This window comes from Aegilops tauschii, chromosome 1 (genome assembly GCF_002575655.3).
Source record: "Aegilops tauschii subsp. strangulata cultivar AL8/78 chromosome 1, Aet v6.0, whole genome shotgun sequence".
In the NCBI taxonomy this organism is placed as follows: domain Eukaryota; kingdom Viridiplantae; phylum Streptophyta; class Magnoliopsida; order Poales; family Poaceae; genus Aegilops; species Aegilops tauschii.
This window is the reverse complement of record NC_053035.3, coordinates 34,169,694-34,240,730: the sequence shown is the minus strand read 5'-3', so window position 1 is coordinate 34,240,730 and position 71,037 is coordinate 34,169,694. Positions and strand designations below refer to the sequence as shown.

At 46.5% G+C, this 71,037-nt stretch overlaps 3 protein-coding genes across 3 annotated transcripts in view; all 3 read right to left on the bottom strand.

Annotated features, from left to right (window-relative positions):
* The window catches only part of LOC109773231 (E3 UFM1-protein ligase 1 homolog), a 4,941-nt gene extending 2,110 nt beyond the window's left edge, over nt 1–2,831 (bottom strand). The window contains exons 1-7 of the mRNA XM_020331931.4: nt 2,323–2,831; nt 1,782–1,867; nt 1,551–1,616; nt 1,375–1,443; nt 1,012–1,101; nt 826–891; nt 1 (exon numbers count right to left, since the gene is read on the bottom strand). The exon at nt 1 is cut by the window's left edge and continues 46 nt beyond it. Coding sequence (XP_020187520.3) covers nt 1; nt 826–891; nt 1,012–1,101; nt 1,375–1,443; nt 1,551–1,616; nt 1,782–1,856 — 367 coding nt within the window. The 5' untranslated portion in view covers nt 1,857–1,867; nt 2,323–2,831. The remainder of the gene's footprint in view (nt 2–825; nt 892–1,011; nt 1,102–1,374; nt 1,444–1,550; nt 1,617–1,781; nt 1,868–2,322) is intronic.
* A 1,910-nt stretch (nt 2,832–4,741) lies between these two features.
* Nucleotides 4,742–18,300, bottom strand: LOC109773230 (E3 UFM1-protein ligase 1 homolog). The gene is made up of 20 exons (XM_020331930.4): nt 17,955–18,300; nt 16,947–17,258; nt 16,587–16,853; nt 16,465–16,512; nt 16,060–16,125; nt 15,871–15,974; nt 15,014–15,107; nt 14,881–14,937; nt 14,330–14,768; nt 14,085–14,239; nt 13,849–13,914; nt 13,673–13,741; nt 13,301–13,390; nt 13,118–13,183; nt 12,263–12,309; nt 12,130–12,193; nt 11,456–11,533; nt 11,298–11,360; nt 5,723–5,815; nt 4,742–5,246 (listed from the first exon to the last, which is right to left on the bottom strand). The coding sequence occupies exons 1-20, from the start codon at nt 18,126–18,128 to the stop codon at nt 5,142–5,144; spliced, it is 2,457 nt and encodes an 818-aa protein (XP_020187519.1). The 5' UTR covers nt 18,129–18,300; the 3' UTR covers nt 4,742–5,141.
* Nucleotides 18,301–35,710: 17,410 nt separating this feature from the next.
* LOC141027193 (uncharacterized) lies at nt 35,711–63,904 on the bottom strand. Its single transcript, XM_073504175.1, has 6 exons — nt 63,585–63,904; nt 63,140–63,426; nt 62,628–62,646; nt 36,470–36,887; nt 35,798–36,074; nt 35,711–35,745 (listed from the first exon to the last, which is right to left on the bottom strand). The coding sequence occupies exons 1-6, from the start codon at nt 63,902–63,904 to the stop codon at nt 35,711–35,713; spliced, it is 1,356 nt and encodes a 451-aa protein (XP_073360276.1).
* Nucleotides 63,905–71,037: the final 7,133 nt, after the last annotated feature.

Genomic DNA, 71,037 nt, shown 5'->3' with positions numbered 1-71,037 from the left:
GCTGTTGTGGATTTCAAGAAAAAGTTAGAAAGAGCTACAAAGTCCAGTTATATTAGAAGTTGTGGATCTCAAAGACATAGCAACAGTCACTTATTGATTTTTTTTATTTAGTGTATGTGTTTAGACAACAAAGAACTCACAAGTCATATGCTTAGGAACATGCACATTTTATCAACTAGCAGAGAATAACAAATTGGTGAGGAAGATCTTTCTTACATGCAATCTTATATCTGAACTAGTGTGTTAGCCCTAGTATGAATTATATACACTTTCTGACAATGGAATTGAATACGTAATATATCAATAAGAAATTGAACCCTTATCTTCTCATCTCAACATTTTTTTCAGGGTATCTGTTGCATATTTAATTGACTAGTTATTACAGGATCAAATAATTGATGTCATAGAACACACAGAAAATTAACATGAAGTGGGTTTCGTGGTTAGTCTACAGAATGACAGGGTTTTTACAGGGTATAGGCAGCAAACAAGAAATTGTGAATGTTGGGTATTTATAACATAGCATTTTGGCAATCTGGTGATTAACATAATGCAGGAAGCTTCACGGAAGAACTTCATCTATATATAGATTCATCGCCTCAAAAATGTATAGTATTTTATCATGTTAATCATTCAAACGTCTGCTGTACCCAGAGACCCAGACTAAAGTTTTTGTGGTATGTTTGATTGTTAACTGTAGGTGCTAACATATTACCAGAATTTAAGCTGTCATGCATACTAGATTTAGAGCAAGAAAAATACAGAACTAAGGACTTCAAGGCTTCAATCAATTCGTCAAATAATATTTCTTGGTTACAGACAAACCTTTCCCTCCAGCGCTTCGACTAAAGCTTGAGCCTTTGATGACAATTGCCCTGGAAGATCCTTTGCCTGAAGTTTTTTTAACAAAAAAGAGCAACCCACAAAGTTAAACAAAATTACATTTTCATACAGGATTGACACAGGAAAACATTACATAACATATGGAAAAAAGAAATAAGTGAATTGTACCAGAAAAGTACGCTCAGTAGTGCTGAGCTGAACATGCTGTTCTTCACTGTCTTCAAACTCCATTCCATTCTTCAATTTGTTGTCCTTATCCTATCGGTAGTTCAGTCCAAAGTACACGTGCTAGTCAGAGAAGTAGGTTACAAAACCTTTTAAACTATTCAGATTATAATTCATAAGCTAGTCACAGTTTCATAGTTCGTGGCGCAAGAAAGATCACAAGGAGGGAAGTAGCACAATCAGGGGTGCATGTTATTTAAGGGACTGTTGCAAGGGTAAAATTAAAGCCAAAACGGATACATCACGAAATTATTTATGAATTATAATCTTGCAGGCAACCCCACGATGTGAGCTTATAGAAGTTACCAGACCAAATAAAATCTTGTCGACTATTGGAGTACCCATAGTTCTGAGCAGATGGTCGTGTAATATGCCCTGAAAACCAGAAAACAGGTAAAGAAAAGGACCTAAGTAAAGGCTGATAACGTATTGAGTAGCAAGCGATGTTGTGAGAACAATGCCCATAGGCTATAGCAGCTTACACGGGTAGCAGGATCATCCTCAAACACATCTAGAGCTTTTCCATAAAGTTGCATGTCGAGGACAGCCTGGCGGTGACAAAGAACAAAATTGAAAAAAGTAAGATGATCTAGCACCAGAAGAGAAATGCAGGAAAGCAATTTAGCAATAGCGAACAATTTCAAGGGTATCCAGAAACTATATATTAGAAAGAAAGCACAAAGTAAAGTAATTGGGATGCAAAAGCAGATTACCTCATCTAGCTGCTTTTGCAGATTATCAAGCACACTTGGCCTCCTTTCAGCATTTTCTGACAGCATGGTGTTCATTTTCTTCTTCCCTGCATCAATAAGCATTTGTCACCGTCAGGCTGTCCTCGATATGTTCTTTGTCAGCGTGGTGAGAGGACAATAATTTAATACGTACAATATATAGTATGTATTTTTAGTTTTTTTTCCACATATTATTAATCCAAATGTTTCATACAACCAAATCTTATTGTAATGCAATGCATTTGTCAGCGTGGTGAGAGGACAATAATTTAATTGGGCCATTTAAGTCGTCTGAGCCTAATGTTGGTTTTAAAAGTTAGGGGCGATGCTCGAGCGCTAGACCTCTCGAACGAGCGAGAGGTCTACTTGCTCGTGTAGTGTGAGTCTAAGGACGCCACGCGCGCGACCTAGCAACAATCGGAACGACCCCGGCGACCGAACCGAACGGTGGCGCTCCCGGAGGTCGTGCTCCGAGGACGAAATCGAGGGGGGAGAGGTTGGGGCTTTTGGCGCGGCTGCTCACCTGGTGATGCTGGCGTAGCCGAAAAGGGCGGAGGAGGTCTGCCGGCGGCGAATTTGAACGGTGACGGCGAACAGACCGAAGAGGAGGAGGTCGACCAATTCGACGGCGTGGAGACGTCCGAGCTCGAGGTCGTCCGAGTAGAGGAAGTGGTCGTGCAGGAGGGGCTCCTGGTCACGCAGAAAACGCCGGCGGAGGACGCTGGCCGCGGTGGCCTGCTCCGGCGATGCTCTGGCGCTCCTCGGCTTGCTTGGTGGAGAAGGAAACAGAGGGGGAGACCCACCTGGCAGCGGCGGAAGGGAGTGGGGGGAGTAGGGTTAGGGTTTGGGTGGCTGGGGATGCTTCAAGGGGAGAGGAGAGCTGCGGCGGTTGCTCGCTGATGTCGGCCGGCACACGCGTCCCCTCGATCTCTCTGGAGAAGACGACAGCGCGGAGAGGGCAGGTGGGGTCCAGCGGGCTTGGGCCGGCTGTGTGGACTGCGCACACTCTAGTTGTGCACTGACATCCTGTTTGCTCAAAAAGAAAAGCTGAGAAGAGAGGGAGGGCTGGTTAAATTTAAATTCTTCTTTTTCTTTTAAAGAAAAAATTAAAGGAGGCTTGGGTTTGGGTGGACTAACTCACTTATGGCAATTGTTGCAAATCATACCAAGTCTGTTAGCGGTAACAAGGATGTGACTGCACAAATGGAAGAGGCCGGGTTCGAAATTTATCAAACTGAATGTAGATGCTTCTTTTAATGCAAAGGAGGAATCGGGTGCGACAGGCGCTGTCTTACTGGACGATAAAGGCCACTTTATTGCTGCACAATGCAGATTCGTTCATGTTGCAGCTGATGTAGTGACGGTTGGGGCTATGGCAATGCATGATGGTTTAAATTTCGCAAACACTCTGGGTTTTGACAGAACTGAAGCAGAGTCCTACTCTTTGAGTGTGGTGAACTACTGCCAAAGTGCCAAGGACGAAATCAATGGTGGGATGCAGCAGCGGCAATCTTTGCTGAGTGCATTGACACAGCAACATCAATACGGAAGGTCATCTTTTCGCGTTGTTTTCGGGATGCTAATTCGGTAGCTCATGAGCTAGCTAAATTCAGCTTTTGTAATGAGTGTGATGATAATTGGATTGATGAAGCCCCGGGTTTCCTAATCAGCCAATTAGTGAACAATGTAATTATTGTCTGATTTAATAAAGCTAGCCATGGTGGCATTTCCCCGCAAAAAAGGAGGCTTGGGGGACAACATTTGGTGGGTCAAATGAATTCCAAAAGTCGTGAAAACTTAAATTGTGGTCTCTGAATCATTTCAAAGCTCCAAAAATTTATCCACAGTCTATTGGCAAGGCTTGGCATTTGTTTGGCATAAAAAGGAGAGGAAAAGGAATAAAGGGATTTAAACTAGAGGTTGGTCATAGGGTTGGGCTAAAATTGTGAAATAATTTGGGTAGCTCCCCAATATTAAAGGAAAAAGCTTCCGTGCAGCCATCGGATTGTATGTGGGATCGAATGGTCTTGTGCTCTTCTGGTCCCACCTTTCTCTAGAAATATCCAACTCGAACCAGAGCATCCCTTTTCTTTCGTGAGTCAACGCCAACACATCGTTATCCATCCACAATTTTCCACGGCTTCTTTCTCAAGCTCCTGAACATGGCGCTGCTACTTTTGTAACCTCGCCGCCTTGCCCGTTGCTTTTACTCCTATTGTCGCACTGCATTGCTACCGACGTTGCTATGAGGGAAGCGACCGCTTCTATAGGCAAGCCATCGTGTCCCTGGTGTTGCGTTCTCTCTGCAGTCTCGATTTCTTTGGCAACGGCCGCACATCAGCCTTTGTGCGGCCTGTGCGGGATGTTAGGTGCCATGAACGATGGCCACGACGGTCTCATAAACGATGACGATGAACGACGGCCGGTCGGCCGCGGCAGCATTTCTATAACATCATTTTTGTTGCAATTTATTTTCGCAACATGGTCTCAGTTGCAAAAGTTTCCGGTAGCATGATCTCTGTTGCAAATGTTTTTTCAAAAAAACTGCAACATCGCCTATGTTGTGAAAAAATTCTGCAACATGAACTTTGTTGTAAATGTTTCTGCAACAGGAGCTATGTTGCAAAGGGTTCCACAACATTCCCTTTGTTGCAATGCAAGGATGGGGTTTGACTCTGACGAGTGCTGAAGATCCGTCGGCCTAAGTCTTGGGGTGATGATTGGTGTAGAACATCAAAAGGGAGAATGGCCAAATTAATTATTAGTGAATAAAATGTCACGTGCGAACGGCCCCAACGAGTCCCAAAACCTTGACCGAAAACGCCACGTGCGTTCGAATGGACGCTTGTCTTGACAGGCGTTTGCAGCCTACTCATACTCTGATGTTTCGTGTGGCACTTGGACGAGAAGAATGTGTTTCTAGTTGATCACAAGATAAAAGGTTCTCGAAAAATATTTGCTTGCAGTCATTGTTCTTAAAGGAACCACCAGAGTTTCAAGGTGTTTCTACCTCAATACATGCTGTCAGTCGGTATTTGGTTGCTCGTCAAAAATTAAGAAGTTGATTCTGCTGTCACACGACCCCCTAGAATGTACACGGTGTATATTACACATGGATCCCTTTCCTTCAGAAATTGCGACGCCAGAGGGCAACAAATGAGCTCACGGCGCAAGCACGCAACCGACATACAGTACTACGCTAGATTCAATTGATGAGTGTGCTAAGTTGACCAAGTATCGCAGGGTGGCTGCTTGCATCCCAAGCTCCAGTGCCGATGATAGATAGAGAGGTCTGTGTATTTACACGAGGGCATGGCGCACCATGCACATAATGTTTGCGGCTCACTCTTTGCTCGTGCCGAGGGCCAGGGATTTGAGTTCTGGCATCAGCCTCTCTTCTAGGTCTTCCTTCTTCTCCAGCATCCGGTCCGATGCACAATCGTCTTCCTGCAGGGCAAAGACACGATGATGCATGATTGCGCAAATGATGAGCACAGAACATATTGCTTGATGCATATCAGAGGGTGTCAGGTAGATGGGGAAAGCACAGAATATAAATTAAGAGTACATGTATAGAGTTCAGTGCAGAAACGGGATAAAGTTACGGAAACAGCAGACATGGCAAATCTAACGTTTTTCATGGCAATTCATGTTTGCCGTCATGATGGCAAATTTAGTTTACAAGCACGTCAATTTCCTGGGAAAATGAATAAAACTGAGGCGGATTTGCCATGCTTGCCAACTAAACTTGCCATCCTCGGCACACATAACTTGCCATGAAAACGTTCGATTTGACATGCCTAAGAATCTGACGTCAGATTTGCAGCAAAGTCCAAAAGTTATGGAAGGATAACCAACTAATCCTTTTATAATGCACACAACAGTAAGCAGGGATATGTTCAAAATGGTTGGAGTGGACTTACATCACCCGTGGCAGCAGCTTGTAGTGCGAGAACTTTCACGGTAGTGGCATGATATTCGGTTAAAACCTTGAAGGTTGAAGCTGGTAGCTTGTCCTGAAAAATAGAGGATATGTATGATCACCCGGGCATGGATTTTGCTAAAGTTGACAGTATTATGTGTGAAATAAGCCAGCATCACAGGCAGACCAAAGCATCCTAATTCTGTAAGACTGCTATAAAACTAAAACCTAAGAGGCTAAGAAACTATGGCCAGAATGCAGAGGACTGCCAATCATCGATCGAAAAGCCGGCAGGATCTTGATGGCTAATTATAATATCTGCAAATACTGGCGGGGCCGTGGAGCGGCATACAGGAATTATAATATCTGCTATGCTGTTTGAACAGGTTATGAAAAGATCAAACATGGAAAAAAAAACGAGATAAACTTTAATAACACCTGCTACAAAGATTTATTGAACATGCCAATTTATAGTGAACCGGGGGGGGGGGGGGGGGGGGGGGGGGTCCCTGATATTTGTTTGTACTTAAACTCTTGGTACGAGTCCATTTGTGCAAGAGAAAAGTTATCTTTCGTCCCTTGACTCTTTTCAAAGGTATAGAAATAGTCCCACAACTTCAAAAGCTTAGTTTCATCGCACTCCCCGCCGCCTCGTGGGTGCACAAGCAGAGCAGCAGCACCGCGCTTCCGTCCGTGCCAGCGGCGACATATGCCTGTCTGACTTTGCCGATGGCAAAACTGTCCAGGTGTCAGCCCACTGGCGGAGCTTCTGCAAGGCCAAGTGGGCCGTGGCCCGCCCAGGTCTGGAGCAATTTATATATATATATATATATATATATATATGCTTCATGCCCAGCCGGCCAGCCCAGCCCACAACCAGTACGCAGGTGCAGCCCACAGCCGATACACACATCAGCCTCTGCCTCGCAGACTCGCAAAGACGCACAGCCGCACGTCCAAAAAAAAGCACACGACGGAGCTGCCGCTGACCGCCGTCTCATAGCGCAGTCGCCGGCTGCCGCAGCCCCCCCCCCCCCTCCGGCCGGCGCCGCCCACGGGCGCGGCGCACATCAGTCCCTATCTCCCCTAGTTCCCTTCATCCAACGCCCCACCGGCCATAACCACTCCTTAGCCGACCCACACGCGGACGCGCACACGCAGCCGCGAGCAGGTTAGCCGGCGACGGCGGCGGCGCGAGGGCGAGGCAGTGAACTGCCAACTGGGAAAATCCTTCTCTGAATCCTTACAAGCTGCGAAGGTAAATCGATTCAAATCATCCCAATTTTATTCCCCTGAACAGAACCTAGGTCATCGTTCATTCCCCTGAACAGAACCTAGATCCCCAAAATTCCCAATTGGCTGAATATTTCACTGAAGATCATACTGGTTTAGTGTCAAGTGTCCACAGAACACAGTAGATGGTTTCTAATTTAGTAGGCAAGTTTCGTTTCCAGAATTGAGCAATTGGGCTTGCTGTAGCATAAATAACTCGTTCCATTGTGTTTACAGGTTACAAGTTGAGGTCTAGGCAGCCATGGGCAAGGCCAGTCAGCAGAAAATTGATTTGGTTTTCAAAAGAAAAAGAGATGATGGCATGATTGGATTTGAGGAAGATCCTTCACCAATGGCAGATCAACCTTTCCCAATGCTTGAAATTGAACAGCCACACCCAGAGAGCCAAGATGGTCTTCATGCAAATGAACCTATAACATTCCGAGGTGTCGAGTTCTTGCAGCGAGACCCAGGATTACCCCGCAAATTTGGCAAAATCCACCCGAACAAAGAGATAGTGTGCGGAGAGCATATTTGATGTTAGGTCCTATGCAACCTGAGCTACAGACCTATAAACCTTCTGGTGAAAAAGGGCATCAACGCCGCTTCCAGTACAAATGGTTTGACAATTTCAAGAAATGGCTAGAGTATTCGGAGGACAAACATCGTGCTTATTGTTTGTATTGCTTTGTCTCTAGTAAAAATGAGAATAGACGAGGTGGTTCTCATGTCTTCACAGTAGATGGATTTGACAGTTGGAAGAGAGTTAACTCTGGAAAACATTGTGCATTCTTAACCCACATGGGCTCTGGACCATGCTCACCACACAATAATGCATTCACAGATGGCCAAGCCTTGCTGAATCAATCATGCCACATAGAAACTATTATGGTAGTTAAGGACAAGGAGAAAGTAGAAAGAAACCGTCTCAGACTGAAAGTTTCAATTGCAACGGTTAAGTGGCTCGCACTTCAATCTTGTGCTTTTAGAGGACATGACGAAAGACCCGAGTCAAAGAATAAAGGCAACTTTCTTGAAATGGTGGAGCTTCTTGCTGAATTCAATCCTGATATTGCCAAATGTGTGTTGGCGAATGCTCCATATGGTTCTAAATACACATCATCAGAAATTCAGAAGGAGATCTTGAGTATATTTGCATGTAAAATCAGGAATCATATCCGTGAGGAAATTGAGGATTCTAAGTTCTCTATATTAGTGGATGAAACATGTGATGTAGCAAAGAGAGAGCAAATGGCTCTGGTTCTTAGATTTGCTGATAAAGGTGGTATTTTGCAAGAGAGGTTCTTTGACTTGATACATGTAGCAAACACAAGGTCTTTGACACTTAAAGACAAATTGAGTTTTGCTTTAACCAACCATGGTTTTGACATTCAGAACCTTCGGGGACAAGGTTATTACGGTGCTAGCAACATGAGAGGCGACTTGAATGGACTTCAAGCTCTTTTCCTCCAAGAATGTCCATATGCTTATTATGTCCATTGTTATGCCCATCGCTTGCAACTTGCTCTTGTTGATGCATCCAAAGAAGTGGTTTCTATTTCTCAATTCTTCCAAAAACTGCTCTATATCATAAACACCGTTGACTCATCTTCAAAGCGACATGATCAGCTCCATCAAGCCCAACTAGTTGAACTTGAAAATGCAATTGCTAATGCCAATATTGAGACAGGACAAGGGGCAAATCAGATGCATACCCTTAAGCGACCAGGGGACACAAGGTGGGGTTCTCATTTTGGTTCAGTTTACAGCCTTATGAAGATGTTTGGTGCTGTTTTTTCTGTCATCCAAGATATAGCAGCCGATAGATCAATTGGCTCATTGCGTGCAGATGCCGACACTTGTTTCGGCTACTTGTCCTCCTTCGAGTTCATATTTAACTTGTGTTTGATGAAGGAGATATTTGAGATAACCGAAGTGCTTGGCCAAGCTTTACAGAAGAAGTCACAAGATATTGTGAATGCTGTTCGTTTAGTCTCCTCAACTAAAGAGTGTCTCCAACAACTAAGATCAGATGATGGCTACCAAGAATTTATTGTCACAGTTGTTGAGTTCTGTACAAACCACTCCATTGTCATTCCTAACTTTGAGGAAGCTTACATCATGCATGGTGGCCGTGCCCGCCATCAACCCAATCAGCTGACCAAGGAGCATTACTTTCGAGTCGAAATATTCTATGCAACACTGGACACTCAACTATTTGAACTAAATCATAGGTTCAATGAGAAGGTAATGGATCTTCTAACCACTAGTGCCACCTTGATTCCTAGAAACAAATTTAGAGGATTTAAAGCTAGTGATATATGTGACATGGTGAAAAAGTACTACCCAGCAGACTTCCCAAAAAAGATATCTATGGATTACAACTACAACTAAAACATTTTGTTTTGGATGCTTCCAAGGATGAATATATGAGAAATATATCAAACTTGATTGATCTTTGTCGATGCCTTGTGGAGTCAGGAAGACATGTTGTCTTCAATTTGATTGAAAGATTACTCCGTTTGCTCATTACCCTTCCAGTTTCTACGGCGAGTGCTGAGCGTGCATTTTCCAGTATGAAGATCATTAAAACAAGGTTGCGCAATACAATGGAGGATGACTTTCTTGCCAATAACTTGTTAGTTAACATAGAGGGTGAACTTCTGGAGAAGTACAGCCATGAAGATATCATTGAAGATTTCAAATGCGCGAAGGAACGGAATGCTGATTTGTAGTATGTAACTCCACACAACTTTGCCTGATGGTCAAATGGTATGGCTTATTTTGGTTTGGAGTAGTATATATGGTCAAATGTTATGGCTTATTTTGGTCTCGGTAGTATATATGTATATATATGCATCTGCTCATCTTGTATTCAATGTGAACAGAAGGTGTACTGACTATATCTATTGAAATAGTATATATGCTTTAGAATTTGAAGAATATTGTGCTCTCTGGCCCGCCCAACTTTTTTTTTCAAGCTCCGCCACTGTGTCAGCCTGCTGGACGGCAGCAACGCGGCTTACCGGCGAGAGTTGACTTGCAGCGCTGGCTTGATGTGGTCCGCTCGTGGTAGATACGTTGCAGGTCGATGCATGTACGCAGCAGAAGCAAAGCAGACTACTAGCTCACATATGCACGTAAATTTATCACTGATTCCTCTCGGTCGTTCAGAGGTTGAAGATGCTCTTACATGTAGGGCCCACATATGTGGGAGATAGAGAGCAAGAATTAAAGTGGACAAAAATGGGTAGGTGTGGGGCCCATACTTGTCAGCTTGAGTCAAAAATCACTCCACGACGACAGGAAACCACCCAAAGCGGCAAGAGGGAGTAAGCTTATCCGGTTTTGAAAGTTGAGGGACTAAGGCCCCGTTCGGAACTCGTCTGGCTTCTCCAAATCCTCGATTCCAGCTTCTCGTACTCACTGCCAACTTCTCTCGCGGAGCTAGGTGCGTTCGGCTGCGAAAAATGCTTTTCAGATCTGTGGAAGTGAAGATGGGCTGCATGTGGTGGGCTTAAGGCCCGTTTCTTTGAAAAGGGCAGCAGCCCATGGCGTGGTTTGGCTGGGAGAACGTGGGGCGAGGCATCGTTCGACTTGTCTTTCTAATCGAGCGAACCGTTATTCACTTGGCGGTGGCAATCCTGAGGTAATTTTGTCAAACTTCTACTTCGCTGTTTCTGGGAGCTGCACTTCTGGTGCTCCGCGATTTTACACTGGAGAGGGCTCGTCTCCGCGGAGCTGGATTCCTGGAGCTGCAGCGTTCGGGCTGGCTCCTCACGCGGAGCAGGAGAAGCGCGGAGACGGAGAGGATCAGAACGGGGCCTAAGATTTGCTGGTTTTAGAGTTGAGGGACCATTTCTATACTTCTGAAAAAGTTGAGACGAAAAATATACTTTTCCCTTTGTGCAATATGAGCAGAAATACGTCCAATAGTGACAACCGAGGACTCCCTCTGCCTACGTTATGAGTCTTGTGATGCAAGGAAGCAAACCCCTCTATACTAATTACTGGTTTCACTTGTCCAAGTAAAACAAAGCTAAGCCAAGGACACACAATACAAACAGATTCAATAGCCGTTGTTCCGGGGGGATTGCAAAATCAAGGGGTTTATTGTAATAAAGGACAGGATAAGAAAAAGGTGGACAGGTGATTCTTCTGACAGCTTAATGACACAATTACAAACCAGCATATCAGACAAATAGTATCAAAGATTCTGTGATCAGGTCCTGTTGCTATAAGTTAACATATTCTACTTGAACTATACTAAGTGTATCTCAAAGAGAATGCAAATCAACAATTACCTTCAGTAGTGTGATGACAGCACCAACAGCCCTTCCAGGTGCCTGAAGACCCTTGTTGTGTGCCTACAAAATATTCAAACAGGATGTTTCTCCGGTCAGCCTATAAATACAGAGTGAAAAGGGGAGTTTTATTTCAGGAAAGATACAATCAAGCGAACCTGGAGAAAAAGTAGAGCAACGACTTTTGGGAGGAAGGAAACTGGATCAGTCTCTGAAGAAACTTGTGCTATCAAATCCTTCAATTCATACACGAAATTAAGGTGTCAGATAATTAGCACTAGAATTCAGCCATAAAGAAACTTAGCATGTATGAATTATTTATTCAGCACATTATGCCATATTGAACATTAACGTCTTCAGACCCTACGAATCTATAAGAGCGCCTACGAGTCTAACAATCTTGGTAAATTTATATTATCATGATGATTTTGACTTGCGTTCTGCTATTCCGTACTTGCACTATTTTGATGTTTAAAAACACAAGAAACAACATTTTTTAACCATGGAAAATACCATATTTTCTTGGAAACAGAGATCATCCTGTGAGACACAGGGTTTTGAAAAGTGCTACCAGAATGGTTCAGGTTATTTGGGCGGTTTGCTAAGTTTAGAATTCGAACACACAAGAAACAATTAGTGTTATGGGGCATATCAAATAAGTGATGAATTGGTAATACACTCATTCCAGCTGAACTGGGCATCAATGGGAACGTTTAGGGCCTAAACCAGCAACAACTAAAAACCTGTTAGGCCCAGTTCGAAAAAGTCGGTTCTCACTGGTTTTCCAGATGCTGTGGTGCTGCCATCAAGATAGAAGATACCAAGAACATACCTTGCGGTAGGAATGCAGCATTGATCGCTCAAGTCTTTTATCAAGCTTCTTAAATAACAAGCCACTGAAAAAGAGAGTAAGCACTTTGATAATCCAGCCAATGTGGAAAGGAAGTACAAACATAAAATGTTACCTTTCCTCTGCTGTATCTCTTAAGGCGTCCATAAATGAGTCAAACCACTGTTGTGGATTTCGAGGAAAAGGTTAGAAAGAGCTACGAAGTCCAGTTATATTTGAAGTTGTGGATCTCAAAGACATAGCAACAGTCACTTATTCATTTGTTATTTAGTGTATGCGTTTAGACAACAAAGAACTCACCAGTCATATGCTTAGGAATACAGATTTTTTTTATCAACTAGCAAAGAATAACAGATTGGTGAGGAAGATGCTTCTGACATGCAATCTAATATCTGAACTAGTGTGTCAGCCCTAGTATGAATTATGTACACATTCTGAAAAAAGAATTGACTACGCAATATATCACTTATCTTCTCGTGTCAACATTTTTTCAGGATATATGCTGCATATTTACTTTATTAGTTATTACAGGATCAAACAATTGGTGTTTTAGAACACACAGAAAATTAGCATTAATAGGATTTCGTGGTTAATTTGCAGAAGGAAAGGGTGTTTTAAAGGATATAGACAGCATAGAAGAAATTGTGAATGTTGGGTATTTATAACATAGCATCCTGGCAAGCTGGTAATTAACATAATGCAGGAAGCTTCATGGAAGAACTTCATCTATATAAAGATTCATTGCCTCAAAATTGTTGAGTATTTTATCATGTTAAGCATCTAAACGTCTGCTCTACCCCAGAGACCCAGACATAGTTTTGTGGTATGTTAGATTGTTAACTGCATGTGCTAGCATATTATCAGAATTTAAGCTGCTATGCATACTAGATTTAGAACAAGAAAAATACAGAAAAAGGAGTTCAAGTCTTCAATCAATTCACCAAACAGTATTTCTTGGTTACAGACAAACCTTTCCCTCCAGTGCTTCAACTAAAGCTTGAGCCTTCGATGACAATTGCCCAGGAAGATCCTTTGCCTGATGATTTTTAACAGAAAGCAAACCTATGAGGTTAAACCAAATGACATCTTCATTCAGGATTGACACAGGAAAACATTAAATAATATATGGAAAAATGAAACAAGTGAATTGTACCAGAAAAGTGCGGTCAGTAGTGCTCAGCTGAGCATGCTGTTCTTCACTGTCTTCATACTCCATTCCATTCTTCAATTTGTTGTCCCTATCCTATTGGTTGTTCAGTGTAAAGTACATGTACTAATCAGAGAAGTAGGTTACAAAACCTTTTAAACGATTCAGATTTGAAATAGGAGCTATAAGCTAGCCCCAGTTTCTTAGTTCATCACGCAAGAAAGGTCGCTAGTAGGGAAGTAACACAATCAGGGACGCATGTTATTTTAAGGGTTCTGTTGCAACTGTAAAATTAAAGCCAAAATGGATACATCACAGAAATTATTTATGAATTATAATATTGCAGGCAACCATACTGTGTGAGCTTATAGAAGTTACCAGACTAGATAAAATCTTGTCGACTATTGGAGTACCCATAGTTCTTAGCAGATGCTTGTGTAATATGCCCTGCAAACCAGAAAACAGGTAAAGAAAGGACCATAAGTAAAGGCTGCTAATGTATTGAGTAGCAAGCGATCTTGTGAGAACAATGCACATAGGCTATAGTAGCTTACAGAGGTAGCAGGATCATCCTCAAACACATCTAGAGCTTTTTCATAGAGTTGCATATCGAGGACAGCCTGACGATGGCAAAGAATAATATTGAAAAAAGTTAGATGATCTAGCACCAGAAGAGAAATGCAGGAAAGCAATTTAAAATACAGTAGCAATGTCGAACTATTTCAAGGCTATCCAGAAACTATAGTACAGAAAGGAAGCACAAAGAAAATGGGATGCAAAAGCAGATTACCTCATCTAGCTGCTTTTGCAGATTATCAAGTACACTTCGCCTCCTTTCAGCATTTTCTGACAGCATGGTGTTCCTTTTCTTCTTCCATGCATCAATAAGCATTGGCCTCAGGTGAGAGGACAATAATTTAATTGGGCCATTTAAGTCGTCTGAGCCTAATGTTGGTTTCAAAAGTTAGGAAATTTGTAGAAGCATAATTTCAACTGAATAGAAACAACAAGGTTAATCTTATCTAGTTTCCTGACCTCCCAACTCTTCTAACTCTGGAGCAACAGCCAAAACCTTTTGCTCTATCAACTCATCGGGGAAGATATTTGTGTTCTCCTCTTTTGGTTTCTCTGGTGCCTTTTTACCACCGCGCTTCGCATCACCTGAAGAACCAATGTCCTTGTTTTTCCTATGAGCTTTCTTGCCCTTTACAGGGATGATTTCTTCATCATCATCCTTCTCAACTGCTCCGCCTTTGGCAGACCCCGTAGCTTTTCCGCGTTTCTTCTTTGGTCCTCTGTCTGATGAAGCACCTGTACTGCTGGCGTCGTTATCACCAAAGTCTTTTGTGTCCGAGTACTGGACAGATCCTGCCCTATGCTCGCTACTTGAATTCATATTCACGGGCGTTCCTTGACCAGCACTATGTTTAATACCAAAGGAGTCGATCTCTTTCTCAAGTTGATCAAAAATACCCTGAAATGGACCGAAGAACAGACAAATTGCACTCGTTTGAGAGGTATAATGGGATAGTGCATACATAACTGCAGATTACCACAGGTTCAACAAGCAGGTTCTGACAATTCACCTTAATGAACACATTGCTGAAGACACATGATCCTCCAAATAGCACTGCTTTTGAAGACTGCAAAGAAAGATTTTTTTAATGTGTGGCCATTTATGAAAAGTACACAAATTTCGATTACTTTAAATATGCCAACCTTGGCTGCCTTCTGAAAAGATGGACAAAGAGACAATATCTTGGTTGCATCAGGGCCACTGATATATGATGGAAGGATCGAAAGAGAATCAATCCTGGAAAAATAAAGGGTATCTTGTAGCAATGAAAACTTGAGAGTTGAGAGGTGCTTAGCTTGGCAGAAAAAGGGATTACTAACAGTCAATAGGAAAGGCGCAAAGCTGCACAAAATGTTGAGACGCCCTGTGAAGTCTCAACTACTTCAATGAACTGATGTAACTAATTAATCAATTCATATATCTTGCTATCGCTTGGTCAGTTTACTCCCTTTGCTCTACTCTGATGTAGGTCATAACTCATAAGTCATACACCTGTCACATGCCATAACAGGATGCAGTGTGTGTGAAGGGTGGTCTAGGCCCTGAACCTTGTTATCCTGGTGCTGTAATGGCGTGGAGAAAAGGGAGTGCAGGGGAAGCAAGAGAAAATGTTGACTTGTTTGCGCCTTATTAATAATTCCATCCTTTAAACAGATGAGTTACAGCTCAAAGTGGGATCCAACTAACCTAGTCTTTTCCCCTAACTTTATCTCTAACCTAAAGTCCTAACTTAACGGGCATGGAATAGGATGCTGCCTGCTTAGATGCACCACCCTTGGCTTGTAAACCAGCTACAGAGGCCCCAGTCCCATGTTTACACTGGAAGGGAATTCCCCACATGACAAACCAGTTTTATTTGTTCCACACCGTGCGTACAGGGACTATCAAACAGAACTGGAAGGCTCATTTTTTAGAATGCATGCCAACTTAGGACATCATAGCATATAACAGTGACAAATAGCAACGAAACCTTGAAACCAGACATAACATTTAACAATACCATTGTCCGTTCTCGATTGCGTCACCCACAGCAGCATCTAGCATATCGACAACAGAAGGATGTACAAAAACAGCCTCCAGTGCAATGCCATCTGGATATCTGGCCTGTAGAAGATAATAAGATAGTCAATACAAACAAACAGGCATTGCATTTTGAACAGTGAAGGAATATTTACAGCTTCAAGTGTACCTCTAAGTACTGTTTAGGCTGGGGAATGACGAGTTTCTGAAGTACTTCGTACCCAATATAAGAGTTCTGTACAGAAAATGAACAGTCAAACAAATGGAAGGATATAAGGCATAACAATAATGCAAAGTATGTGATCCGAACACAATTGCTTATCAATGCCGATTGCTAAATATCAGACCAAGAGATTTTCGTATGATTTTATATGGGAGTAAAACTGTGTGGGATTATGTGGAAGAACTAGATCAGTAGTCATACAAAGGTGTGCACATGAAGCAGTTGAGATCTTGTCTAGATTAATACACGTGTGTTTCTGTGAAGCCTACTCATGCTACCAGCTCGAAATTATTTAGTTGTAATAACATGTTAAATAATAGGAATTAAAGTGTAAGCTAGAGATGCCTCAACCTGTGAAAAAAATGCATCAACGCTTTCCTTTTGAGCATGAGCAAATACCTAGCAAGAAAGAAAAGCACAACATTAAAACATAGTTTACGAATTAGATATATGAATTGAAATGCAGAACTTACAGCTGGTGTCCAATGTACTCCGGCACGGACAGACCCAAGTACAGCACCTTCTTTTAGCAAGGCAACAAAAATGGACTGGAAGAATGAACCTTCCACTGAAACTCCATTAGCACCGTGCATTTCTTGGAGCTGTTGCTGCAAGGAGTTCCAGACAGATGGCAAGTTTGTCGGAACTGTTAAACCCCTTGTCGCACCACGGACCATGGCAGTAATTCGGGAGACGTATGCTGGAGTGTATAGCTGGCCACCTTCTAGCCTTCCTTGCACCTGGAAGGATTTATAGAAATAGTACCTTTTTGGTTGAACGAAAGCAGCAAAGGAAAAGACCATTCAAAACATGAGATAGCACAGCAGGCTTACAATAGTTCCAAGCCGAGGCTCGAGAATATTGAGGACCAGCTCTGAGCCAATGTGTAACTGTGCAGCAATCTCAGCCAAGGCAATCTGGCTGCGCTCTTGCAACTTCTCATTTATCTCTTCTGTCACAGTGTCCCAGTAAGACTGTGACATGATCTCCGCGTTGATCAACATCAGGGCCGGATCCTCCGTGACGACCTTTTGTGCCTGCCTCTCAATATGGTAAAGATCCACCCCCAGGGTATCTGATAAATCGACTAGTGATGCGCGCCCTCGCTTCTTGATCTCCACCTTAATCTCATGCTTCAAATGGTCCTGCCACACCACAGATCGTCATGGACGACGGATCAGCTAAAAACTGCACATTCTTGGTTGCGCAAGTGTGATAAACAGAACTAAGGCAGACAGACATTATCACAGCAATTTATAGCCATATACCAGAGCAATTTCTAGACAAGGCTCCTCCAGAACTTTATTAAGCCTGAGCTATTCAAACACGCAATTAAATCAAAATCTCTCATTTGTCTGGCTGTATCTATGGCAAATTGCCAGGAAGAACAGAACAATTTTCTCTGCTGAGCACTAGAGCAACTCTACGAGGTTGCAAGAGGGACTGGAAACAGATGTACTACTAAATCTAAACCCATCACTAATTTACTTTACAGAAATACCACTAGCAGCTGTGACAGTACATCAATTTTCCATGAATGCTCTAAATTTAAACCATTATTGAGAAGTGATAAACCTACTAAATAAACGAAGATGAAATTCACTGCTCTGCACTAGCAGCCCAGGGTTTAGATTTTTGATAGCACCCATAATTTCAACGCCGATACCCAAATCCAAGGTAAGTTCTCCACGCTCCATGACACTAGGGTGAGTCTAGTTCAGGTGTTCAACCCCTTCCCCGCATAGAGACAAATCTGGTTTCCGACAGACCGAGAGGGGAGTGGGGACCACTGGAGAGAGATGGGGATGCGTGCGAGTACGGGGAGGGGAGGCGGGGCTTACGGATGTGATGTACTCCTTGCCGGAGACGGTGTGGAGGAGCTCGAAGTCGATGAGGCCGCGCTCCTGCAGCTTCTGCACGAGCTCCACCACGTTGCGCTCCGACAGCCGCACGCTCGACCGCGCGCTCTGCGCCGCCTCCAGCTGCCGCTGCAGCTCCAGGAGCTCCGCGTCCATCGCTCCCCCAGCGCCTTCGCTGCCGGCGCGATCGGCTGCTGTGTCGCCGGAGACGGGGAGGGGGGCGGTTTGCCGAGATCGATCGAGCCGTCGACGGAGTTGGGGGTCACGCGATTCGACTTGCCGGAGTGGGGAGAACGAAGGGGCCTGGCTTCTGACTGACAAGCGGGGCCTCGCGAGGGCATGGGTAACGTCTTCTCGCTATGAAGGCGGATACGGAGCAGTAGTACGTATACGCAGTATGAAAGCGTAGAATTACACCCATACCTTTTTTCTAGGATCACCCACACCTTTTTTAGGGAAAGAAGAGGAAATTTCTTCTAATTTTAGCGTGCATTAACTGATCGACAAATTGGGCATACGGGGTAGTAATAAATTTGGTGACTTTTTAATAAAAAATATGACGGCTTCTTTTACAGAAAAATAAGATGTTTGTGATTTTTGAAGCAACTCTCCTTTTATCTCCACATATAATATCAGGAGTATGACTTGGCGAACCAACGTGTGGTTGGATGGTTAGAAAGACAGTGGTATATCCAACTCACGAGGGTTCAAGTCCTAAACTTAACATGGGTGTTCGCATTTTTCGGAATTTATTTTAGGCTTTCCGACGGCGTTCGTTCAGTGGGAGGAGACATTCCCATCGACTAGGGGCGTCTGTGGTGAATTCATCAATCTCAAGATATTGTGTCGGATCAGTGTCTAGGATGTGCTCATAGGGGTAGAGTGTGTGCATGTGTTCATATGGGTGAGTGTATGCTCATGTATGTGAGTGATTTGGATATTGGCATGGTCTATGATATATTGTACCACGATGGTGCCCGTTATCAAGCATGTCCATTTCTCCAAAAAATTAGGAGTTTTCGTAAATTCTTACGGAGTTTTTTTTGGCAAAAAGTAGCTAGCGCTACGTTTTATTCATTAAGAGAAACTGGCAGAGCCAGAAAATTACAGAGACAAGAGGATTACGGAAGAAACAACAGAAAAGGAGAGACAAAGGTCAACAATCTAAGACTCAACGATACAATCTCCTCGGGGAGGGCCTTCAGCTTTCTTTGTCAACCAACCAAGAAGAGCCACAATGCACAAGAAGCACACCGTTGTTGACGGGAAGATTTAATCTGCTGAGACCAAACCATGACACCTCAAAGCTACCAGCACAGCCAAAGGGCAACGCGTAGCTGAGTACACACCTGAACGAAGAGCTGCACGCCACCGAGGCTATAACACAGTGACACGTCTCCAACGTATCTATAATTTTTGATTGTTCCATGCTATTATATTATCTGTTTTGGATGTTTTATATGCATTAATATGCTATTTTATATTATTTTTAGACTAACTTATTAGCCTAGAGCCCAGTGCCAGTTTCTGTTTTTTCCTTGTTTTTGACCTTCGCAGAAAAGGAATATCAAACGGAGTCCAAATGGTATAAAACATTCGCTATGATTTTTCTTGGACCAGAAGACACCCCGGAGACTTGAAGATTGATGAATTCACCACGGATGCCCCCCTGGTGGTTTGGGAATATATGTGAATATATTCACATATATTCCTCCCCTACCTTGTGGGCCCCTCGTGACTCCCCTCACCTAATTCTGCCTCCTATATATTCACATATATTCCCAAACCACCAAAGGCATCCACAAAAACACTTTTCCACTACCGCAACCTTTTGTTCCCATGAGATCCCATCTTGGAGCCTTTTCCGGCATCCTGTTGGAGGGGGATTCGATCACGAAGGGCATCTACATCAATCCTATTACCCTTCCGATGAAGCGTGAGTAGTTTACCTCAGACCTACGGGTCCATAGCTAGTAGCTAGATGGCTTCTTCTCTCTCTTTGATTCTCAATGCCATGCTCTCCTCGATATTTTTGGAGATCTATCCGATGTAATCTTCTTTTGCGGTGTGTTTGTCGAGATCCGATGAATTGTGGATTTATGATCAGCTTATCTATGAATATTATTTGAATCTTCTCTGAATTCTTTTATGCATGATTTGATATATTTGTAATTCTCTTCAAATTATTGGTTTAGTTTGGCCAACTAGATTGATTTTTCTTGCAACGGGAGAAGTGCTTAGCTTTGGGTTCAATCTTGCGGTGTCCTCTCCCAGTGACAGTAGGGGCAGCGAGGCACGTATACAATAGGGGCAGCGAGGCACGTATACAGTAGGGGCAGCGAGGCACGTATACTATTTTGCAATCTTTTACTTTCCGATCTATAAACCAAAAAACCCAAAAATATTTACTTTATCTTTTGTTTAGTTTTATCTATCTCTATTAGATCTCACTTTTTCAAGTAATCGTGAAGGGATTGACAACCCCTTTATCGCGTTGGGTGCAAGTTGTTTGATTGTTTGTGCGGGTATTGGTGATTGGTGCGTTGTCTCCTACTGGATTGATACCTTGGTTCTCAAACTGAGGGAAATACTTATCTCTACTTTGCTGCATCACCCTTTCCTCTTCAAGGAAAAAAACCAACACAAGCTCAAGAAGTAGCACACAACAGCGGTGCCGTCGGCGATATCGAAGGGCATCATTGTCACAACCCTAGAATACCTGAGTGAAATAGCAGCATCTGCACTCATGCATCATGTCTAAAATTCCTGAAAATTGAATTGGGGAAAGTGGAAAGCCTCAGAAATCATTTCAGAAATAATCAACATTAAAAATCTCCTCAAACAAGCCCAAGAAAATGTTCCTGTTAATATCTGGAAATACTGGCAAGAGATAAAATTCAAACCAATATTTTTAGAATCTCAGGAATAATTATTTTGGACCCTTGAATTAATTCAATAAATATTTGAATTGGATTTATATTTATTATATAATAAATATATGTTCAGTAATTCTGGAAATTGTTGTGTGGTTCGGGTTAAAGACCACTTAGTTCACACAACTATTTTCATGAAGTTTTGAAGTGGTTTAGTATTTTTGCTAAATCAGAAAACAAAGACAGAAATAGAAAAGAGAAAAAATAGAAAGAAAAGGAGAGAGAGAAAGGCCAGAGGCCACTTACCTGGCGCCCCACCACGGCCCAGCAGAGGTCCAGCCCACTGGCCTCTGCCAGTCATCGCCAACCTCCCGCCAGGAGGACTTCGCGCGCGTGGCCGCCGCGCGCGAGCACACGCCCCGCCACCTCCTGCTTGCCACCGAGCTTCTGGACGCCATGGACGCCGACACTCACCCCCTAGAACCCTCCCACTCTCTCCCGACCTCTTCCCCCTCCTCTGCTCTCTCTCCCTCTCGCGCCCGAGCGCAGCCGCAGCCGCGCCGCCGTAACGCCGCAGCCACTGTGCTCCCCTCGCCTCCCCGTGCTGTCCATTACCTCCGCTGCGACTCCCTCGACCTCCTCGACGAACCGCACGCTGCCGGACGCCCCACAGTGTCGTCATCTTCGACATCTCCATCACCGGCCGCCGGAGATCCCCTTCGCCGCTTCGCTCGCTCCGGTGCTTCCCCGAGCTCGTCGACCCGCCCAATGTGCTCACCGTGAGCTCCTGTCCCAGACCCCCTCTCTTTTGCCTTGTTTGCACGCCGTAGCCACCGCGTCGCCTGCGCCCGAACGCGCCGCCGCCTGCGCTCGCCGCCGACGTGCCTCCGGCGACCATTTGGTCCACCGGGCGTGTCCATCGCCCTCGCCGCATCGCGCACGCACACACCAGCACTCCAGCTCTCCTGCACACGCACCACAGCGCCGCTCGTGCCTTACCCGGGCTCCGGCCGCCGCGGCCGAGCTCCTCGCTGTCGCCTCCAGCCACCGCGGCCGAGCTCCTCGCTGTCGCCTCCGGCCACCCCAGGCCCGACTGGCACCACCGCCTAACGCGCGCTGGTCTGGGCTCTCGAATGAGCCCAGCCACGCTGCGAACGGGGCACCATAGCCCGTTTCCGCGGCGCTCCGCCGCCTCTGGTCGTCGCCGGCGGCTTAACGCCGGCCTAACCCTGTTTAGGTTAGTGCTAATGACCCCCCCGGCTAATTAAGTTAGGTTAGTATTAACTAAGCTAGGTTAGTTTAGTTAGAGGCTGACAAGTGGGCCCAGGCCCTAATTAACCTAGGTTAGTGCTAACCTAACACTAACCAACTCTGTTAGTTAGTTGTTACACTGACATGTGGGTCCCAGCCGTCAGGTTTGACCTGGGCTGGCGCCTTTGACCTGCTGACGTCACCTCGACGTCATGCTGACGCAGTTAACCTTTTTCTGGATTTATTCCTTTTCAGGAAATTCCAGAAAATATCACAAACTTCAAAAATTCATAGAAATTAATCTGTAACTCCAAATGCAAGGATTTATATATGAAAATTGATCAGAAAAATTCAATATTTCCATCTGTACTAGTTTCATGCATGTCAGAACACTTTAACCTTGCTGTTTAGATGAAACAAGCTAATGCACTAATATGACCTCTTATTTTGGGTTTGCATTTGAATCTTTGATTCAGATGAGCTCAAACCAACCTGTTCTAAGTTGCATTAGCCAAAACACATTCATTTTGCCATGTCATGATCATGCATCATATTGTTGCATTGCATTGATTGTGTTCCCTCTCTGTTGCCGGTAATTGTTCCCCTTAGTAGACGTGGTGCCGACGATGAGATCGATGACACTGATGAAGAGCTATTATTATCTTCAGAAGTGCCAGGCAAGCAAAACCCCCTTGTTCGTTCCGATACAATCCCACGCTCTCGCTCCTGCTCTCTTTTACTGCATTAGGACAACACCGTTTCAACTGTTACATGCTGCGGTAGCTGAACCCCTTTTCCTCTGCATGACCTGTCATTGCCATAGTAAATAGATGAAACCCACTAGCATGAGTAGGAGTTGTTTGAGCCCTGATGTGCCTACTCATTCATGCTTGTTTGTCATGCCTGCTACTGCTTAGAGTTGAGCCAGGTCTGATTCATCGGGAATGAATTGGATTGGTGTTGAACATGTCCTACTGTGTGTGAGCTAAGAGTGTGAACACGATTTGGTAAAGGTAGCGGTGAGAGGCCATGTAGGAGTACATGGTGGGTTGTCTCATTGAAACCGTCCTCAGGAACTGAGTTCTGTGTTTGTGATCCATGAACAGCTACTACCACACATTGGGATTCTTAATTGACTATCTCGACTTATTAATCGCCTTGATCTCTGTCCAGGAGTTGCAACTAGTTTCTGGTGTTTGTAGGATATGTGTTGGAGGCCGTGCGTAGCGCTGACCCTAGGGGTGGGCTATGATGTGGTAGATACACCGTGGCACGGTGTACCGGGCGCCCGTTTGGTGTCTCGGGAACCCTGCACACATCGTTTGGGGCTGTGAGCGAAACCCCGGCCGGATCTCCTCGCGGATGGAACCCGAATAGGTGATAAACCTGGACTAGAGACTTGTGTGGTTAGTCAGGTCGTGGCCGACTCCCTCGCCAGGCTTCCGCTTGAAGGTTGCCAAGATACACGACGTGTACATGTGTAACACCCCGGATGTAACTTTCCATATTTGTAACTCCAACTCTTGCCATTTTCGGCTATGTGTTATGATATTCCCTCCGTGGTCGGGTTTTGTTTTTTCGTTTTGCATTTTGTTCATGTCATGCATATCATATCATGTCATCATGTTCATCTCATTTGCATACGTGTTCGTCTCATGCATCCGAGTATTTTCCCCGTTGTCCGTTTTACAATCCGGCACTCCCACCTCCTCCGGCGCACCCCTCTTGTTTTCTTTTCGTGAGCGGGTGATAAACATTCTCGGAATGGACCGAGGTTTGCCAAGTGGCCTTGGTATAACACCGGTAGACCACCTGTCCAGTTTCGTTCCATTTGGAGGTCGTTTGATGCTCCAACGGTTAACCGGGCAACCGCAAAGTCCTTTTGTGTGTTGTAGCAAAACCCCCCTCCAAACAGCCCAAAACCCAGCAAACTCACCTCCATGCTCTCGGTCGTTCGATCACGATCGTGTGGGCGAAAACCGCACTCCATTTGGAGCCTCCTAGCTCCCTCTACCTATAAATATGTGAGCCTCCCCGAAATTCCGGATCTCCGAAACCCTAGCCCCACTCCTCCGCGCCGCCGGACGTGTCCGCCCGGGGCCGGACGCAACTGCGCCGCCGCCCCGCCCACTCACGGCACGCCACGTGGCGCCCGTACGCCGCGCCGCCGCCAAGGCCGCGAAGCCCACGCGCGGCCCCCGCGGCCCGCCCGTCGCCCGCCGCCACCCGAGGCTCCTCCCGCGCCCAGCGCCGCCCTCGTCCTCCCGCCGTCGTTGGGCCGCGTCGCCGGTGCCGCCGTGCCCGCCGACCACCGCCGCACCCCGAGGTCGCCGTCGCCGACCCCGCCGTCGTCGCGCGTGACCGCCTCCGCCCGCTGCGTCCCCGACCGCCACGTCTCTCCCTCCTCCCTCTCCGTCCTCGCCGGCCCCGAGCTCCGGCCGCCGGCTTCTTCTTCTCCGGCGAGCTGCGCCCGATCCGATCTGGATCCACTCGGGTTGACTTCTTCTCCCCTTCCCCGAAATCTTCCAAGTCCTAAGATTTTTGCAACATGTAGCCCCGTTCATTGCATCATAACTGTCTGCTTATAGCTCCGTTTCGTGCGTGTAATATATCGAAATGTTCGTCTCGAGATGCTCTTCATTTTGTTCCATTATGCCATGTTCATTTGAGTCCATCTTGATGCCCAAATCTCTGGTGCAAGAGTGCTATATGCTGTTAACTGCTGTTACTTATCAGAACTTGAGGATTTGTTATTTTTGTTGCGTTTGATGTGTGCATCTTATGGGCATGAGCTCTACATGTGTTTTGATGTATGCAATGCCATCGTTACAGAGGTGCATGCCATGTATTTTTGTGATCTCTGTGGTGACTAGCACAAGCATGCAAACTAGGCTTCATGGTGTTTCTGTTTTCAGAGACAGTAATTTTACTAAGTCTTTGTCTGCTGTTATTTTGTTACCATGTATCCATGTGTCTACAGAGAGATCCATGCTCCTTTTGGTGATGTTCAGTAAGAATGTTTTGTAGATATAGTTGTGCTCTATCCATCCATGCCTCTGTTTGCAATTATGGAGTACCATAGCATGTCTTAATCTTGCTCTACATTGCTATAAAATATTCCTGGCAGAATGTTAACATGATATTCAAGTTTGCCAAGGTTGCTGTAGTTGTTTCATACATGATATGTACTTGATCTTGCCATGGATAGGTTCATAAACATGCCATCTTGCTGTAGATATGCTTGTTTTGTCATGCATTGCTTTGTGGTGAGTGAATCAAGCTCACAAAGATGCCTTCATAATACTGTTTCTGCCATGCTCTGTTTTCTGCCAAGTCTGGAACCTGTTAACGAAACTTGCTATGTTTACATGGTTGCCATCATATTGTATGGTCTTTTTTGGCTTATCGTCAGTAAGGGACTTTTGTCATATGCATTTAGTAGATTCAAGCCATGCCTTGTTTTGCTATGTTAAGTTCCTGTAGCATGTTGTTTGCTTGCTCTGAACATTGCTACCTGATGCTGTTTCAGCCATGTCCAGTAATTTCACCAGTCTGTGAACCTGATATCTTTTGCACTTTTGCCATGCTTGTTTGAACCTGTTATGTTGTGATCTAGCCGTAGCTCAGTGTTCATCTTTTGTCAAGCATCTCCTGTAAATTACTGCCATATGCTTTGTTGCTACGTTGGAGTGATGTAGCATAGTTTCTTGTTGTATTTTAAGTGCTATCTTGCTGTTAATCGCAGAATCGTGTCATTCTTGTTTTGCTTGCCATTTGCAAACCGTGCATCCGTTTCCGGTGATCTTTATATCGATTTCGACCGAAATCATCTCACCTTTCCAGTGGCATACTTGGTTTGCCAAGTTACTGCCTTGTTCATCATTTTTCTTCCGGAGCACGCATATGCATCGCATACCACATCTCGCATATCATACATGTTTTGCATCATGTTGCTTGTGCATTTTCCCGTGATTGATTGTGGTTCCTTTGCTTGTATTCTTGCTGTGGGTAGAGCCGAGAGACGAGTTCGTGAACGAGGAACCTGTTGAGTACGCTTACGAGGATCAAGCTTTCGACAACTCTGAGAACCTTGCAGGCAAGATGACCATACCCTCGAAATCACTTCTATCTTTGCTTTGCTAGTTGTTCGTTCTATTGCTATGCTTCGCTACCTACCACTTGCTATATCATGCCTCCCATATTGCCATGTCAAGCCTCTAACCATCCTTTCCTAGCAAACCGTTGTTTGGCTAAGTTACCGCTTTTGCTCAGCCCTTCTTATAGCATTGCTAGTTGCAGGTGAAGTTGAAGTTGGTTCCATGTTGGAACATGGATATTTTGGAATATCACAATATCTCTTATTTAATTAATGCATCTATATATTTGGTAAAGGGTGGAAGGCTCGGCCTTATGCCTGGTGTTTTGTTCCACTCTTGCCGCCCTAGTTTCCGTCATACCGGTATTATGTTCCTTGAGTTTGCGTTCCTTACGTGGTTGGGTGATTTATGAGACCCCCTTGATAGTTCGCCTTGAATAAAACTCCTCCAGCAAGGCCCAACCTTGGTTTTACCATTTGCCACCTAAGCCTCTTCCCTTGGGTTTTCGCGAGCCCGAGGGTCATCTTTATTTTAACCCCCCGGGCCAGTGCTCCTTCGAGTGTTGGTCCGAACCGAGTAGACTGCGGGGCCACCTCGGGGAAACTTGAGGCCTGGTTTTACTCGTAGGATGTCTCATCCGTTGTGCCCTGAGAACGAGATATGTGCAGCTCCTATCGGGATTTGTCGGCACATTCGGGTGGCTTTGCTGGTCTTGTTTTACCATTGTCGAAATGTCTTGTAAACCGGGATTCCGAGACTGATCGTGTTGAGGATATAGCTACTGGTGTAACCCGCCGTAGATGGGCCGGGTTACGTTGCGACATCTCTTCGTTCAAGAAGCCCAAGGACAGGTTAGGGATGGCGGTTTAGTAATAGGTTTAAGGCCCAGAGGCGGCTTAAGGCCCGTAGTGGTAAACCGCCGTTGTTGCATGACTTGTAGTGTAAGGCAAGAATAGTTAAGAGTCCAAGCCGGACGCTGTTTATAAGCCGTCCGGGACTCTGAGAGCCGCTGGGCGTTAACCTCTCTATATAAAGGGACGACCCGGCGGCGGTTCAGGACAGGTAAGATCAGATTGATAGCCAGGCAGAGCGGTTTAGCTCCTGGTCATCGAAACCCTAAGCAATACCACCTCAACTGGAGTAGGCTTTTACCTTGAACGTAAGGGGCCGAACCAGTATAATCTTCGTGTCCTTTGTCCCGTTTAACCCCTTTAAGCTTCCTAGCGACGATGGCTCCATGACTAAGTCCTTGCACGAGGACATCTGCCGTGACAATTCCACGACAGTTGGCGCCCACCGTGGGGCCAGCGCACGGTGGATTTGAGTTCTTGAAGGGCAGCTTCGAAGGGCTCAAGGGATACGCCGTGGGCTGGATGACCAAGAGTCGTCGCGGCAAGCTCTAAATCGACGATACAAGCTGGGGCCCCGACGCCGGCTCAATCGAGTACGGGTACCGGGTCCCCTTCGGCGGAATCCACGTTTTCATTGGCAAGATTGGCGAGCCGGGCCCTGAGCCGGACCTCTGCGCCGACCTCATCGAGACGGCTCAGCGTGCAAGACCCGCCCGGACTCTGCCTGCCTTGAAGCGTGCTTTCGTGGGATGCGTCCATGGAGGACTCTCTGAAGGATCTGGATCTGGCGATGAGATGGCCGCTCGCTCTGACGGCGAGTCGTCCACAGACGAGACCAACTCGTTATATCAACTTCAAGATGGCAGGCTCAGGGGTTGTTCCGATGGCAACAGTATTTCGGACCCCTTTGAGCCGCCCAGCCGGGTTGGAATCTTCATGGCCGGCGCACAACCCGTTCAAAACCCCGCCGCTGGGGCAGGGGGCCTTGCGCACTCGCCGGCTCAGGTGCTAATGAATCTCACAGATAAGATGATGGCCCTGTTAACCGCTACGGTCGTCCAGCGGATCAAGCTCAACATGATGCGGAGGTGGCACAGTTAAAGCTGGATATAGCAAGAGCCAAGGAAGATCTGGCAGCGGAAGGGATCAGGATGGCTGCAGAGCGGGCGGCTCTCGATGCCCAGACTCAGCTGATTCAGGCGCAGTCTTTCCGGCTCACGATGGATCAGAACGCGTCCAATGAGATCATGAGAAGGAGGCATCAGAAGGCTCAATCTCGACTCCCTCCGGTTTACGATCCTCGAAACCTTTTCAACACGCCTGGTGCAGGGCCCAGTAACCCGCCAGAGATCACGGCACCCGGGGCTGGAACGCCGATTCAGCCGCAAGTGATGGGGCCTCCCCATGTGAACACTACCCCGCCTCAGTACGTGCCAATACCACCGGGTCATTATGCCAACCTGTTGGAAAACATGGTCGCCGCGGCGGCGCGACTGGCGGCTCTCCCAATCGAGGGCAACTCTCCAACAGCGGTCGAAACCCGCCGGGTCAGAGAACTTCTTCAGATGGATCTGGCGCAACAGGAGGCATATTCATATAGCCGGGACAGGATTCATTCAACCCCTCGTCCAGGCCGGAGCCCAAGTTATAGCAGACATATGGTTTCAGCGACCGGCTCAAGCAACGTCCGGCACCGTGACTTGCCAGCTGGCCACGGCCCGACTCATAATGGAGCCTTTAACGCGGCAGACCCAGACAGAGCACGGCAAGAGGCGGAGCAGGTGCCTCAGTTGACGGCTTACCAGCCCCTCCCAGTTTATCCGACGGCTTCTATCGAGGCGGGTATACCTGCGAGGACCGGAGGTGTCCCTTGTCTGGTGCCGGCTCTCCGTAATGAACGTCTGCCCAAGGATTTCAAAGGACCTAGGAAGGTACCTAATTATACGGCTGATTTACAACTCGGAGCATGGATCGAGAGCTACGAGATGGCTATGGAGTTGCTAGAGGTCAGCGAAGCGGCAATGGCCAAATACTTCACCATGATGTTGGATGGAACTGCCCGCACTTGGTTGAAAGGACTGCCGCCTAATTCTATCGGGTCATGGGCAGAGCTAAAAGCCCGGTTCATCCAAAACTTCAAAGATACATGTAGGCAATCTATGTCAATTGTGGATTTGACTAACTGCAAGCAGCAGGAGGGCGAGTCTACAACCCATTGGGTTCGCCGGGTCAAAGAGATAATACATTCGTCTGATAAGATGGATGCCGGCTCTGCAGTTTTAATGTTGGAGCAAAATTGTCGTTTTGTGCCCCTGAAGATGAAGCTCGGGCGGCTCAAGCGCGATTGCAATGATATGGGTACGCTGATGGCGGCTCTGGTCAAGTACGCCGACTCTGATAGTACCAAGGATCCCGCGTCGGATGATGAAAGGACAGGGAAGGGAAAGAAGAATGGCAATGGCAAGGGCCCTCAGCATAACCCGGCGAACCAGGGAGGTAACAAACGTAAGGCTGATGGCAGTATGGAGTTTGTGGCCAACACCAATGCACAGGGTAAAAACCACCGACGTAAGGGGAGACCACCTCCCCGAGCCGGCGGGTCAGGCCCGACGCTTGAGCAGTTGTTGAATGAGCCTTGTCCAAGGCATGGCTCTAGGGAGAAGCCGGCCACTCATCTATGGAAAGACTGCGCAATCATGAAAGCCTTCAAAATTCCAACACTTTTAATGGCAACAATGGGCAGGGCGGCGGCTCAGGCGCCGGCGGCTTTCATGGCCCGGGCGGCGGCTCAAATTCCAATTCTCAGAATTTTCAAGGGGGTTTAATCAGCAATCTGGCCAGGGTAATCAGCAGCAGCAGCAGGGGGGATACCAGACCAATCCAAAGCAGCTCAATGGTGGACAGTATCATGTGTTCACTACCAGTCTGTGCAAGCGAGACCAGAAGCTTCATAAAAGGGCTGTGAATGCTGTTGAGCTGGCGGTTCCACGCTATTGAAGATGGTCTGAGCAGCCTATTGTATGGAGTAGGGAAGATCATCCTCCCCGGGTTGATAATCCGGATCACCTGGCCTTGGTGGTGGCTCCTCAGGTTGGGGGGTATAAATTCACTAAAGTGCTCATGGACGGAGGTAGCAGCATCAACATCCTCTATTGTGAGACCTTCCGTCGTATGGGATTAACTGATAAAAACCTCAGCCAGTCCAACACTGTTTTCCATGGGGTGGTGCCCGGTAAGTCGGCGTATCCAGTCGGTAAGATCGAGCTGGAAGTAGCCTTCGGAGATGAGTACAACAACAGGGCGGAAAAACTAACCTTTGAGGTGGTTAAAATAAGAAGCCCGTACCATGCTTTATTTGGGCGGCCGGCTTACGCCAAGTTCATGGCACGGTCGTGTTACGTGTATTTGCAGCTCAAGATGCCGGGTCACAATGGGACCATTACGGTTCATGGCAGCCGAAAGATAGCCTTGGAGTGTGAGGAAGGTGACGCTGCTTACGCTGAATCTGTTTGTGCGACAGAGGAATTGAAGTTTTACAAGGATAATGTTGACCCGGCAGATATGACGTCTTTGAAAAAGCCAACCACGGAGCATGAGCCGGTAATGAAATTTAAGTCAGCTGATGAGACTAAACTTGTTGACTTTGTTCCAGGTGACTCATCTAAGCAGTTCAGCATCAGTGCCAATCTGGATCCGAAATAGGAAGGCGCGCTCATCGAGTTCATCCGTGAGAACAGGGACATCTTTGCATGGAAACCTTCTGACATGCCAGGTGTACCAAGAGAACTCGCTGAGCACACTCTCAATATTGATCCAAAATTTAAGCCAGTCAGGCAATTCCTCCGGCGGTTTAATGAGGAGAGGCGAAAAGCCATTGGTGAGGAAGTAGCCCGGCTCTTGGCGGCCGGGTTTATCGTTTAAGTCTTTCATCCAGAATGGTTAGCTAACCCGGTGCTCGTGCTCAATAAGAACGGCACCTGGCGTATGTGCGTGGATTATACGGATTTAAACAAGGCTTGTCCGGCTGATCCTTTTGCTCTCCCTCGTATTGATCAAATTATTGATGCTACGGCGGGTTGTGAGCGTTTTAGGTTTTTGGATGTGTATTCTGGTTACCATCAGATCAAAATGGCTGTTAAGGACCAAGAGAAGACGGCGTTCATTACTCCTTTCGGAGCCTTCTGTTATGTGTCTATGCCTTTTGGGCTCAAGAGTGCACAGGCGACATACTAGCGTTGCGTGCATAATTGTCTTCATAATCAGATTGGGCGCAACGTTCATGCTTATGTGGATGATATCGTGGTCAAATCCAGAAAGAAGGAGACCTTGATAGATGATCTGAGAGAGACCTTTGATAATCTCCGGGTCTACAAGATGATGCTTAACCCGGCCAAGTGTGTCTTTGGTGTTCCTGCAGGCAAGCTCTTGGGTTTTCTGGTTTCTCACAGAGGCATTGAGGCTAACCCGGAGAAGATCAAGGCAATCACCTCTCTGGCTAAGCCGGCGTGCATAAATGACGTCCAGCGTCTGGCGGGTCGCATCGCTGCTTTGAGTCGGTTTATAAGCCGGTTGGGTGAAAAGGCCATGCCACTGTATCAGATGATGAAGAAAACAGATGACTTTGTCTGGAATGATGCTGCCAATACTGCTTTTGAGGATTTGAAAAAACAACTGGCTGAGCCGCCAGTCCTTGCTGCTCCTGTCGACAAGGAGCCTTTATTGCTGTATATCGCCGCTAACACACGAGCCGTCAGTGTAGCTGTGGTGGTGGAGCGTAAGGAAGCGGGTAAGGAGCATCCGGTTCAGCGGTCGGTTTACTACGTCAGCGAAGTACTCATTGAGTCCAAACAACGGTATGCACATTGGCAGAAGCTTGTTTACGGGGTGTTCATGGCAAGCCGGAAGCTTAAGCATTATTTCCAGGGCCACCCTATCACTGTGGTCAGTTCTGCTCTCCTAGGAGATATCATCCAAAACAGAGAAGCCACATGAAGAGTTGCTAAGTGGGCTATAGAACTTGGGCCTCATGGTCTAAAGTACGTGCCACGCACTGCTATCAAATCTCAAGCATTGGTGGATTTCATCAACGATTGGACAGAGCTGCAGGTGCCTGAAGAGAAACCGGATAATACATACTGGACTATTCACTTTGACGGGTCCAGGCAATTGGAGGGCTCGGGGGCTGGAGTCGTGTTAGCTTCCCCTCGAGGTGACAAGTTTTGTTATGTACTACGGTTGATGTTTCCCTGTACTAACAATGCAGCTGAGTACGAGGCCTTGCTCCATGGTCTTCGGATGGCTAAGGAGATGAGCTTAAGCCGGGTAAGGTGCTTTGGCGACTCAGATTTAGTGGCCCAACAAGTATCAGGCAAATGGGATTCCAAGGACCCCCTCATGGCGGCTTATCGCCGCGAAGTTGACGCCATTGCTGGACATTTTCAGGGTTACCAAGTAGAGCACATTGATCGCAGAAAGAACGAGGCGGCTGATGCATTAAGCCGGTTAGGCTCTCAGTGAAAGCCGGTGCCGCCTAATACTTTCTTGGATATTCTGCATAACCCTTCTGTCAAGTTGCCTACAAAGGAAGACTTGGCTATTCCTGACCCAGAAGCACAGTTGGTGGCGGCTCTCCACGTTATCCCAGATTGGACAGTGCCATACTTGGCTTACATGACCCGGGGAGAATTGCCTGAGGATGAAACTTTGGCCAGACAAATAACCCGGCGATCTAAGTCAATGATAATTATCAATGGTGAGCTGCATCATCGCAGTGTCACTGGAGCTTTTCAGCGTTGTGTTTCCTCTGAGGAAGGTCAAGAAATTTTACGTGAGATTCACGAGGGGGATTGTGGCCATCATGCCGGCTCAAAGTCCCTTATGGCCAAGGCTTTTCGTCATGGTTTTTATTGGCTGACGGCTCATGCTGACGCAGAAGACTTAGTCAGTAAATGTGACGGTTGTCAGAAGTTCTCAAGACGTGCTCACGTGCCGGCTCAAGAGTTGAGGATGATTCCAATCACTTGGCCGTTTGCAGTCTGGGGGCTTGATATGGTTGTGCCTTTCAAAAGGTCCAACGATAAGAAGACCCACCTCTTGGTGGCGGTTGACAAGTTCACAAAGTTGGTTGAGGCAGAGCCCGTTAGTAAGTGTGACGCAGCCACGGCGGTTCAGTTCATGAAAAAGGTGATATTTCGCTTTGGTTTTCCACACAGCATTATAACTGACAATGGTACCAATCTGTCTAAAGGGGCCATGGAGGAGTTTTGTCAACGAGAACATATTCGGCTTGATGTTTCATCAGTGGCTCACCCTCAATCCAATGGTCAAGCTGAGAGAGCCAATCAGGAAATCTTGAAGGGCATCAAGCCCCGGCTTTTGGTCCCTTTGCAACGGACGCCGGGTTGTTGGGTGGAGGAGTTACCCTCCGTGTTATGGAGCATCAATACTACTCCTAACAGGTCTACGGGTTACACGCCTTTCTTCATGGTTTATGGAGCGGAGGCGGTCCTCCCTAGCGACATCCGTCATGACTCGCCTCGAGTGGCGGCTTATGTCGAGGCGGATAATGAGCAGGTGCATCAAGATGCTCTTGACTTGTTGGACGAACAACGTGACGTAGCAGCAGCTCGCTCGGCGATTTACCAACAAGACCTATGCCGCTATCACAGCCGCCGGGTTAAGTCCAGGGTCTTTCAGGAAGGTGATCTGGTGCTCCGGCTCATCCAGGATCAAACAGACGCACACAAGTTATCCCCGCCTTGGGAAGGGCCCTTTGTGGTCAGCAAGAACTTGCACAACGGGTCATACTACCTTATCGATGTTCGGGAGCACAAAGATTCACGTAAGTCGGAGGAGGAGACCCGCCGGCCGTGGAACATAGCTCAGCTTCGGCCTTATTACACTTGAGCCACCGGCTCTCATAATGTACATATTTCTATAGCCATGTATATATTGTGATAAATAATAAAGCAGGACCTCTGTCCTTGTTTCCTCCAAAGGTAACTGTATCATTGTTATTTTCATTGTAATATTACATGGTCACTTGGAGGTTGATCCGGCTTATGATCGTATTCGAATCTAGCCGTTAAAAATATGATCATTTGGGGGATTTCTGTTCAAACATAGGTCGTATTCGAACCAAAGAGAACATAGCTGTCGATACCCACTTGATTGGCATATTGCCGAGCTCATTGGGGAGTTTTTCTTGATCATATTTGAATCATAGCTTAACCCCCTTTGGGAACCGACGTGGATCGTATTCGAATCAGCGTCGTTAAACAACTCTCAAGGTCATTTGGGGGCTTCCTGTTCAAACATAGGTCGTATTCGAACCAAAGAGAACATAGCTGTCGGTACCCTCTTGATCGGCAACGCCAAAGCCACTGGGGGCTATATGATCGTATTCGAATCTTAGCTTAACCCCTTTGGGACAGTTCTCTGGTCGTATTCGAATCAGAAGCCTCCAAATTTTTGACATCTTTTTGTTGCAAACAAGTTCTTTTGATCATATCAAAAGTATTCAAGGGTGGTTCTAATTCCACCGGCTTAACCTTGATTAATAATGTTGATGGCACATAATAAGTATTATAAGTGCTGGTGAGCCGGAGTTCTCAACCTCATTATTCGGGTTATATAAACCGGAAGTATATTTGAAGGATCGCAGGTATGCTGTTATGGTTATCTCGAAGATATAATTGAGGGCCAGTTTATTATGACTTTGATTCATATTCCGGGTTATATGTGAAATAGGTGACTCTCCATGCAGTAAGCTGCCTAGAGAATTGTGATTTGTTTTTCTATGCAGGACAATTGAGGACAGCTCTTTAAACATAAGGAAAACAGAGGATCAAGCATAACCCGGAAGAATATAAAAAGGGCAGCTTAAACAATGTTGAGCGTTACGCACGTGTGCGATGGCACGACAAAATTAGGTGTTTGTCCTACTCTATTACATGACTCCCCGAGTCCGAAAGGTGAGGCATCGTCTTTTAAGACATCATATGAGCCGCCTGCGAGATCAAGGGCGTTGTTGGCCTGAGGTTTCCGGGTCATCCCTCTCCGCTCCTCCGGCTGTGTCCATGACCTGGAAGGTTGATGATTTCCAGTCAATGCCACTCAAGGCTTCAAATTGAGCCTCATCATCAATTAACCCGGCCGGGTCAACTTCAGGGGCGAAGGTATGCTTACGAGTCGGAGGAATCAGGCTGACTGCTTCATAGTGTGGTGTTGGGATCCTCTGATTCTCCGCGTCATAGCCCGGTTGATACTTGGTAAGGTCTGTATCATTACCAATCAAGGTGGCCACCGGGCGCACGCTCTTCACACAGGCGGCGAAGTCTTTCTGGTCAAAGGGGGTGCCGTCTTCCTTCAAGCTGGGGTATCCAAGAGCGATGTCGGCCGGGTCTAGCTCCGGTAGAAACGCCTTGGCCCGGCTCAGAGCGGCTATAGCTCCGGCTCTTGCAGAAGCCCGTCTCAACTCTTGGAAGCGTTGAGGAAGTACGGCAAGCCGCCTGAGTACATCTGCCAGGTGAGTGGGAACCTCATTTGACAGAGCCACAACGACTAAAGCACGCTGTGACCCGGTGTAAAGTTGTTCTACCAAGGTATAAACTGCCTTCAGCTTGGTCAACACGTTCTGATTGAGATTGGAACTTCTGGGACCTGCATTACAAAGTCAGGTGAGCTAATGGCAATGGTGATACTTATGGGAAATGAACGATGTAAACTAGTTAGAAACTTACAGAGTAACTTACCAAAGATTGCGGAGACCATCTGAGATACATGGCGTTTTAAGCCGGAAAGTTCTGCGGTTCTTTCAGTAAGAGCGGCCTCCGCTTGTTTGGCCCGGCTGAGCAAGGCAGTTTTCTCATCCGCCCAGGCTTTTCTTTCTGCTTCAAACTTTTTCTTCAGTTTCTCTTGTGCAGATACACTGAATTCAAATTTGGAATTGGCCTTTTGGGTCTCACTTTCCTGAGTCTTCAGGCGGTTCTTTAGATCAGAGATTTCCGATTCAAATTTCTTACAGGCGGCCTGTACAAATTCCGGGTTACAGTTAGGGTGATTATAATGCAACATTAAGTCCCAAGCACTTTGCAAGCAAAGACACTTGGCACTTGGGGGCTAATGTATGCTGAAAAGCTCTATTTACAGTGCCGGTTCATGAAAGTAAGTCCCAAGCACTTTGCAGGCAAAGGTACTTGGCACTTGGGGGCTAATGTGTAACGTTGCTCAACTACTTGATTAAAGTAAGGAAAGAACCGGGTCAACTATGCTGTTTAAGCTGGCCCTTGAGTGTTACCAGGTAAGCCAGTTTTCTTGCAGTAATTATTAAGCCGGTATTAAGTCTACAACATATTTTATCATAAGTCATAGACTTGGGGGCTGGCATGGTAAAGATAACTATGGAGTAAGCAAGAGAGTCATACCTCAGATTTTTGCTGTATTTGCTTCACCATATCAATTTCCAGGTCCCGGCTGTTGTGCACTTGATTAACATAGCCAGAGACAATATCTCCAATTCTCAGATTAGCATAGTCAGTGATGTCCAGCCTGGCCCTGCGGCGTTCCAGAAGTTCTTCCTTGGCAGAGCATCTAGCTAACACGGTGGGTCTTCCCGGTTCGACAAACTCTGTCCGGGTGATTACAACGTCCGGATCATCTGGATGAGCCGGGCTGGGGATCTCCGGGATATCAGAACCTTCCATGACTTGTTCATCAGATGGAACAGTGGTGGCAGGAGCTGGTGCAGATGGCGGCTCATGAGCAGAAGCCTCAGGTTCAGTCAGGACCGGCTCTTCGGCCGGCTTATTTTTCTTTGCCCTCTTGCTGGGCTTTACTTGTACACTGAAAGTCAAAGAGTTAGTGCAAAAACATGAGTAAGATAAGCACAAGGTAAGCTAATCATCATTACCCGGGTGCGGTCTTGAAGGCCGGCAAGCTAGACTGCATTGAGTCGCCGGAGGAAGGTGAAGTTCCCTGGTAGTTTGAATCAGAAGAATTGAGTGGTTGACGAGTGACGCCCGCCAAAGGATGAAAAGCATATAAGTCGGAGATAACCTCAGTCCGGTGCTTCCTTGTTGCTTCGGGTAAGCCGGAGGAGAGGTCTGCGTCTTTGCTGGTCCGGGTCTGCCTCTGGCTCTCATAATTCTGTCGCTTCAAAAGAAATTGAGGATCTTGATAAGCTAAAGGATCTGAAAATCTTACTTTCTGGGTTACTCTTCGAACTTTCCGTCTTGGCAAAGGCTCGGAGTCGGATGAAATTATAGTTACCTCTTCATTCACTTCATGACTTGTTCCAGTGTCCTCCTGCCGATAATCCGTGTCAATAAGATGGTTAAAAAGGAGCCTAAAGAGTCAAGAGCTACCTCTGACTCGGAGGTGTCTTCCAGACGAAGCAGGTCCGAGGCGCTAGGTTTACTGCCCTTCTTACGGGGAGCGGCTTTCCTGGCGGCTTTTTTAACTTTTCTGGCTTTCTTGGCAGCTTCGTGGTCATACTTGACCTTCCAGAATTTATCATTAGCCTATAAAATACAACAAAGGTTAGTAAGTTAAGACAAAATTGTTAAAATGGAAGGAGAAGCATTCAGGTCAATGGTTTACCGCTGGAGCCGGGTTAGTCTTGCAGAAAGGGCTTAAGCCCACTCTCCCACAATCTGCCAGGCTCTCGTTTAGAAGCGACTTGGTTGTGTCATCAATGACGTCCTCAGGTAAGTCGTCTGGGCTGTGTCGTAGAGGATCATCTTTCTGGCCTGTGTAATCACACATCAAGCCGGGGCGGCGACTTAAAGGAATCACCTGCCAGGCAACCCAGACCTGGACCAGATCAATACCATTCAAGCCGTTCCCCAGAAGAGCTTTAATTTTGTTGATGGTGGGTGTAAGTGGTTGACGTTCAGCTTGAGATAATTTGTCTGGCAAGGGGTGATTTGATTCCAGACGCAGGGCGCGAAAGCCGGGCAGAGGGTTCTCGTCAGCCGGAGAAGTGTCCTGGCAGTAGAACCATGTCTGGTTCCAATCTTTCGGGTGGCTTGGCGGCTCAGCATAAGGAAAGTGACAATCTCTCCGTCGTTGGATTGAAATTCCGCCACATTCCAAGCTAGGCCCGTTGGCACATTCATTCTGGCGGTTCAGGTAAAACAACTCCCTAAAGAGCAGCAAGCTGGGTTCTTCTCCGAGGTACACCTCACAGAACACTTGGAAGTTGCAGATGTTTGACACAGAATTGGGTCCGATGTCTTGAGGTCGCAGGTCAAAGAAGTGCAGGACATCTCTGAAGAATTTTGAGCCGCGAGGAGCAAAGCCCCGGTTCATGTGATCAATAAATATGGCAACTTCCCCATCCTTGGGTTGATGCCTCTCTTCTGACGGGTCAGGAGCACGATAGGACATGACCTCTTTCTTTGGCAAATAACCTGTTTTCACGAAGTCAGCTAAGATGCTGTCGATGATGTTGGATCTAACCCAGTTGCATGTGATGGGTGCTTTGGGAGCCTTAGGTGGCATTGTGAAAGATGGAAGCCTATGACAAAATAAAGTTTCCGGTTCAAATTTAAGCCGGAGGAAAATTTCAGTTCAGTATTCAAGATGGCGGCTTATGAAAGGGCCTAATGATATATGGTTAATTGTGTCAGGTTATTTAAGCCGCCGTGGATATCATGAGCAATTAAGTTATTTAACTCTATTATGAATGATCCAGAAATTTCGCAAAGCATGGCTTCTTTTAAGCCGGCGATATGACCCGCCATGGTTAACAGATGCAGTTTTTGCCTAAGTGTTGCACAAACAAGTTTCACAGATTACAGGGATTATTTTGGATCAAACGGTCGTCCAGAAAAGAAAAATTTCTAGACCTAAAAACTGATATGGAGAAGTTCATAAGCTCTAAATGAGGTCTTTTTGCAAGCAAAGGGGTCTGCTAATATTGAAAATGGGCGTGAAACGACTACCGCCGGAGTTGTGCATTACTCTTGGATCAAAGGGAGCCATTGTGGAAGAACTGCGAAGGAATCGCGAGGAACCACGAAGAACACAGAAGAACTTGCGAACCCTAATGTGGATCTAGTATACGGGACGGCGAGGACTTACTGGTGCTGACGAGCGGCGGAGATACGTCGCGGTTCTCTGGTCAAGACAGGTCGATGCAGCGGCCTTGGTTGGTGCAGACGGGATGCGCGGCGGCGACGGCGGAGCTCGGGCTCTGGGGTGTCGAGAGGAGGAAGACGATGGAAAGGGAAGAGTGACGAAGACCTGAGGGCCGGGCCTATTTATAAGGGACGACTGATGAGTGGGCACGAGAAACGAGGAGGCTGAAGACATGATTATCTAGCTGCAGAGGCGCCTCGATTTTCGGGATAGTTATTAAGATAAGGATCCGTTGAGACGTTGGATGGAACGAGCATTAATGGCGGATGACGTCACGGCGGGTTACCAAGAATCCAGAAGATGACGTCATGGCGGGTTATAGCCTTCGCGCAAACAGAAGCCGGAAGATTTTTCTCTTAAGGTACTGAAGATTGACATGAACCGGTTCAAATCAATCTGGGGCCTAATGTTGAGGATATAGCTACTGGTGTAACCCGCCGTAGATGGGTCGGGTTACGTTGCGACAACTCTTCGTTCAAGAAGCCCAAGGATAGGTTAGGGATGGCGGTTTAGTAATAGATTTAAGGCCTAGAGGCGGCTTAAGGCCCGTAGTGGTAAACCGCCGTTGTGGCATGACTTGTAGTGTAAGGCAAGAATAGTTAAGAGTCCGAGCCGGACGCTGTTTATAAGCCGGCCAAGACTCTGAGAGCCGCTGGGCATTAACCTCTCTATATAAAGGGACGACCCGGCGGCGGTTCAGGACAGGTAAGATCAGATTGATAGCCAGGCAGAGCGGTTTAGCTCCTGGTCATCGAAACCCTAAGCAATACCACCTCAACTGGAGTAGGCTTTTACCTTCAACGTAAGGGGCCGAACTAGTATAATCTTCGTGTGCTTTGTCCCGTTTAACCCCTTTAAGCTTCCTAGCGGCGATGGCTCCACGACTAAGTCCTTGCACGAGGACATCTGCCGTGACAATTCCACGACAGATCAGGTCTTCCTGGGAGAAGGTTTATCCTTCGTTGACCGTGAGAGCTTATAATGGGCTAAGTTGGGACACCCCTGCAGGGTATTATCTTTCGAAAGCCGTGCCCGCGGTTATGAGGCAGATGGGAATTTGTTAATGTCTGGTTGTAGAGAACTTGTCACTTGACTTAATTAAAATACATCAACTGTGTGTGTAGCCATGATGGTCTCTTCTCGGCGGAGTCCGGGAAGTGAACACGGTTTGAGTTATGCATGAACTTAAGTAGTTTCAGGATCACTTCTTGGTCATTTCTAGCTTCGCGACCGTTGCGTTGTTTCTCTTCTCGCTCTCACTTGCGTATGTTTAGCCACCATATATGCTTAGTGCCTGCTGCAGCTCCACCTCATTACACCATCCTTCCCTATAAGCTTAAATAGTCTTGATCTCGCGGGTGTGAGATTGTTGAGTCCTCGTGACTCACAGATTCTACCAAAACAGTTGCAGGTGCCGACGATGCCAGTGCAGATGACGCAACCGAGCTCAAGTGGGAGTTCGACGAGGAACGTGGTCGTTACTATGTTTCTTTTCCTGATGATCAGTAGTGGAGCCTAGTTGGGACGATCGGGGATCTAGCATTTGGGGTTATCTTATTTTCATTTGGATTTGACCGTAGTCGGTCTTTGTGTGGATTTTGGATGATGTATGAATTAATTTATGTATTGTGTGAAGTGGCGATTGTAAGCCAACTCTTTATCCCATTCTTGTTCATTACATGGGATTGTGTGAAGATGACCCTTCTTGCGACAAAACCACAATGCGGTTATGCCTCTAAGTCGTGCCTCGACACGTGGGAGATATTGCCGCATCGTGGGCGTTACAAGTTGGTAATCAGAGCCATCCCCGACTTAGGAGCCCCCTGCTTGATCGAATCGCTAGCATTGTTGAGTCTAGAACAAAAATGTTTTGAGTCTTAGGATTATATATATCGGAGAGTAGGATTCTTTTTACTCCTCAGTCTCTTCGTCGCTCTGGTGAGGCCTCCTGACGTAGAAGTTTTGACTCTTCTCTCCTCAAATTTCACTAATTTTTTTTAGGATCACGCGGGTATCTTAGAATCGTTCCGATGGTTTTGTGACGAGAACATTGTTCTTGGTGCCTCCTGACATTTAGGGGTTGTGGCAGTGTCCCGGGGAGTTGAGCTCCGAGGTGTTGTCGTCACAATTTTATCGTTGCAGTTCTGGAATACCTGAGTTTCGCCGACATCGAAAATCTCTTTTATGCAGTTGTTGGTGAGATCACCTCAACGCCACCCAGTACTGGGGCGGGAGTTCGGGAGTATTGCCATAACTCGTATAACGGATGCTTTTCGAAGGTTGAGGTACACGCTTTCCGAAGGTTTCTTGGTTATGTGTTGACGGATGGATACAGCTGGATCTAGGGATTGCTAGTTTGGGTGATATATTTTGTGTCCCCTGTATCCCCAACACCAGATTGCATGACCAGAAAGTTTCGGGAGTTTATAAGTGGGAATTCAAGTAACTCCTAGGATATCTTTCCGACAGACGCATGATATGAGATTGGGGTTCGACGTCTAGTGGTCCGCCTTTCCACGGTTGGTTTTACAGTGGTCTCGTAGTGTCTTAAAGAGTCCTTGGCTATGCCGACTTGGGGACGCTTCGTATGTCATGTGCACTGCCTTGTACATGATGGTGCTGTACGATCGAGCCCGTGTGGGCCCCACCACGAAAACTTCGGACGAAATCTCTATCATATGTTTGTTCCGGCTTATTCTGCAAGCCAATACTTTGTTTTGTTTTGAATTGTGGTATTCGAGTTGCTTCGAAGTCAAATGTTGATTCCATACCTTTTTCTAAGTGGCTTCTCAACTTAATGGAAGTGTGATGATTTACTATGGAATTCATTCGTTCATCCTCGTTCGAATGTTTATTGTGAAGACTATATGTTGCAATTTCTATCCGTTGATTCTACTTGTCTATTTGTCTATCAAGATGCTAACGGATGTCACCCTCTTCAGGATGGCTCCGCCAACGCGTCAGAATCCGGAACGCAATGAAGGGAGTCAGGCGAACCCTCCGCCACCACCTCCGCCTCCGGAGGCATGGCAAGCTATCATGGCAGCCACCAACGCTAATGCTCAGATGATTTTGCAACTCTTGCAAGAATGCACCCAAGGGCAAGGCAATCAAGGAAATCAAGGCCAAGGTAACAATCAGCCTCACTTCGCTACTCTCAACCAGTTTCTCGCAAATCAGCCCAAGTCTTTCAGCTACTGTGCCGAGGCCACAGATGCCGATGATTGGCTCGTGGACATCAACAAGCATTTTGAATGTAGCAATGTCAGGCCTGAGGACTTTGTCAAGTTCGCTTCTTTTCAACTCAAGGATCAAGCTGCCGAGTGGTATCAACAATACAAAGATTCCAGAGGAGGTCGTGTGATTACCTGGGATGATTTCCGCCGAGACTTCAAAGCTCACCACATTCCACAAAGTGTTGTCGAGAGCAAGCGTGAGGAGTTCCGCAATCTCAAGCAAGGCAGCATGTCCGTGTATCAATACAATACTCAGTTTCAGAAACTCTCTCGCTTCGCTAAGCAAGACGTTCCTGATGAAAAGAGCATGATCTATCAATTCAGAGGTGGCCTTAGAGAAGATCTGCAATTACCTCTCGTGCTTTTTGAGCCGACCAAGTATGATGATTTCTACAATATGGCACTGAAGCAAGAGGCTGCTCAGCTCAAGTGTGAGGCTTCTAAGAAGAGAGTCAGGGACGCAGTTCAGTCTTCTTCTTCCTCACTAGTGGCTGCTAAGCAACAGAAGTTCTGGTTGCCTCCTCCTCCTCCGTTTCGTCAGCCTTACCAGCAAAAGAACAAAGGTGGCCATGGATCTTCCCACTCATCCAACTCTGGCTATCAGAACAAGTCTCAGAATCAAGCTCCAAAGTCGAATGCTCCTTATCATCGTCCAGTCTCAGAGGTGACTTGCAACAAGTGTCAGCAGAAAGGTCACTATGCTAACAAGTGCTTCAACCAAAGGCGCCTTCCGCCTCCTCCTCCTGTGAGATCTTCCAGCAATGCAGTGGTCAAGCATAATCCCAAGTCTGCAAAGGTGAACATGATGAATGCAGCTCAAGCGGAGGAATCTACTGATGTGATAATGGGTAATCTCTCAGTTAATGATATTCCTGCAAAATTCTTATTTGATACTGGTGCATCGCATTCTTTCATGTCATACCCATTTGCATCGAAGCACAATGTTGACACAGAGATTTTATCCAAAGTTATGCAAGTTGTTTCTCCGGGAAAGCTTATGACTTCTAGTTTGGTTGCTCCCGATGTTTCCATCAAGATGGGAAACTATAAATTTCTGTCTTCTCCAATTGTTCTTGGTGACTCGGATATTCATCTTATTCTCGGGATGGACTGGCTTTCTAAGCACAAGGCTCAACTTGATTGTGCTGCCAAGGAAATTCAATCGACACACTCTTCTGAGGATGTGATTATCTATGCCGCTCGTGATGAAACCATTCGGTTGTTTTCTCTCAATGAGAAGGGCGAATTGAATGCCATCTCTCAAATTCCAGTCGTTTGTGAGTACCAAGATGTTTTTCCAGAAGAGCTTCCGGGTATGCCTCCTCACCGGCCAGTTGAGTTCGTTATCGATCTTGAGCCTGGCACTGAACCCGTTTGCAAGCGTCCATACAAGCTTGGACCCAAGGAGCTGAAGGAATTGAAGAAACAGCTCGATGAACAAGAGCGTCTGGGTTTGATCAGGCCGAGTTCATCTCCATGGGGTTGTGGTGTTCTTTTTGTCCAGAAGAAGGATGGCACGGAACGACTTTGTGTCGACTACCGTCCATTGAACAAGAAGACAATCAAGAACAAGTATCCACTTCCCAACATCAATGAGTTATTCGAGCAACTTAAAGGTGCTAAAGTATTCTCCAAGCTTGACCTTCGAATGGGTTATCATCAGATTCGCATTCATGAAGAAGATATTCCCAAGACAGCATTCAGAACAAGCTTTGGTTCTTATGAATATACTGTCATGTCTTTCGGCCTTGTCAATGCTCCTCCAACATTCTCTCGGATGATGAATTTCATCTTCAACCCCTATACCAATGAATTCGTCCTGGTGTATCTCGATGATATCTTGGTCTTCTCCAAGAATAAGAAGGATCATGCCAAACATTTGCGATTGGTGCTCGACAAGCTCAGAGAGTATCAATTTTATGCGAAGTTTTCAAAATGTGAGTTTTGGCTCGATGAAGTTCTTTACCTTGGTCATATCATCTCTGCCAAGGGCATCACTGTTAATCCCGAGAAGGTGTCCGCAATTGTGAATTGGGAACCTCCACAGAATGTCAAGCAACTTCGCAGTTTTCTTGGTCTTGCAAGCTATTGCCGAAGATTCGTTGAGAATTTCTCTAAGATTGCAAAGCCTCTTTCCAACCTCCTCCAGAAGCATGTGAAGTATGTCTGGTCTCCTAAGTGTGACGTTGCTTTCAACACTCTCAAAGAGAAACTCGTCACAGCTCCTGTCTTAACTCCTCCTGACGAATCCAAACCATTCGAAGTTTTCTGTGATGCTTCTCTTCAAGGTCTCGGTGCTGTGCTAATGCAAGAGAAGAAAGTTGTGGCCTATACCTCTCGTCAGTTGAAGCCCAACGAAAAGAACTACCCCACTCACGATCTTGAGTTGGCGGGAGTTGTCCATGCATTAATAACATGGAGACATCTCTTGTTGGGAAGACAAGTGGACATATTCATCGATCATAAGAGTCTCAAGTACATCTTCACTCAGCCCAACCTCAATCTCAGGCAGACTCGATGGGCCGAAATGATTCAAGAGTACAATCCGAGTATTGAATATACTCCAGGCAAAGCCAATGTCATTGCAGATGCTTTGAGCAGGAAGGCTTATTGCAACAACTTAATCCTCAAGCCATTCCAACTGGACCTCTGTGAAGCTTTCCGCAAGCTGAATCTCCAAGTTGTTCCTCAAGGCTTTCTTGCCAACCTCATAGTCTCTCCTACTTTGGAAGATCAAATTCGTGAGGCACAACTCCTGGATACCATGGTGAAGAAGGTGAAACGTGGTATTGACAAGGGTCTTTCCAAATACAAGTGCTATCGCATTGATGACAGAGACACTTTATTCTTTGAGGACCGGATTGTGGTTCCTAAAGGTGATCTAAGGAAAGTCATAATGAACGAGGCACACAATTCTCTTCTTTCCATTCATCCTGGAAGTACGAAGATGTACCATGACCTCAAGCAGTCGTATTGGTGGACTCGAATGAAGCGAGAAATCGCTCAATTCGTGAACGAATGTGATGTCTGTCGAAGAGTGAAAGCAGAACACCAACGACCAGCTGGTCTCCTCCAACCTCTTGCTATCCCAGAATGGAAGTTTGATCATATCGAAATGGACTTCGTGACTGGATTTCCAAAGCCCAAGCGCGGAAATGATGCTATCTTCGTTGTCATCGACAAGCTTTCTAAAGTGGCTCATTTTCTTCCAATCAAAGAATCCATCACAGCAGCTGAGTTGGCAGAGCTATACACCTCCAGGATTGTCTCCTTGCATGGCATTCCACAATTGATTTCTTCAGATCGTGGAAGCATCTTCACTTCTAAGTTCTGTGACTCCTTCCAGAAGGCCATGGGCACCAACATTCGCTTCAACACAGCTTTCCATCCTCAAACTAGTGGCCAAGTCGAGCGAGTCAGTCAAATCCTTGAAGATATGCTCAGGGCTTGTGTCATTTCCTTTGTGTCGTGGAATTGTCACGGCAGATGTCCTTAGTGTCAGGACTTAGTCGCGAGGCCAGCGCATCTATGTGGTAGCTTGAGAGGGGTTGGGCGGAATCGAGAGACGCAACACAAGACAAGGATTTAGACAGCTTCGGGCCCCGGGAAACATCATCCGGTAATAGCCCTACATGCTGTTTGTGGCTAGGTCTCATTATGCTCATGAGAGAGTTGCCGGGAACCGGCTCTCGGTGTCTAGCCCTAGAGATTGTTTCTTGTTCCTTGTCCCTCTTGGGGAGCCCCGCCCCTCCTTATATAAGTTAGAGGGGCGGGTTATATGTGGAGTCCTAGTAGGACTACGACTAGTCTATCTTCTCTTACAAGTTGATTACAAGTCCGGGTCTTGCTTCCTCGTAAAGGAAATATTCGTCATCCCTTTCCTCTTAATCCGGCCCATCATAATGTGAGCCGGCCTTCTGGGCTTTGGGCCTTGTTGTCCATCTGACCCGCCCGCCGGGTTACTAATGAGTCGCCAAGATCAGGCAGGTTATCTGTGAATCGCCAAGCTCCGGGCGGGTCATCAGTGAGTCGCCAATTCCGACCGGGTCATACCGCGGGGTATATCCCCGACATTAGCCCCCAGTTTGATTTGGATTCATCCATGTTAAACTGATCCTGTAAAATAAACACAAGAACAAACTTGATAGGTTGTGCTCCGGGTTAAATTTTTGTAAGCCGGCACCTGATCATCTTTAAATCCTTGTCATTTCCTTCTTGATACATGCCCATGAACTCATCGCAAATCTCCTTTAGTAGATATGTTCAAACTTTGTGAATGCAAAAAATCCAGATACTTCTTTTAAGAAATCCGGGTCAATAGGCCAGCTTCATAGTCAATTTGCTGGCATTGGTCTCTTGTAGAGAAATATTGTAAGAAATAATCCACTTGAATCGGCTTCCAAAGCGCCGGCTTAAAATATATTGGTCTTGAAATACTCATCTGACTTTCGGCCGGCTTGAAGAGGTAAAACTTGCCGGTTTATCATAACCAAAATTGCCGGCTTGTAAATATTGATAGCACCGGGTCATAACTGTTGCCGACGCCGGGTCATAATTATTGGTGAAACCGGATCATGATTGTTGCAAACTCCGGGTCAATCTGATCTACTCAAAACTGAGAATTTGAAGATTCCCCCCCTTATATGTATATCACCTGTAGCCCCCAAGGGCCGGGTCATTATGCAATAATGAGCAGGGACTTTGTGAATATGATCATGTAACTTGACCAGCAATGTGTAGCCCCCAAGGGCCGGGTCAGTAAGATATTACTGAGCTGGGACTTTGTATATGATTCATTGATAATAACAGTATATGATGTAATCTCCACCATGGGGCTTGAACCCACGTCCACAAGGTTAAGAGCTTTGTACTCTACCAACTGAATAGTGGATCTTTCAATATAATAGATTAAGGCTTGTGTACCTTGAATTTTTGACAAGAGCAATTGGTAGCCCCCAAGGGCCGGCTCATTTAGAATGTGATGAGTCGGGTCTTCAATAAGTTGAGAAAAAAATGACTTTGCATTAGCCCCCAAGTGCCGGGTCGTAAGCCTGCAGCGACTCGGGACTATTCTTTCCATTGTAGAATAAATCATATCCATTGATAAAATAATAGCCATTGCGCCAAAGCGACTTGAATACCTCATCTGTTGATAAGTCAATCCGGAGTTTAAATACCCGGCGGCTCTTGGCCGATGGCGACTTAATACGCCTCCATGTAAGCCAGAATTTTTACAACCCGGCGGCTTATAGCCTTTGAGAAAACCAAGAATTGATAACCCTTTTGAGACACCAATTTCAATCTTTGATGATGGGCTTGAACTTAATCATTTATGTAAGTGATATCCCTGTAAATCCTGCACAGAGTTTAAACAACATATGCCCTGGCGACTTAACGTTAAAAGCCAGGGCGGGTAACCACCCAAATGTAGTCTTATCCTGCACACAAGTAGATCACAAGATCCCTTGGCGGTTTACCGCAGGGCGGGTCATAATATCTCACATATAACCACTGTGATATCGAATTTGTACTGCCGGTTTACATGACCTGTGCAGTAAGGGTGATAACCCGATCCTTAGAAGCCAATGCTTCCACATAGATGATGATTGTCATAAGCTGGCGATTTATCATCGAAAATCAAGCCGGGTTAAATAGCAACCACTCATATACACTTTAGATATGAAAAAGAGCTTCAAATAAAATCCAAAAATTGTTTGCAAAAAGAGACTTCGAAAAATTTTGAGGCTTCTGATTCGAATACGATCAGAAAACCATCCCAAAGGGGTTAAGCTAAGATTCGAATACGATCATATAGCCCCCAGTGGCTTTGGCATTGCCGATCAAGAGGGTACCGACAGCTATGTTCTCTTTGGTTCGAATACGACCTATGTTTGAATAGGAAGCCCCCAAATGACCTTGAGAGTTGTTTAACGACGCTGATTCGAATACGATCCACGTCGGTTCCCAAAGGGGGTTGAGCTATGGTTCAAATATGACCAAGAAACTCCCCAATGAGCTCGGCGGTGTGCCGATCAAAAGGGTATCGACAGCTATGTTCTCTTTGGTTCAAATACGACCTATGTTTGAACAGGAAGCCCCCTAGTGATCATAAGAATATTTAACGACTCTGATTCGAATACGATCAGGGTCACACCAAAAGGGTTAAGCTAAATTCGAATACGATCAGCTCCCAATGGTCATTAAAGCAGGGTACCTATGTTTGGGTTGTGCTTTGTAAAGACTCTTTTTGGTCCTTTAATTTTTCCTGAGAACTCGAACTTTGCGAGAGATAAATTCTTTTTGTACCGGAAAAACCGGATATTAAAAGTTTCAAAGCTTTGTGATAAACAAATTTACCTTAAACCGGATTTTGAACCGGATTTGAGAGCTTCAAAACTTTGTGGCAGATAAATTTCCCTTGAACCGGATTTTAAACCGGATATTTAAGAGCTTCGGCGCTTTGTGGGAGATATCAAGTCTCTCGAGCCGGATCTAAACCGGAATCCTTCTTTTTAAGCCGGAAAATTTCTGACGGCCTTTAAACTTTTCACCAATATGGCGGCAGCCTTCGGGACCGGGTTATTTTTCCCTCCAATGACCCAGAGTTCTTGAATGCATTGAAATCGACCAATGATGCCGAGTCATATCATTGTAGCCCCCGAGTCTCAAGACGACTCGAGGAGTTGGCTTTGAGATTCTCCATATTGACCATAGCATAAGGTGTATATCATTGGTATTGATAGCGCAATGTGAGTCCACAGAAGGTTGAAGGGACTGCGGCGGGTTATGAATGATCCCGTATGAGCCGTGTCAGCAACTCGGCCAATGGTTCCTTCCAACTGGATGTTTTGAAGTTAACCAAACTGTAGTGGCATCGACTTGTGCGCCTGCCCATTGAACCATCCAGTGCAGACGGCGGCTGATAATACATGATAATTCGCCTCCTATTTGTTGGAAGAAAACCGGGCTTCCCAAGCAGTGACTCGCTCATATTCAATAAACAGCTCATGCATACAGGTGCGGCCCAGTGTGTATATATAGACCAACCCGCGAGGGACGGATGGTAAAGATGACCGTTGCATCAGAGGCGACACAGACAGATGAGCCGGCCGTGGTGTTGTAAGCCAGTCCGGACGGGCGAATCGATCGCCGGCGAGGTAAGCCGCGCGGATGGGCGAGTCAACCACGTTGTGTTGATGTAGTGAACAATTGTCCTGTATCAAAAACATCGCAAACTAGAGTAACTGTTCTTTGACAGAAAACAATGTATGCTAATAAACTTTAAACGGATAGATATCACCTGACTGTTCGGATGGCGGATGATCCGTTCAACGCAACAGAAAACAGCTCAGATAGACCGGCAACCCATGGCGGGTCAACACAGCAGGGGCGACTCAACACAGCCCCGGCGGCTCATCGCATGGCAGGTGCAGCTCAGGCTTAAATCGCGGTGGGCGGTTCAGAAGCGGAAACCGGTAAAGGCGTCGGCGGCTCAATGCTCGGTCGTGGAGATGGCAACTGGTAGCCCAAGGCTCGGCAATTGTCCTGATTCGCCCAGGCAACAGATGAGCCGGCCATGGCATTGTAAGCCGGTGCGGACGGGTGAGTCGGCCGTATGTTGATGTCAACCGGACCATGATACGCGTGTCTGTGAATGGCATAAAAATTGTCCTGTGTAAAAATATTACAGGACAGAGTAATTGCTCCTTTTAAAGAAAACAATATATAATATATAAAAATTTACTGGATTGATTTCACCTGATATGTCAGGCCAGAAATTATCCACCGCGGAGTTGATGACCATCACGGTGAAGCTGAAACCAATCACGGCCGAGTCGGCCGCGGGAGCAGACAGATGAGCCGGCCGCGGCATTGTAAGCCGGTGCGGTCGGGCGAGTCAATCGCAGGAGCGGTAAGCCACGCGGACGCCGAGTCGGCCGCGGGGGCGGACGGGTAAGTTATCCGTCATATTGTAAGCCGGCGCAAACATGTGAGCCGGCCACGAGGGTGGACGGGCAAGTCATCAGTGGCATTGTAAGGCGGCGCGGATGGGCGAGCCGGCGGCGCGGATGTACGTGGTACTAATGGTCCTCATGTAGTACTCTCGTGAGCAATACTATTAGTAGTGGATTTTGGAATTGCGTCACCACGTGAGCTAGTAGTACATGATTAGGCTTGTTTAACCAGGCCACACCTGGATACTTCTGTTATTAGATTCCCCTGTGTAGCTGGCCTTAACAGAAGTTGTATTGATCTGAGACTGCTTTGTTTGATACATGGAGCGACGACAGAATCCGGTGATTTGATTGCAAGTCGTTTGGTCATAACTGACTCGGGGCGGAGCCGTGGCGTTGACAATGTCTGACCGATGGGATTTGATGCTCACGTGAACGACGACCATAGCAAAAGATTTGTCCAAGTCTTTGATCACTGATCGAACTTGCGTTTGGCTTTTCAGAAAAGTAATTTTCCACAGTACGGGTCCCTCCACGCTTATTAAGGAAATTAATGTAATCTTTGGCCACTTCCAAATATATTATCCAATTGTATTCCACTGATTTTGGCGATTTGAAGGCAAGTCGTGGCAGCTTGCAGATTTGACCGTGGAGTATGGCCAATGGGGTGAGGCACGAACGGCGGTTTACAGCCGGGCAATTGAAACCGCGAGAGTCGGAGACTTGAGGCTCGGAGGCGACGACTCACCGCGGTGGCTCAGAAACGATGCCAGCGAGGAAGACAGTGCGCCGGCCATTAGGTCCCTGAAGGCGACTCGGTGTGTGGCGGTTCATAGAACGAGCAAGGCCGGGGCAAGATTGCTTGGCCGAGACGACTCAGCGATGAAGCTCCTGCAGGAGGTGGTGCGAGGCGGCTCGAAACATCCGCGGAGGCCAGCGCCGGCGGAAGGCGAAGGCGAAGCCCATTGGCTCAAGGTTATAGTTGACACCCGGCCAAGCGGTTTGAGGCCTGCCTACAGCTGAAAAGGCCTTTGCGACACAGCAAGGAGAGGCGGCTCAAGGTGATGGTGGTGATATACCTTGTACGTAGTAGATACTGATGATTTGACTTTGGTCTTCACACATAAAGCAGCAGCGGTAGATCAATGCTTGCTTCGGGATTTAACTCTCTTGTGAGCGGCAGGGCGCTGCGTACGGAGCAGCAATTGCAACGCGTCGGAACAGCCAGGACGGCTGCAGCCTTTAGGGATTTTCCACCGGGTAAAACGGGCCAAGAACCGTGGTTACGACAACTCGGCGGAACCTGCGGTCGGACGGGTCACCTGAACTTTTGTCGGCCTCAGAGAACGTGGTAGATAAACCGCCTCCAGTAGAAGACCTCGTCTCGAACTCGGTGCAATAGTACTCCGCGGATTTATCACAGCGCGAGAGATGGCCGTACAACTTGTAACCCTAAAATAATCAATCTCATATCCGCCGCCGCAGAACACTTCGTCAACCTTTGACTGATGAACTTATAGTTGATATGAATTTTCCACGCCAGCTTTTGTTGAGCCGGAAAATTGCAAACTTCTTGAATCCTAGAAAAGATCCCTTCAAGAACTCAACACCATCGTGCGCGAGCCCCACGGTGGGCACCAACTATCGTGGAATTGTCACGGCAGATGTCCTTAGTGTCAGGACTTAGTCGCGAGGCCAGCGCATCTATGTGGTAGCTTGAGAGGGGTTGGGCGGAATCGAGAGACGCAACACAAGACAAGGATTTAGACAGCTTCGGGCCCCGGGAAACATCATCCGGTAATAGCCCTACATGCTGTTTGTGGCTAGGTCTCATTATGCTCATGAGAGAGTTGCCGGGAACCGGCTCTCGGTGTCTAGCCCTAGAGATTGTTTCTTGTTCCTTGTCCCTCTTGGGGAGCCCCGCCCCTCCTTATATAAGTTAGAGGGGCGGGTTATATGTGGAGTCCTAGTAGGACTACGACTAGTCTATCTTCTCTTACAAGTTGATTACAAGTCCGGGTCTTGCTTCCTCGTAAAGGAAATATTCGTCATCCCTTTCCTCTTAATCCGGCCCATCATAATGTGAGCCGGCCTTCTGGGCTTTGGGCCTTGTTGTCCATCTGACCCGCCCGCCGGGTTACTAATGAGTCACCAAGATCAGGCAGGTTATCTGTGAATCGCCAAGCTCCGGGCGGGTCACCAGTGAGTCGCCAATTCCGACCGGGTCATACCGCGGGGTATATCCCCGACACTTTGGCATGAAATGGGAAGATTGTCTTCCATATGCCAAATTCTCCTACAACAACAGCTTCCAAGCGAGTTCGGGCAAGGCCCCATTCGAGATTCTCTATGGCAGGAATTGCCGTACTCCTCTCAATTGGTCAAAGACTGGTGAACGCCAACTTCTTGGCAACGACTTAATCACAGAGGCTGAAGAAATGTGTAAAGTCATCCGTGAAAATCTAAAAGCCGCGCAATCGCGCCAGAAGAGTTACTATGATAGTAAGCACCGTGATTTGGCTTTCGAGATTGGAGACCATGTCTACCTCCGCGTCTCTCCAATGAAAGGCACTCGTCGCTTCGGTATCAAAGGGAAGCTTGCCCCTAGATACGTGGGTCCCTTCAAGATCATTGGCAAAAGAGGCGACCTCGCCTATCAACTTGAGCTTCCCTCCAACTTTGTAAACGTGCACGATGTGTTCCACGTGTCACAGCTCCGCAAGTGCTTCAAGACTCCTGAGCGCACCATCAACTTCGAAGAGATTGACCTCCAAGAAGATCTGTCTTATCATGAGCACCCCATTGCTATTCTTGAAGAAACTGAGCGCAAGACTCGCAACAAGTCAATCAAATTCCTGAAGTGAAGTGGTCGCACCATTCCGACCGAGAAGCCACCTGGGAACGCGAGGATCACCTCCGTTCCGAATATACGGAGTTCTTTCAGTCCTAGATCTCGGGACGAGATCCTCTCGTGGTGGTGGAGTGTTGTAACACCCCGGATGTAACTTTCCATATTTGTAACTCCAACTCTTGCCATTTTCGGCTATGTGTTATGATATTCCCTCCGTGGTCGGGTTTTGTTTTTTGTTTTGCATTTTGTTCATGTCATGCATATCATATCATGTCATCATGTGCATCTCATTTGCATACGTGTTCGTCTCATGCATCCGAGTATTTTCCCCGTTGTCCGTTTTACAATCCGGCACTCCCACCTCCTCCGGCGCACCCCTCTTGTTTTCTTTTCGTGAGCGGGTGGTAAACATTCTCGGAATGGACCGAGGATTGCCAAGTGGCCTTGGTATAACACCGGTAGACCACCTGTCAAGTTTCGTTCCATTTGGAGGTCGTTTGATGCTCCAACGGTTAACCGGGCAACCACAAAGTCCTTTTGTGTGTTGCAGCAAAACCCCCCTCCAAACAGCCCAAAACCCAGCAAACTCACCTCCATGCTCTCGGTCGTTCGATCACGATCGTGTGGGCGAAAACCGCACTCCATTTGGAGCCTCCTAGCTCCCTCTACCTATAAATATGTGAGCCTCCCCGAAATTCCGGATCCCCGAAACCCTAGCTCCGCTCCTCCGCGCCGCCGGACGTGTCCGCCCGGGGCCGGACGCAACTGCGCCGCCGCCCCACCCACTCACGGCGCACCACGTGGCGCCCGTACGCCGCGCCGCTGCCGAGGCCGCGAAGTCCACGCGCGGCCCCCGCGGCCCGCCCGTCGCCCGCCGCCACCCGAGGCTCCTCCCGCGCCCAGCGCCGCCCTCGTCCTCCCGCCGTCGCCGGGCCGCGTCGCCGGCGCTGCTGTTCCCGCCGACCACCGCCGCGCCCCGAGGTCGCCGTCGCCGACCCTGCCGCCGTCGCGCGTGACCGCCTCCGCCCACTGCGTTCCCGACTGCCACGTCTCTCCCTCCTCCCTCTCCGTCCTCGCCGGCCCCGAGCTCCGGCCGCTGGCTTCTTCTTCTCCGGCGAGCTGCGCCCGATCCGATCTGGATCCACTCGGGTTGACTTCTTCTCCCCTTCCCCGAAATCTTCGAAGTCCTAAGATTTTTGCAACATGTAGCCCTGTTCATTGCATCATAACTCTCTGCATATAGCTCCGTTTCGTGCATGTAATATATCGAAATTTTCGTCTCGAGGTGCTCTTCATTTTGTTCCATTGTGCCATGTTCATTTGAGTCCATGTTGATGCCCAAATCTCTGGTGCAAGAGTGCTATATGCTGTTAACTGCTGTTACTTGTCAGAACTTGAGGATTTGTTATTTTTGTTGAATTTGATGTGTGCACCTTATGGGCATGAGCTCTACATGTGTTTTGATGTATGCCATGCCATCTTTACAGAGGTGTATGCCATGTATTTTTGTGATCTCTGTGGTGACTAGCACAAGCATGCAAACTAGGCTTCGTGGTGTTTCTGTTTTCAGAGAGTAATTTTACTGTCTCTGTCTGCTGTTATTTTGTTACCATGTATCCATGTGTCTACAGAGAGATCTATCCTCATTTTGGTGATGTTCAGTAAGGATGTTTTGTAGATATAGTTGTGCTCTATCCATCCATGCCTCTGCTTGCAATTATGGAGTACCATAGCATGTCTTAATCTGGCTCTACGTTTGCTATAAAATATTTCTGGCAGAATGTTAACATGATATTCAATTTTGCCAAGGTTGCTGTAGTTGTTTCATACATGCTATGTACTTGCTATTATCATGGATAGCTTCATAAACATGCGATCTTGCTGTAGATATGCTTGTTTTATCATGTATTGCTTTGTGGTGAGTGAATCAAGCTCACAAAGATGCCTTCATAATACTGTTTCTGCCATGCTCTGTTTTCTGCCAAGTTTGAAACCTGTTAACGAAACTTGCTATGTTTACATGGTTGCCATCATATTGTCTGGTCCTTTTTGGCTTATGGTCATTAAGGGACTTTTTTCATATGCATTTAGTAGATTCAAGCCATGCCTTTTTTTGCTATGTTAAGTTCCTGTAGCATGTTGTTTGCTTGCTCTGAACATTGCTACCTGATATCTTTTGCACTTTTGCCATGCTTGTTTGGACCTGTTATGTTGTGATCTAGCCGTAGCTCAGTGTTCATCTTTTGTCAAGCATCTCCTGTAGATTACTGCCATATGCTTTGTTGCTATGTTGGAGTGCTGTAGCATAGTTTCTTGTTGTATTTTAAGTGCTATCTTGCTGTTAATCGCAGAATCGTGCCATTCTTGTTTTGCTTGCCATTTGCAAACCGTGCATCCGTTTCCGGTGATCTTTATATCGATTTCGACCGAAATCATCTCACCTTTCCGGTGGAATACTTGGTTTGCCAAGTTAATGCTTTGTTCATCATTTTTCTTCCAGAGCACGCATATGCATCGCATACCACATCTCGCATATCATACATGTTTTGCATCATGTTGCTTGTGCATTTTCCCGTGATTGATTGTGGTTCCTTTGCTTGTATTCCTGCTGTGGGTAGAGCCGGGAGACGAGTTCGTGAACGAGGAACCTGTTGAGTACGCTTACGAGGATCAAGCTTTCGACAACTCTGAGAACCTTGCAGGCAAGATGACCATACCCTTGAAATCACTTCTATCTTTGCTTTGTTAGTTGTTCGTTCTATTGCTATGCTTCGCTACCTACCACTTGATATATCATGCCTCCCATATTGCCATGTCAAGCATCTAACCATCCTTTCCTAGCAAATCGTTGTTTGGCTAAGTTACCGCTTTTGCTCAGCCCTTCTTATAGCGTTGCTAGTTGCAGGTGAAGTTGAAGTTGGTTTCATGTTGGAACATGGATATTTTGGAATATCACAATATCTCTTATTTAATTAATGCATCTATATATTTGGTAAAGGGTGGAAGGCTCGGCCTTATGCCTGGTGTTTTGTTCCACTCTTGCCGCCCTAGTTTCTGTCATACCGGTATTATGTTCCTTGAGTTTGCGTTCCTTACGCGGTTGGGTGATTTATGGGACCCCCTTGACAGTTCGCCTTGAATAAAACTCCTCCAGCAAGGCCCAACCTTGGTTTTACCATTTGCCACCTAAGCCTTTTCCCTTGGGTTTTCGCGAGCCCGAGGGTCATCTTTATTTTAACCCCCCGGGCCAGTGCTCCTTCGAGTGTTGGTCCGAACCGAGTAGACTGCGGGGCCACCTCGGGGAAACTTGAGGCCTGGTTTTACTCGTAGGATGTCTCATCCGTTGTGCCCTGAGAACGAGATATGTGCAGCTCCTATCGGGATTTGTCGGCACATTTGGGTGGCTTTGCTGGTCTTGTTTTACCATTGTCGAAATGTCTTGTAAACCGGGATTCCGAGACTGATCGGGCCTTCCTGGGAGAAGGTTTATCCTTCGTTGACCGTGAGAGCTTATAATGGGCTAAGTTGGGACACCCCTGCAGGGTATTATCTTTCGAAAGCCGTGCCCGCGGTTATGAGGCAGATGAGAATTTGTTAATGTCCGGTTGTAGAGAACTTGTCACTTGACTTAATTAAAATACATCAATTGTGTGTGTAGCCGTGATGGTCTCTTCTCGGCGGAGTCCGGGAAGTGAACACGGTTTGAGTTATGCATGAACGTAAGTAGTTTCAGGATCACTTCTTGATCATTTCTAGCTTCGCAATCGTTGCGTTGTTTCTCTTCTCGCTCTCACTTGCGTATGTTTAGCCACCATATATGCTTAGTGCCTACTGCAGCTCCACCTCATTACACCATCCTTTCCTATAAGCTTAAATAGTCTTGATCTCACGGGTGTGAGATTGTTGAGTCCTCGTGACTCACAGATTCTACCAAAACAGTTGCAGGTGCCGATGATGCCAGTGCAGATGACGCAACCGAGCTCAAGTGGGAGTTCGACGAGGAATGTGGTCGTTACTATGTTTCTTTTCCTGATGATTAGTAGTGGAGCCCAGTTGGGACGACCGGGGATCTAGCATTTGGGGTTATCTTATTTTCATTTGGATTTGACCGTAGTCGGTCTTTGTGTGGATTTTGGATGATGTATGAATTAATTTATGTATTGTGTGAAGTGGCGATTGTAAGCCAACTCTTTATCCCATTCTTGTTCATTACATGGGATTGTGTGAAGATGACCCTTCTTGCGACAAAACCACAATGCGGTTATGCCTCTAAGTCGTGCCTCGACACGTGGGAGATATAGCCGCATCGTGGGCGTTACAACATGGTGGTAAGTGGCCAGAGCGTGTGTGAAGAAGTACACCCCTGCAGGGTTATAAATGATCTATTCGAATAGCCGTGTCTGCGGTAAAGGACTTCTGGGTTGCCTGCACAGTTCATAGACAAGTGAAAGTGGATACTCTAAAATGCGCAAGATAAGCGTGAGTGCTATGGATGGCCTTCTCGTAGGGGACGGGAGCGGATCCATAGTGGTGTATTGATATGGTGAATATGTGGACTCGTGTGCGCCACCTCAAAAGAGTTACTTGCAGTAGTAGTTCAGGTTAGCCACTGAGTCAAAGCTGGCTTGCTGCAGTTAAACCCCACCATCCCTTTGTTGATAATGCTGCATATGTAGTTAGTTCTGATGTAAGTCTTGCTGGGTACATTTGTACTCACGTTTGCTTAATTTATGTTTTGCAGAGAGACGTCAGTCTCGCTAGTAGTTCCGTGTGGACTTCGACATTTAGCTTGATACCTCAGCTACGATCTTGTGCCCTCGGCAGGATCTGGTAGATAGTCAGGCTTCTCAGCCCTTTTCATTTGTAGATGTCTGCACTCAGACATGTTAAGCTTCCGCATGTGCTTTGACTTGTATGCTCTGAATGTTGGGTCATGAGACCCATGTTTGTAATATCTCGCTCCTCGGAGCCTAATGAATAAGTACTTTGAGTCGTAGAGTTTTGTTGTGATGCCATGTTGTATTTACACATATCGAGCATATTGTGTGTATGATTGAAATGCTTGGTATGTGTGGGATCCGACAACCTAGTTGTTTATTCTTGGTAGCCTCTCTTATGGGGAAATGTAGTCTTGTGCTTCCATGATCCATAGTAGTCCGCTACAGCCCGGTTCACCGGAGTCCTGCTAGCCCAGCACTACTGCTCCGGAACACTTGACTGGCCGGCATGTGATTCACTTCGTTCCTGTGTCTGTCCCTTCGGGGAAATGTCACGCGGTGACATCCAGAGTCATGCTAGCCTGCTACAGCCCGGGTTCCCGGAGTCCTGTTAGCCCAGTTGCTACAGCCCGGATTCACACGCTGATGACCGACATGTTCGAGGCTGGGTCATGTATGCCTGTCCCCGTAAGTTAGTGCCACTTTGGGTTCACGACTAGTCATGTCGGCTCGGGTTCTCTGTCATATGGATGCTAGCGACACTATCATATACGTGAGCCAAAAGGCGCAAACGGTCCTGGGCCAAGTAAGGCGACACCCGTGGGAATACCGTGTGTGAGGCTGCAAAGTGATATGGTGTGTTACATGCTCGATTGGTTTGGCTTAGGATCGGGGTCCTGACAGCTTTGGTATCAGAGCCTGACTGCCTGTAGGATTACCAAGCCAAACTGGTCGAAGTTGAGTCTAGATATGCTTTAGTTATATGTAGGGGAATTGATTGTGGGAAGGAACGTAAGGCTCTTTTTACTCCTTTACCCTATGGCCTTCTGATCTGAGTCATCCTCTTCTCTTCTACGGGGATTAAGAACTAGGATTCTCATCTTTCTATCAGGATCACGTGTTACTAATCCGTAGACTTATAGGATTGTTGGTTACAAGCCTCATTTCAGTTCCTACTACTTCCTTGTGTTGACCGTTGATTATGGAACCTTGATATTGTGATGTTGAGTGGTTATGCCACCATTTTGCAGGATGTCCCAAATATTTTGAGCATTTATAGCCATTATGCTATCCGAGTCATCCCAGGTTTCTAAATAGTCTGATGCATTTGCAAATTCCATCTTTCCTTCCGATGTCCCTTTGGGCCAATTCAACCACACTAATCGGTGAGTTGAGGTACTCTATTGCCTCGACATATATGTTGGAGCTATTATTATGACCCTCGGTGTTTTAGGGAGTCACCTAGTAATCTAGCCATGTTTTGTGTTCCCAGTGTGATGATTCTGGCTACCATTCTCGAAAGCATCCCGTGATGCCATTTAGTAGTAGGTATTCTATTTCTGGGTTCCTAAGCCCAAGATTCACCCTACTTGCTTCATGTTGATAGTGTTGCTAGTTCCTTTAGGATATTAGTAACCTTTGCGATAGTCCTCGAGGTCCGTGGTAAATCTTTCTTCCAATACCATGAACCAATATGGCAGAAGTTCCTCGTTGAACCGAAAGATCATAACAAAAGTGCTCTTGATGAGTTCTCTATTATGGCCGAGACTCTGCCAATCCTACCTCTCTGCATGGGTTATCCGGAAGAAATATGTTGAATTTGTTCGGCATACTAATCCATGCATCCACAACTCAGAAAACATATGTTCCTTGAGTTGTCCCTCTTTAGTTGTCTGCTGACCTTCGTCTATCAATTGATAGTCAAGAGTATGCGTGCATTCGTTCATCGGTGTCTATCGTTCTTGTGGTCCTTCAAGCCATTCTAGTTCAGAATGACTAGGAGAAACAAACTCCAGTACCTCATCCATTTCTAGGATTGGGTCAAAGCAGTTGTATTCCGCAGATCAAATGCAATCAAGCTTTTGGTTTGTTCTACCCTGAATTATTACCCACTTTATGTCAGGAATGTCATGAGAATTGCACCCTCTCTTATGAATTCTTGACGTAGTGATACATCTCGCCATCATTATTCATTCCTCGGTGTCGTGTTGTCGCAACCGGAATGCCGACAAGTGAATTGTGATGTGTGAAATCAATACTCCTAGCAACTATGTTGCCTGGTAGTTAATGGACAATAATCTTATCTTCAGCGTGTTGGTTATTGAATCATCACCCTAGGGTTTATCGTGCTACCTAGTCCTTATTTCCAGTGCACTTTTCGATCAATGAGTTAGGATAGTGTCAATCCTTGCTTATTTGATCATATCGTCTTGCCTGAAAAGCAAGATTGTTCTCGAGCTTAGTGACATATCGGTGGTTCATGATTTTCCGTATATCTTCTCGGAAGTATAACTAGGTTGTCACCTGACCGCTATGTTGAGTTCGTGATCAAGTTGGTTTCTTATAAACCCCCCTTCTCCAAGAATCTGTGTTGGATACCCCTGAGCTAGTTGGTTAAGCTAAACAACAACTTGGAGAGTTGGAAGATAAAAAGCTTTGCTGAATTTGGTTCTTTCTGAAGGGATATCTTTGTGTTTGTGTGTGTGTTAAAGAAACATGATATCTTCACCAATTGGTCCTCGTGATCAGTTGTTGGATCTATTGTCTTGTCAAAACTTTGACTTGAGTATGGGCTATCGTCAAGTCAAATCAGAACCAACGATGTTCGCAATGTTGTCTTACTCGTGGTTGATCCCTCGAGCATACACCATTACATCTTTTGGTCTGACCAATGCTATCACCGTGTTCACATAATGGTGGAAGTCCAGTGACATGGAAATTCCGATGAGTTGCTGTTGAGCCCATCAGCAGCATTTTGTCTCCTCCATGATTCGTGCTGAACATCCAGCTAGTGTTGGAAACTTGTGTAAGCATTTTCTTCATGCCCCGTTCATGAAGTATATGTTTGGATGGAAGTAGTGACTTCCTCTAAGTTCATGTGCAATCGATGCAAGTTGCCGCCGTGAATTCGAGGGAGCTTGTTTTTGCTTCCTTTGGAATCATCCCAAGTCAGTCATGCATTCGCGCGAAGCATTCTGTGGTTTGCTAGATTAATTACCTCCACTCCATATGTGTTCCTAGCACACCAAGCCACTGATTGATTTGTTCAAGGAGAAGAAGTTCCTTCAAAAGAGCATGCCTTATGCAAGGACTTCGATATCCTCGTTGATGGTCCCCAACCAGAACTCGGTAGTGTTTTCTTGTAAGACTATTACATGGTCATGCTTGTCTTGGACAGCGTGTTCGCATGTATGTAGCAGAACCAGCTCATGTTTTGGAGCTTGCTATCGTAGTCCATCTCCCGAGAATCTCGCAACGTCATCTCGTCGGTTTGTGTTGCAAACTTTCTTTCTAGACACGTTGTGTGAATTATCCTGTTACCAACCAGATTTGAATCTCAGGCAGATATGATGGTTGGAACTTCTTCCGAGAACTATGATATAGGTTCCAGTGAAGTGGACGCACCTAGCTGGAAGGACTATTGTTGTAGTATCTTGATTAAGCCATTTGGTCACCTCCCATGGGGATTTCGCATGACTTATTCTAGAAGTTGTTCCTTATGGATCATGTGCTCCCGAAGTCCGACCTTTACTTGATGGCCATGTTGATGCTTCTTAAGCATGGCCGTGGTAGCTAGAACATCAAGGAGAACATTAGAAGCGGAGTGCTAAATGTCTCTCGGTCGATCATCCAGATTTTGTTTCCTTGGCCTCGAGGTGAAATCTGAGAAGTTGTTATCTCCCTTTGCATCTGCACCCTCCATCACTATTCGTCATGATAGTATGTTGTGTTGCCACGATCCTTGACAGGGATGTTGGTAAAACCTTGATGAGTATGGAAATGCTCAAGTTCTTGAGAGCACGCTCGGAAACTAGGTTATATCCTCAGTATCAACTGGAATGTGCCTTCCGTTTGTTGAGTTGTCTTATAACTCTAGTTTTCTTTCCAACTGAGTATGCCATTTCTCCGAACTCCTTCAAACGATCGTTCGTGATTTTCCTTAGGCTGGTTTAGAGAGTTTCAATGATCTATGTATCAAAAGTAATTCTTTTTTCCACTTAAGGGGATAACTCTACGAGTCACCTTTCCTAAGGTGCCCCGCTAGAGAATCATGGCAATTATTTCCTCGCTACCTTGACACCATCCACCATCTTCTTAAGCGTGGAATTGTTGCCCACCAAATCGAACTTCCTCGTTTGTTCTTCCATCCCTCTCGATGTGTGTTTTGTATCTCAACTCGAGATGTTTCAACATCTCATTCCGCGAGTTGATTTTGAATAGCTCGATCTTCGGGAAGATCAAACCTAGTAGAGTTTCTTTCCGTCGTCATCGCGTGGATGAAGATCTCAAAAGCGAGGCTGCCAAGATTAACGTGATGCAACAAATCAACAATCTTATGAAGTGCAACCTGGATCGTGAAGATTGTGTTGGTCTTGTGTCACCTCTGTCTTCTTACCTCAAGACTTGAATCTCGGGACGAGATTCTTGTTTAGTGGGGGTGAGTTGTCATAGCCCTAGAATACCTGAGTGAAATAGCTGCATCTGCACTCATACATCATGTCTAAAATTCCTGAAAATTGAATTGGGGAAAGTGGAAAGCCTCAGAAATCATTTCAGAAATAATCAACATTAAAAATCTCCTCAAACAAGCCCAAGAAAATGTTCCTGTTAATATCTGGAAATATTCGCAAGAGATAAAATTCAAACCAATATTTTTAGAATCTCAGGAATAATTATTTTGGACCCTTGAATTAATCCAATAAATATTTGAATTGGATTTATATTCATTATTATGTTCAATAATTCTGGAAATTGTTGTGTGGTTCAGGTTAAAGACCACTTAGTTCACACAACTATTTTCATGAACTTTTGAAGTGGTTTAGTATTTTTGCTAAATTAGAAAACAAAGACAGAAATAGAAAAGAGAAACAAATAGAAAAAAAGGAGAGAGAGAAAGGCCAGAGGCCACTTACCTGGCGCCCCACCACGGCCCAGCAGAGGCCTAGCCCACTGGCCTCTGCCAGTCATCACCAACCTCCCACCAGGAGGACAGCGCGCGCGCGGCCGCCGCGCGCGAGCACACGCCCCGCCACCTCCTGCTTGTCGCCGAGCTTCTGGACGCCCTGGACGCCGACACGCACCCCCTGGAACCCCCTCACTCTCTCCCGACCTCTTCCCCCTCCTCTGCTCTCTCTCCCTCTCGCGCCCGAGCGCAGCTGCAGCCGCGCCGCCGTAACGCCGCAGCCACCGTGCTCCCCTCGCCTCCCCGTGCTGCCCATTACCTCCGCCGCGACTCCCTCGACCTCCTCGACGAACCGCACGCTGCCGGACACCCCACAGCGTCCTCATCTTCGACATCTCCATCACCGGCCGCCGGAGATCCCTTCGCCGCTACGCTCGCTCCGGTGCTTCCCCGAGCTCGTCGACCCGCCCAACGTGCTCACCGTGAGCTCCTGTCCCGAACCCCCCCTCTCTTTTGCCTTGTTTGGACGCCGTAGCCACCGCGTCGCCTGCGCCCGAACGCGCCGCCGCCTGCGCTCGCCACCGACGCGCCTCCGGCGACCATTTGGTCCACCGGGCGTGTCCATCGCCCTCGCCGCATCGCGCACGCACACACCAGCACTCCAGCTCTCCTGCACACGCACCACAGCGCCGCTCGCGCCTCACCCGGGCTCCGGCCGCCGCGGTCGAGCTCCTCGCTGTCACCTCCGGCCACCCCAGGCCCGGCTGGCACCACCGCCTGACGCGCGCTGGTCTGGGCTCTCGAACGAGCCCAGCCACGCTGCGAACGGGGCACCATAGCCCGTTTCCGCAGCGCTCCGCCGCCTCTGGTCGTCGCCGGCGGCTTAACGCTGGCCTAACCCTGTTTAGGTTAGTGCTAATGACCCCCCAGCTAATTAAGTTAGGTTAGTATTAACTAAGCTAGGTTAGTTTAGTTAGAGGCTGACAAGTGGGCCCAGGCCCTAATTAACCTAGGTTAGTGCTAACCTAACACTAACCAACTCTGTTAGTTAGTTGTTACACTGACATGTGGGTCCCAGCCGTCAGGTTTGACCTGGGCTGGCGGCTTTGACCTGCTGACGTCACCCCGACATCATGCTGACGCAGTTAACCTTTTTCTGGATTTATTCTTTTTCAGGAAATTCCAGAAAATATCACAAACTTCAAAAATTCATAGAAATTAATCTGTAACTCCAAATGGAAGGATTTATATATGAAAATTGATCAGAAAAATTCAATTTTTCCATCTGTACTAGTTTCATGCATGTCAGAACACTTTAACCTTGCTATTTAGATGAAACAAGCTAATTCCCTAATATGACCTCTTATTTTGGGTTTGCATTTGAATCTTTGATTCAAATGAGCTCAAACCAACTTGTTCTAAGTTGCATTAGCCAAAACACATTCATTTTGCCATGTCATGATCATGCATCATATTGTTGCATTGTATTTATTGTGTTCCCTCTCTGTTGCCGGTAATTGTTCCCTCAGTAGACGTGGTACCGACGATGAGATCGATGACACCGATGAAGAGCTATTATTATCTTCAGAAGTGCCAGGCAAGCAAAACCCCCTTGTTCATTCTGATACAATCCCACTCTCTCGCTCCTGCTCTCTTTTACTGCATTAGGACAACATCGATTCAACTGTTACATGCTGCGGTAGCTGAACCCCTTTTCCTCTGCATGACCTGTCATTGCCACAGTAAATAGATGAAACCCACTAGCATGAGTAGGAGTTATTTGAGCCCTGATGTGCCTACTCATTCATGCTTGTTTGTCATGCCTGCTACTGCTTAGAGTTGAGTCAGGTCTGATTCATCGGGAATGAATTGGATTGGTGTTGAACATGTCCTACTGTGTGTGAGCTAAGAGTGTGAACACGATTTGGTAAAGGTAGCGGTGAGAGGCCATGTAGGAGTACATGGTGGGTTGTCTCATTGAAACCGTCCTCAGGAACTGAGTTCTGTGTTTGTGATCCATGAACAGCTACTACCACACATTGGGATCCTTAATTGACTCTCTCGACTTATTAATCGCCTTGATCTCTGTCCAGGAGTTGCAACTAGTTTCTGGTGTTTGTAGGATATGTGTTGGAGGCCGTGCGTAGCACTGACCCTAGGGGTGGGCTATGATGCGGTAGATACACCGTGGCACGGTGTACCGGACACCCGTTTGGTGTCTTGGAAACCCTGCACACATCGTTTGGTGCTGTGAGCGAAACCCCGGCCGGATCTCCTCGCGGATGGAACCCGAATAGGCGATAAACCTGGACTAGAGACTTGTGTGGTTAGTCAGGTCGTGGCCGACTCCCTCGCCAGGCTTCCGCTTGAAGGTTGCCGAGATACACGACGTGTACATGGTGGTAAGTGGCGAGAGCGTGTGTGAAGAAGTACACCCCTGCAGGGTTATAAATGATCTATTCGAATAGCCGTGTCCGCGGTAAAGGACTTCTGGGTTGCCTGTACAGTTTAGACAAGTGAAATTGGATACTCTAAAGTGCGCAAGATAAGTGTGAGTGCTATGGATGGCCTTCTCGTAGGGGACGGGAGCGGATCCATAGTGGTGTATTGATATGGTGAATATGTGGACTCGTGTGCGCCACCTCAAAAGAGTTACTTGCAGTAGTAGTTCAGGTTAGCCACTGAGTCAAAGCTGGCTTGCTGCAGTTAAACCCCACCATCCCTTTGTTGATAATGATGCATATGTAGTTAGTTCTGATGTAAGTCTTGCTGGGTATATTTGTACTCACGTTTGCTTAATTTATGTTTTGCAGAGAGACGTCAGTCTCGCTAGTAGTTCCGTGTGGACTTTGACGTTTAGCTTGATACCTCAGCTACGATCTTGTGCCCTCGGCGGGATCTGGTAGATAGTCAGGCTTCTCAGCTCTTTTCATTTGTAGATGTCTGTACTCAGACATGTTAAGCTTCCGCATGTGCTTTGACTTGTATGCTCTGAATGTTGGGTCATGAGACCCATGTTTGTAATATCTCACTCCTCGGAGCCTAATGAATAAATACTTTGAGTCGTAGAGTTTTGTTGTGATACCATGTTGTATTTACACATATCGAGCATATTGTGTGTATGATTGAAATGCTTGGTATGTGTGGGATCCGACAACCTAGTCGTTTATCCTTGGTAGCCTCTCTTATGGGGAAATGTAGTCTTGTGCTTCCATGAGCCATAGTAGGCCGCTACAGCCCGGTTCACCGAAGTCCTGCTAGCCCAGCACTACTGCTCCGGAACACTTGACTGGCCGGCATGTGATTCACTACATTCATGTGTCTGTCCCTTCGGGGAAATGTCACGCGGTGACATCCAGAGTCCTGCTAGCCTGCTACAGCCCGGGTTCCCGGAGTCCTGCTAGCCCAGTTGCTACAACCCGGATTCACACGCTGATGACCGACATGTTCGAGGCTGGGTCATGTATGCCTGTCCCCGTAAGTTAGTGCCACTTTGGGTTCACGACTAGTCATGTCGGCCCGGGTTCTCTGTCATATGGATGCTAGCGACACTATCATATACGTGAGCCAAAAGGCGCAAACGGTCCCGGGCCAGGTAAGGCGACACCCGTAGGAATACCGTGCGTGAGGCCGCAAAGTGATATGATGTGTTACATGTTAGATCGATGTGGCTTAGGATCGGGGTCCTGACAATCATGGAGCCGAGTCCACACCCGGCTAGCTTCGTAGGCATGCACACTCATTAGCCGGCTTGGGAAAGGAATTTCCACCCCTCCTTAGAAGCTCGCACACTAAGACGACATCACCAAGCTCGCCGGAAGACAATAGAGAGAATATATCGGGCATTAAGAAAAAATTGTAATAGAGAGAATATAGTTTTGCTCCTCTCATTTGGTTTTGTCTACATGTCACGAATATGGATCAGTATATAAACACCAATTAGCTCGGATTGCCAACGAGTAGCCATGGCACGCTGAAACTATTTTGGTAACCTTTGGAAGATGGATGTCCATTTGATGATTATCCCCTCAAGGTCCTGAGTGCTTGCTTATAATGGGAATTCACTAATTTTGTACCTATAATGGGAATTCACTAATTCTATACTTCGTTTACCACTGGACTTGCAGGCCGGGGAGAAGTGCGAGCCATAACGGATAAATGGGCCCTTATGATGGCCAAGGTACGGAACTGAGTATCGTCACATTTGTCTAAAACAAATGTTTCACAATAATAGGAAACAAAAAAATCTGAAATTACTGAACTCCAAATATGCTCAAACTTTGTAGCTGCTTGAAGATTTCATACAGGAAAAACATTCGAGGAGCTCTACACAAGAAAAATATTTCATTGCTCAAACTTTGTAGTTGTGCGAAGGGAACATCCAAGACTTATCTAACATGTCCTAGAAATAACACGACAATATAAATTTACACATGCCAAATAAACTGTATGTGGCAAAAATGTTTGGGATTTTTACATCTGTGCCTCTGGTTCCTTAGCTCTACTCATTCATCCCCGCGCTCTTAACTTTTGCTCAATTTTCCCCACTCCATTGCCAGAAACCCTCATAACTGGGCACAACGGACGTTGCCGTCAGGTCAAAGGCTTGACCGTTAACTCTGACTAGTGGGGCCACATTGGACTGTGTCGTCCGTTCGACCAGACAAGTGGGGCCGCGTTGGGTGGTGTCGCTGTTCGACCGTTGGGCCGTGGTTTCGTTGGGCCGTCCCTTGCATTAAACGTCTGCGCGTGCTGCCAGGACAGAAGCCTGCTGTGCATGCACCCAGCAAAGCCTGCCTGCATGCGTCGATCGAGCCTGCATGCGCCGATGCCACGATCCCACGATGTGCCGATGCGTCCGCCACGATGCACTGACCGAGCAGCTTTCTTGCACGCCAGCCGCCACGGATGCAGCGATGGTCACTGCCGCTGGTTCCTCTCTTCTAGCTAGGTGGCTACATATTTGTGGCTTGTGTAAAAAAAGAGCCACTCCCTTGCTTAGATCTACTCATTCATCCCTACTAACAAAGTTTGCTTGCATGCACTAGGTGGTTACTAACAAGGGAACCCTACTAACAAGCCGAGCTCTATAAGAAAACAATCAACAAATATGTAGTCCCAATATGTAGATAGGGCCAACAAACCCATAGCACGATCACATAGTTCAAACTAGGAAGAACTTAATAATAGAATAGATAGAATACTTAAGCCAACAAGCCCATAGCAACTCCAACATAGTTCAATTACAACTTAACATAACATAGACTAAAAAAAGATAGAGAGTTTAGAACCCTAGCCGCCGCCTTCTCCACCTCGCTCCTCCTCCGGGCGCCCTTTTCACTGCTCCTCCGGGGCGTTGTTGATGGGGTATGGAAGAGTGTGCATGCGCGTCGCGGTGGGGAAGATGTTGGTGTACTCCGTGAACCTGTTGTGGGTGGTGAAAGCGATGAACTTGGAGCCACACCAAAACACCCGGCCGGGGAGGTAGAAGGCGTCGAATGTGTTGGTGAAGTGGGCAAGGAGAGCAACCACCACCCGGTTTTGGATGACCTCCTCGACGCGGAACATCGTTGGAGATCCCCTCGGGAGGTGGTGGTAGCCGGACACGAGGAAGAACTCGGTGAAGTTCCTTGCGGCCCTCAGCCTTGATATTGCCCACACACGTAGTGTGCTATCAACGTACACGCCGGTAGGGTAGAGCCTCTCCGGCACGGTGGTTGGGAAGGGGTAGGTTGGTCCGATGTACTGCATGGCTGAGGGATGTGCAGAAGAAGGAGAAGGGGTCGGAGAGCAAGAAGGGCAGATGGATGAGGGATGGCAGAGGCAGAGGGTGGGAGATGGCAGAGGCAGAGTGTGGCTTAAATAGCCATAGTGCTACGTGTTATTTGGCCGTGGCAATAACGGGATCAAATATGAAGTTAGTAGCTCGTTTGTCAAACCCACCGCAGCATCGGTAGTGTACACGCGTGGGAAATGGTGGTTTGAAAAGAAGGAGAAAAAGAAGCTAATTGCATGCGTGGGAATCCGCGGTCATATATATATATATATTATATGAACAAAAAGAGACAAATTTTTGTAAGGGCTTGTGGCCATTTTGCATTATAAAAATAAATTTGGCCCTTAAAAATTTGGTCATTTTGCATGATAAAAAGAAGATAGAGGGCTTGTGGCCATTATACAAATGCAAAATGACCCATTTTTTAATAGTTTGTGGCCATTTTGCATGATAAAAATAAATTTAGCCCTTACAAATTTGGTCATTTTGCATTTGTATAGAACAAAAAGAACTAAATTTTCTACGCAATGTCAATTGTTGTGTAATTTCAAACTATGCAAAAAAAAACCGAGCCAACACGTCCACAAAAAACAGAGCCAGCACGTTCACAAAAAAACGCCCCAATTCGATGGCCCAACCAGAGCTTGGTTTCCTTTTGGGCCCAATAACAATGTTTTTTTTCGCGGAGTCAGTGGTGGGCGAGCAGCCGAGCACAACCAACAGGATCGCCTCTCGCGGATCGCCCCATGATCCAATGATGCGGAGCCATCCTTGTGATCCAACGGCCCGGAGCTTGCCCACCGAATCCTTCTAGAAGACCACATCTGAGAGCTGTCGCTTGGCGCCAGGGTATGATCGGACGGCTGACGTTCGGAGCTCGGGTTAGGCGAAACCCCGCGGGGTTTTGAGGGGTTTTGAGCTGGTCAACGGGGTTATGAAAGCTTTGACTGAGCATAATTAATTTAAAAAAATCGAAAAAATATGAAACCTTCGCTGTTCGTTGTTTTATAAGACACACTAACGAGGAAAAATACTAAACTTGGTCTATGATCATTTTCATGAAAAAAACCCCTAGCTGGCACGATCGAGGTCAAATGAGCACCATTAATTTAGAAAAAATAAAAAAAATATGAAACCTGCGCACAATGTTGTCTTATGTGACATGTTACCAACCAAAAATCATAAATTTGGTCTATGGTCATTTTCATGAGAAAACCTTCACACATATGAGCTATCACCTACAAGATTTCATAGAGTTCAAGGAGATGAGGTAGGGTTACCTTCTGTTTTTGAAAATTTAAAAAAAATCAAAAAAATCACCAAAGCTTTATTTCAAAGTGAATAAGAAGGATCTGAACTTAGTTTTCCATTTTTATATTTTAAACGTGTTTTAATAGTTTTTATATTAAAGCATATTTTTCAAAAGAAAATGTAAAAATATGAAGATTAATTCAAAAAATAGTGAGACTTTGAATCTACACTATATAGATTGAATAGGTGTTAATAAAAAACATTTAGCTCATTTAGAGTAGGTCCAAGAAAACTTGATTACAAATAGGCTGTTTACCCTAGCCTGGGAGCTTATTTGGAGCACATTTCTCAAATTCAAATTTCTTTGGCCTCCTCTAAATCATCTCAAATTTTGCACACATGATCTCCTACACAAACATAGATAGTTTGCCAAGGTTTTATTTTTTTTGCATTTTCTTGAATTTATATTGTCTTGTCGAATGTCAGTTCAAAACATCGGATAATGAAACATGCTGGTGGGAAAAAGTGTGCATTTGATTTGATTAATAAACATGAGACCAATAACATGTGTGATCAGTGAAGCAACACTGACACAACATGTGTGATCAATGAAGCAACACTGAAACAACATGTCTGATCAGTGAAGCAACACTGAAACAACATGTGTGATCATTGCAGCACCTTAACTCATAGTTAAACAGAACTAACCATACACCACAGGCGAATATAAGGACAGACAAATATAGATAGAATAATACATTACTAGCATCACCATAGATTCAATTCACACCATAAACAACCACATTAAGTTTACCAAAAGTAACCAGACCCAAAGTACCCAAAAGATTAAGATTCAGTTCACAGCATCACACCATCACATCATCATATCATCACATCACTTCATGCCGGAGTCAGGGCCTTCGCGAGCGTAGCATGTTGCCCC

Coding starts and splice junctions, on each gene's coding strand:
- LOC109773230 (XM_020331930.4), bottom strand. CDS start 18,128: ATGGACGCGGAGCTCCTGGAGCTGCAGCGGCAGCTGGAGGCGGCGCAG. Junction 14,769..14,880: donor TCAGCAATGTGTTCATTAAG/GTGAATTGTCAG, acceptor GGTCCATTTCAG/GGTATTTTTGATCAACTTGA. Junction 13,184..13,300: donor CTACTGACCGCACTTTTCTG/GTACAATTCACT, acceptor AAAAATCATCAG/GCAAAGGATCTTCCTGGGCA.
- LOC141027193 (XM_073504175.1), bottom strand. CDS start 63,904: ATGGTGCCCCGTTCGCAGCGTGGCTGGGCTCGTTCGAGAGCCCAGACC. Junction 63,427..63,584: donor GGCTACGGCGTCCAAACAAG/GCAAAAGAGAGG, acceptor GGTGTCCGGCAG/CGTGCGGTTCGTCGAGGAGG. Junction 35,746..35,797: donor GATGGTCTCCGCAATCTTTG/GTAAGTTACTCT, acceptor ATTTCCCATAAG/TATCACCATTGCCATTAGCT.